The 72089-nt window shown below is 35.4% G+C and overlaps 3 protein-coding genes across 3 annotated transcripts; all 3 read left to right on the forward strand.

The window, feature by feature from the left end:
• Positions 1 to 7103: 7103 nt before the first annotated feature.
• On the forward strand, positions 7104 to 21450 carry LOC121986046 (DNA-directed RNA polymerases IV and V subunit 2-like). Its single transcript, XM_042539819.1, has 8 exons — positions 7104 to 7407; positions 7513 to 7881; positions 10443 to 10649; positions 12250 to 13130; positions 14325 to 14616; positions 17700 to 18644; positions 19430 to 19701; positions 20766 to 21450. The coding sequence occupies exons 2-8, from the start codon at positions 7516 to 7518 to the stop codon at positions 21265 to 21267; spliced, it is 3465 nt and encodes a 1154-aa protein (XP_042395753.1). The 5' UTR covers positions 7104 to 7407; positions 7513 to 7515; the 3' UTR covers positions 21268 to 21450.
• A 1307-nt stretch (positions 21451 to 22757) lies between these two features.
• LOC121987886 lies at positions 22758 to 23348 on the forward strand. The gene is made up of 2 exons (XM_042541592.1): positions 22758 to 22939; positions 23017 to 23348. The coding sequence occupies exons 1-2, from the start codon at positions 22817 to 22819 to the stop codon at positions 23311 to 23313; spliced, it is 420 nt and encodes a 139-aa protein (XP_042397526.1). The 5' UTR covers positions 22758 to 22816; the 3' UTR covers positions 23314 to 23348.
• Positions 23349 to 31377: 8029 nt separating this feature from the next.
• On the forward strand, positions 31378 to 39181 carry LOC121986047 (mitochondrial outer membrane protein porin 1-like). The gene is made up of 6 exons (XM_042539820.1): positions 31378 to 31559; positions 31639 to 31706; positions 37230 to 37340; positions 38224 to 38313; positions 38388 to 38596; positions 38676 to 39181. The coding sequence occupies exons 1-6, from the start codon at positions 31517 to 31519 to the stop codon at positions 38980 to 38982; spliced, it is 828 nt and encodes a 275-aa protein (XP_042395754.1). The 5' UTR covers positions 31378 to 31516; the 3' UTR covers positions 38983 to 39181.
• The last annotated feature ends 32908 nt before the right edge of the window (positions 39182 to 72089 follow it).

A 72089-nucleotide genomic window follows, 5' to 3' on the forward strand; every position in this document is an offset into this window, starting at 1 on the left:
AATTTTAAAAAATAATTAAAAAGAAAAAAAAAATTAAAACTAATATCCTGCGGGACGTGCACAGTGGCACACTGTGCACGTCGCGCATGATATATATTCCTCGAGATATATATATATTTTTTTTAAATTTTGGTGCCCCTGAAATTTGGGGGCCCGAGACACTTGCCTCACAACTTCTATTAAAGGTCCGGGCCTGAGACAATCGAAAGGTGGTTCAGTCACTAATACTTGAAAACAGAGAGAGATTAAGAAAAGAGAGAGAGAGAGAGAGAGAGGGAGAGAGAGAGTAAAAAGCGTAAGTGAGTGAAGGTGAAGGTGAAGGTGAAGTTGGTTAGGGGAATGATTTTAGGAGTTTGGTTTCATTATGATACTAGTTAATGTCTCAATGTGTTGTTCATCTCCTTACATCAATCCTTATGCACATGTAGGAAGTCTAACTAAATACCGACACTATCTTGCGACGGTTATGTTGGAGTGATACCTATATTGGTATCTGATGCCACTAAATAGAAGAAGTAACTTAGCAAGTCCGATTTAAGGGATACCCTTGTCACTAGGATCTCTCGATCATACAAATCGCTAGATTACACAAGACACTTATTAATATAAGATTAGAGATAACCCATTAAGCCTAATTAGATGTTTTCTTGTGAAGAATTGCCCTCCTTTTCAAGGCGACACTCTAGATGTCCGGTTAAAGGGATACCCTTGTCACTAGGGCCCCCCGACCATACAATCTAGAGTATCCTCTATACAAGGGGAACAATCAATGCACATCTACATGTTTACATTATTCACACATTTTATCAAACACATAGAAGACACAACACACATAGAACATGACATAAATACTTCATTGAATAAGAAAATGTCCAAATATATAGTTCATATATCACATCATTTTTGAAGCAATCTATGTGACCCTAGGTTTTGATATTTGGGCAAAGATTTAAGTTAGAATTATTATTGTATTTAATATGCGCTTGTGAGTGTGCAGGATGCAGGTATAACAAGAAAAGCTCCAAGTACGATCTTGGCAATGGTGAAAGTCCAAGTGGATTCTTGGCGGTTTAAGTCCAAGTATATAGTATTGGTAACGTAAGTCCAACTATGACTTGGCAAAGTTGAAGTCTCGGAGTGAGGAACTCTTGGCAAATGATAAAGTCCCAGAGGTGAGGAGTCTCTTGGCAATGAAATATTCAACAACAAGGACAAGGCCAAAGGAAGCTCCTGAAGGCAAGGCGTGAATGATGGGGAGACATCTGAGGGACGCAAGGTTAATAGAGAAGGCTAGAAGGTAAGGTCGAGGTTGTGCGGGCAAAGATGAGTGTATGAGAGATTGTACTCAGGGTAAGATCATAGATTTAGGGTTTACCAGTCGACTAGCAACTAGAACAGTCAATTGGGCCAGGGCACATAATGTTTGTGTGGCTGATGGTTGTGAAAATCAATCAACCAGTATTATAGCAATCAAATAAGATTGTAGCAGCCAAATTGGCACTGTAGTAGTCGACAAGTATTTTCATTAGTCGATTGATATCAAGTCATTGGTATATAACAGTCGAATTCTATAGAGGGCAGTCGACTGGTAGGCGAGGTTTTTCAACTCGTGACCTATGTAACCAAGACTTTAGAGCTTGGTTTGGGTCGACGAAATAGACTTGATTAAAGTCTATTAGAAGTTTTCTAAGTGCTCTAAGCTCTTCTTGTGATCTAAGGGGATCAAGGTTATGGTGAGGTTTCTCCACCAAGAAGGAAGTTTGAGCTAGCAGGGATTTTTCGAGGATTCATCCACTGACGGATCGAGATTGTCCACTTTACGAATAAGTCGTAGAGTAGGAGTAAGTTATCTCCAAATCATGTTACATAAATGTGTTACGTTTGTGTTTTCTTTTTGTTCATTGTCTTATAGATTAGCTTTATTCTTATTAGTGTTGTTTGTATTTCCGCTACGTCCTAACAAGTTGTAGGAAGTGATCGAAGTGGGTGATTGAAACATCATACAATCCAAAACACAAGATAGAGAAGAGATTGTTGGTTCAATTTGCACTAACGATCCAATAGGGAGGAATGCTTATCTATGCGGTGTCAGTCTTCTTGCTTGCAATTCTTGCTTTGAAGGTAGATGAATCGATGAAGATGGAAGATCTAGGACTCCAAAGGGGAAAAACCCTTCCCTAAGGATTAGAGGCGGAGCCCAAGCCAAAGATGAGTAAAAAGGGGAGGAAAACTCCTTTTATAACACTTAGTCGTATCACGGTCGTGCCTTTTGGCACGGCCGTGTGATTTCACATAGTCGTGTCTCTTGACCCCATGAAAAAAATTGACCCTGACATGACCCTAACATGCTGTATCTTATGGAAACATCTTTTAAACCATCTAGACGTGATTTTTTCAGTTAAAGACTTCATAAAAGTCGTAGATCTTGGAGTTATCTGCATTTTGGTATTTGGAATAACTCATAACTCCAGTTGAACAAAAAGTTATAGTCTTTTTACTTTCGATCTGCAATGCAGAAAAATTCACATGACCATGGTTTTTTTCAGACACAACCATGACTCTTTTTAGACATAGATGTGCCTAAGAGGCACAACCAGAGCTCGGGAAAAATTGGATATTTATATGGTTGTGTCTCATAGGCACGACCAAGTCATTTTGGAGGCTTTAGACTCCATTTTAACTCTGTTTTCCGTCAAATTTCTTCCGTAGGGACATCCACGTGGCAAGGAACATAGTTAGAGTGTATTCCTTAATTAAATATCTAATTTGAAGGTCTTTTGAAAGTCTTTTCCTTCATGTATGTTTCGTATGAGCATGCTCCTTCCTCCGACTTCACATTTTAAGTATTTTTACTCTATTTTTTGCTCTGAAATATGTCTTATCAATAAAAACATGCAAAAAGAAGATTTCTGAACAAATAGAATGAAAGTATGACATAATAATAAAATCAGGTGTAATAAACATATATTACATATATGGAATATAGGTATATGTGTGTTAAACAATGCCTAAAAGATATATAATTTACGCACATCAACACCTCGTAAGCACCTAGTGTAATTGATTTTTTTTAATTCTTTGTTTATTCTTTTTAAGCTCTCGGTTATCTCAATCAGATTTTGCTTTTAGGGGTTTGAGATTGAGTTGTAGTATTAAGCACAATTTTTTTTAAAAAAAAAAAATTAGATGCACACGAGGTGTGCAGCTTAAGGTGGGCAACATATCAAGACTCTCTTTATACATATATATAGAAATTTTACTCAATACACTCTTAAGTGAGCGACTAAGGGCGATATCTAACGTGGTCAGAATCTAAATTTTTTAATCTCTCTCTTATTTGCATGCAACCCTTTTCTCCATGCATGTAAAATGCCACCCTCTTTTATCTCCTGCATGCAAGGTAGTGCTGATTTTTACAAATCAACACCAAGATAGAGTTGATCTTTAAAGACCAGTACCAATAAGTTTGAGCTGGTTTGTACAAACCAGCATCAGCACCATTGCTGGTTCGTACAAACTAGCACCAGTACAAACCAACACCAACGTGCCGATGTTGATTATTAAAGATCAGCACATTAGAGTTGATCTTTAAAGAATAGCTCCATGTTGGTGCTAGTTTGCACCACCTTACATGTAGGAGAGGCAATAGAGTTATATGCAAATGAGAGAGAAAAATAATAATAAAAAAAGATTTTAGCCCTGTCATATCATACACGTTGGATATCATCCACTGTTGTTCAAGATAAATTATGTAGGATATCACACACACTCTCTCTCTCGTTATATATATATATATATATATATTTATATATATAAAGAGAAATGATGCGCACAGCGAAAACTCTCCGCGACTAAGTTGGCAACTTGCGTGGCCAAGTCCACCTCAGCCAAAAATCATGAGACTTGGCATTTTGTAATCCCTGGTTTCCTCTTTCGCAACCTCTGCCCTAACTCTCCTCCTCCTCCTTCTTCTTCCTCTTTCACGATTCTCCTCCCATGCCCTAACTCTCTTCCTCCTTCTCCCTCTTTTGCGAGGCTCCTCCCTTGCCCTAACTCTCCTTCTTCTTCTTCTTCTTCGTGTTCTTCATCTCTCTCCTGACTCTCCTCCCATTAGCGAAGGAGCACACATAACGAAGGTTGTAGTCCCCTTCCTGCCCTAACTCTCCTTCTTCTTCCCTCATGCTAACTTTGCCACGCCGCCTCCTCCGTCTTCCCTCTCCCTTCCAAGGAATCGACGCCCTCTATTTCATAAAATTTATTTGTCCTAATTTCTTCGCTTAAGTTCTCACCCTTAATTTCTTCACCTAATTTTTGCCGCTGATGTCGTCGTCAGTTTTGTGGTGGTGTGAAATCAAGCGTTCGAGAAGCACAGGCTGGAGAAGGACATTACGAAGTGCATCGAGAAGGAGTTCGATAGCAAGTACTGATAAACTTGGCACTACATTGTGGGTCGCAACTTCGGTAACTCACTTTTTTCTTTTCATCCTTGCACTTCTCCGATTCAATTTCAACAATCGATTTCATGCTTGATTAAAAAAACAACAAAATTGAAGTTCTCAAAGAGTTTTTGTGTTTTTGAAATAGCTCAACAATGTGATTTCGTTTGGGAATTTGGTTTATATATCCGTGGATTACTAGGTTTCTATCCTAAATAGCTCAACTATATACTCTTTTTTCTCCTTCCTCATGTAGATAAGAAATGAAACAACCTCATTGTTCATGCTCATAAGTGGGGTTTTTTATTGAATTTTGTTTTTTATTCTAATCAATCATGGCATGTTGTTATATATTATAACACCTCAAAGTTACTGATTAAGTTATAGTGACCGTTCAGTTAGACAATATTGACTAAACAATTTGAAACCATTCTAACATGTACTCAACACAAACTTGATCCCTACATAAGCATGTGCATAAATATAGACATATACATAAACATGTTTATGTACGAAAAACATGTGATCACTATATAAACATGAACATAAACATGTACATAAACATAAACATGATCACTACCTAAGCATGACTAAGGCATCAAAATATGATTGGCTTCATATTATTTAAAATCCCTAAACAAGATCAGTTACTAATCTAACATACAAAGCTACCACACACATTATTAATGTCATATCATTCAATTTTTAAAAATCAGTAGCTATTTTATCATGCAAAGGTACCCAAAATTGAGATTGATGTCATAACATTTTACCCTAAAAAACTTCAGTGACTAATGTAACATGCCAAGGCATCAAAATACGGTTGGCTTCATAGTATCTAACCCTAATCCGAAACTAATTTGTATTGTAATGATACGAAAACATAATTGCTAATTTTTAATTGAAAACAAGTAGAAGAACCTATATATAGTTGTAAAGTAAAAACATGATTGTTAACTCTTAAAAACAGTGAGGAAAATAATTCCTACATAATCTAAATTCTACAAATTTTACAAACAATTTAAAACATAATAAATTTACTAACTTTTAAGTAGAAAAATAACAACATAATTATGATTACAGAGCAAAAACATGTTTAACAACCCCTAATAATAGTGAGGATAATAACTTTCATATGAATTGCATTCCACCAAATTACAAGACCTAACTAATGCATCTACAAGGTAGAGAACATGCATGATCACATGGTATGGTACAAGTATCAAAACATGAAGATTTTAAGGTATCCTAACACCATTAAAACTGAACTTCAAGGGTATCTAATTAATCATCCATGAATTTAAGGAATCTAAATAAAGCATAACCAAGTATAGAACATGCCTTAAACCTTTGCTACCAAAACCCCTCCCGCCTCCTCTCCTTTGTTTGGAGCTTGATGGCTGGTGGGAAGTGGTGAGGGTGAAAGCTCTAGGGTTATCTTATATTGCAGTTATATTAATTACTAGTTCTTTCTTTATCCATGAAACTAATTACAATCTCTTCTATTTAATAGTTTAGACGAGAGGTTTTTTTCGAAAATTCATAATTATGGCTAAAAAATCAACAATGTTTCAATTAAATATTTTGACTTACTCTAGTTATGCATGGTGTTAACATGAATTGATTTTGGACACTATAGTAAATCTTTTGGAAGGTCTAAGTCTGAGTTACTAGGATCTTCTATAAGAGTTTTTTTTATAAAGGATTGTACAATTAGTTTTCTTATAATTTTTGGTATGGTAATGCACATGATAGTTCCTACGTTAATAAACAGAAATCTTTATAGGAAGTCTTATCTATGCAGTGATATGTATCATTATCAGTAATAGGGGGGGATGCTGAAGGTATATCCTTATTAGTGATGGTGTGAATATGTGTGGACCTTTGGGTTGTAAGGTTATTACCAGGCTCCCATATTTAACAAATCTCTCTCTCTATATAAATGATAGTCTGTACATCCTTATCCTATAGACTCATAGGTTTGAGTACTCGGATGCTCGCCTGAGTATCTCAATTCTTAAAAAGTGAATTAGGTCACTTGAGAGTATTTTCAGGTGTCTGAATCTATGAGAGTGACCTAGGGAATATACAAGATAAGGATGTACAAACTATCCAATAATTTATAGGACTCAATACTTTCAACGTATGAGAAAATAAAAAGACGCCCAAAATTCTACCACAATCGTACCATTGCCCCGGGAGATATTTCTTTAACGGTAGAAATCACGTTTGAGGTGATAATTAGAGTTAGAGAGAGTTTGACTAAGAGCATCAACATCAGCTATCATATTCAAAGATTTTATTTTAAATTTTGGATAGAGTAACTAAAAAATCTTTGCATCAGCTATCCTATCAATTTCCTAAATTTAGATTTGATGAATAGTAATTATCTAAATTTAGGGAATGAAACCACTACCTTAAAATAAAAATAATATATTTTTTTAATATCTCTCCATCTACTCAATCTTTTTCATCTCTCTTCTCCTACACATTCTATAAATATAATAATAAAAAAATAGAAGAAATAGAAGAATATAATAAAAATATTAAGGATGATGAAAATTTTAAAGTAATTGATATAGTGTGTAGTAAAATATGATTATCATATATTTTAAATATAATAATAAAAAAATTAATGTGGATTCTCTAAACCCTTCCGTACTTAGAAACCCTATCGCGCACCGATATGACAATTCCCAACTCTGAGGGCATCTTCCCGGCGGCGAGCTGCTTCGCCTGCACCCCCGAAGAAGAGAGAGAAACTATTATGTGACTGCTTTCTTCATCTTCTAATTGATTGCCGTTTTCGATCCTTGTTGATCAATCTGAGCCTAATCGACCACAGTTTTGATATCTGAAACTCGGGCCATCATAAACTCTCGATACTTCGTTCATAGCTTCCCTCACGCTAACTAGGGTTCCTCTTTCCACCCTTTTCGAGATTTCTGCTTCTCCGGAGTCGTTCTTTAAGGTATTGCCGTCTCCCATGAGACAAATAAATTGCCGCATTGCTACCCTTTTTTATCTATCTGCTGCTTGGTGCATCATTCTAGCTCATTTACTTTTACCGTCGCAGGAAATGGAAAAGGAGAGTGATTTGTGGATGGAAAAATTCTGCAAAGACGCCGCAAGGGCCTTCTTCAAAGAGTGGGGTCTTCTTAGCCATCAGATCAATTCCTACGACGATTTTATCGAACATGGCCTCCAAGATCTGTTTGACACTCTCGGAGACGTTGTTGTAGAACCAGGCTATGACCCATCCAAGAAGGGATCTGAAGGCTGGAGACATGCGGCTATCAGTTTCGGTAATGTCAGGCTTGAGAAGCCTGAGTTTTGGCCTGAAAGTAACGATGTGCACGATACCTCACTGAAATTACTACCGAAACATGCTCGCCTTCAGAACATGACATATTCTTCTCAGCTAAAAGTTGAAGTCAGAGTTCAGGTGAGTCTGTTTGCTTTTCTTGTTGGCTGGTCTCTGGATTTTTGTTGACTGTCAAGCTTCTTCACAACCGGAAGTCTTCACAGTCTACCAAATAGTTCTTATCGAGATTTTGTTCATCTTGTTTTTGTAAGCTGGGATGTCTTATATCACATCCTTTCCTTCATATTCGATTCTGATATTTTTACTAGAACATTGATTGATAGTTCAAATTATCTTCATTTACTCTAAGAAGATAAGAGTCAATAAATGCTACATCATAACTTATAAGAAACTAATGGTTTAATAATGCACCATCACATTTTTTGATGCTTCCCTGATGCTTCAGGGTCCCATAGTAATGACATTTCTCCTTTCAGCATGCTACTGTAACTCTTTTGTTCTTCATATAGTAAGAAAATATAGTTTGATGAATCCCATTTAATCTATTGTGTAGCTATGAGATTTTTGTGCTTTATCATATGCTAATTTGGAACTAATAGTTTCTTTGTGAAAATTTGATGTGTCACCGACTTACTGAGACATTTTTCTTTCACATTGAGCTGTCAGCTATTGTGATGTATGTTAGATTTATTTTTCATTTTACTATGAAAGATGAGGTAGATGACATGTAAGGTTCCAAATCTTGGTCCGATGCCAACATCATGATGCACGCACAAACACCTATTCACCATCCCGTGCCAGTTCAGCATTAGGTGATTTAAGCCAATTGTTATCTCACATTGCATGATTTACTTTCAAAACAGGAAATAATTAGTTATAGATCCATGAAGTAGTGCTTGCTCATGCTTCCTTCAGTATCTGTTTACCAAATGGTATGCTGCAATGTGGCAATTTTCAAGTAGATATATTAGCCAAAGTTTGACTGTTCTAGGCTAGGGTTTCGGTCCTCAGTCAGAACAATATATGCCAGCTGTGGTGGTGGCTATGCTGAGTGCTAACCTACGGAAGAGGAGAGGAGGAAGCTGTGGTAGAGAAGTTGCATACCAACTTCAAGCCTCGTGGTGTTCACGGACAGTTGTCATTGCTGAAGCTATTGTCTTGTGACTTGGAAGCCATCATCTCGTGGTATTGCAGAAGCCCTAGTCTCATTGAAGTCACAAGTCATCATGGATGTCTATCACCTTGACTGAGGAGGGTGGAATGAGATGTCCTTGACACCATGATAAATTTGCTTCATTCATTTTGTTTGTCTCGGAGAGTTTTGCATGTTTTTCAGTGAGTGTTATGGGATGTTTAGTCTGTGCCAGATGACATAGAACTATATGTATTAGCTAAATTTCATCAATCATCCAACTCTTTTTTGATTGACATCTTCGCAATTGCATCTTTGAAAAACATTTCTATTATTTTGTTCATCCTTCTGATAGTTATTTTGCATTTTGATGTCTCATTGAAAAGGCTTCTCCTTTTGCCCTATTCTTGTTGAAGAAACCATTTCAGTATTTGTACCGAACAGTTTGTTGCTGGATGATTTAGAGCTAGTCCAACTTTGTTTTTTTAGAGTATATATGTTGAAAATAAGGAAATGAATTATGACACAGTCGACAGTATTGCAATCAGATCAACCAAGTTGCTAGCTTACCTAGTTAGCTGAGAAGTGGAAAAGAAAGTGGGAATTTTCTTTATATTCCTTCGAAGGAAGGAAAAGAGAGAAAATACCAGTTTTATCTGTCTTTTTAACTTCTTACTTTGTTGTTGGAAATAAAGTTCCTGCTCTTCTTCCTCCTTTGTGTGCTCCAGTTGCAATTCATGGGTTTGGAAGAAGTGGAAGTTGACAATATGGATGCCAATCAAGGTGAACATTGTTGCTTGTGGCACACAAGAACTATTTTGGCTTGCCTGCGAGCAACACCACTCAAATAGCAGCATTATCTGAGAGTGAGCAGCACAGCCATGAGCATGTGTCTGGACATCATATATCACTGAGGAGGAAGAGAAGCTAGTTGTAGGTTGTGAGGTCCAAATTAGATGGTATCTTAATCTCTTCATAATAAATGAGTTATCACACATCATTTTCTCCAGGCAGCAAGGATAAATAGGCATGTTGTGGCTTAGTTGTCAGGCAACTAGTGCATGTTCTCATGTACCTAGTGAAGTTGTTATTAAGGTAGTTTAGTAATTTATTCTCTCTATAATTTTCTCTGACTAACCTTCATAAATGATTTAAGAGAATAAATCAGGTTAGTTACCGGTCATAAAAGGGTCAATGAATTCTGTTATTGAAAGAAATGGTTGGGGAAATTGGACCACAGAACACAGTCCAATAGTAAATGGCACTAGCTTCAAGAGGGCTACTAAGTGACAAAAATGATTTTCTAATTTGCTAGAAAATGATGACTTTTGGATAACATGGTTGTGCTGCAAATTTTTATTGGTTTACGTCTTATAAATGTGCACTTAGTCTTTGTAACTCTTCGTTATTTGCATAAAAACAACTATTTTAATTTATTTTCTATAGATTTATGAAGTGTTTTTTTTTTTCAATTGAAAATCTTGATATTGTTCGCATTGTTTTTGTCAATTTAAAAAATAATTAGGATTTTCAATTGCATTTTTTTTAGACATATGTGCAAGAGAAAAATGACAAAGCCAAGTCTGGCAATGACCTATATATTCAGAAAAGGGTATTGGGTGACACAAAAAGGGAAATCACCATAGGAAGGTTACCTGTCATGGTCAATTCAAACCTTTGCTGGCTGAAGACTCTTGACAAAAGTGATTGCATCTTTGATTCTGGTGGTTACTTTTTAATTAAAGGGATGGAGAAGGTAATATTTAAAATTTGTTACTAGTTATTATTCATGCTATTTTATTTTTTATATTCTAATTTTGATATCAATACTGTTTTCTTCCGATGTGGTACAGGAAATAACTTTAATCATTTAATGTTGGTGAAAAGAAACTATTGCTGTATTTATTCTTTTTCGAATAATGTCTTGGTATCTCTTCATCAAATGTTATCCATACTATGGAACATAGAATGGAAGCCAGTGTAGTCCATCTCAATTTGACATTCGACTATTATTAATTAGTACCACTCTAGCTTCATTATAGTGCTTGAAATGTTATGACTGAACCTGAATCCAAAAGTCTCTTGTTTTGCTAAATACTTTCTACCAAGGTTTGCATTAGATTAAGTATCACTATGCTAATTGTTCAAAAATTTTAATTATCAAAGTCAACAAATATTAATTTAAGTGCTTAATGTGTTTGGTTTGAATATATTTTCCAGTTTTATTTTGAATTAGAAAACATGAGAAGTGAAAAAGATTCTCTTTTTCTACAATTTGAAATAGACTTTTTTGGTTTCAAAATTGCACTAGTATTCATGGAGTTGAAAATTGTGATGGATTATTTGGTCGATTAATAATATGCTAATTTTAATAATCAAATAGTTTGTTTATTGAATTCTAAAATTCTACCTAATATTTAGTTAATATTAAAACATAAACCGGAGTAATTTTGTTTATTTAATATTCGATAATGTTACATAGTTTACATTATATATATAATCTAAGTATATGTGCAATTAACCTATATCAGCAATAAAATGATACCATATAATAGTAGTTTCATTTATATTGAAGTTTATACTCTCATTTCACCTTTTATACAAATGAAGATGAGATTTAGGAAAAAATTCTTTCGTTTATTACTTTTCATGGTTGATATGTTCATTGTTTCATATTTGAACATCTAATTTCACTCAAATAGATGCCAATTGTATTTTTAGGAATTATTTCCTTTTTTTATTATAACAAAAGTTGAAATAAGTATAAAGGTCCAATTGACAAGGTCTAAGAGAGTTTGGGGATCCAAGGAGCTTAACAGAGAATAGGTGGGTTTGAATAGAACTGAAAGATGAGGAAGAATATTCAAAAGAGATGGCTATTAGCTGTTACCAGTCACTTTCCCATATCTAACATTTTGAGGACTGTACTGCACACAATACTTGTACTGGTCAGCACTAGTTATACATTGATGTTTTGCTCATGCTGACTTTGTACATTGAGAATATGTCATATGTACAATTCGTGTCAGACACCACAACTCAAGAACCCACTCACTGGGTGGTTTAATTATATTAGTAGGCTTACATGCTTTGGAGGATTTGGTAGCTCAATTTGTATGATTCTTCACTTCAAATTTCTTCATAATTTTCTGCTAAATTTAAGAATTTGCACGATCTTACAAGTTTGACTGATCAATCTGCAGTCAAACTTTTTCCCAAGCTTATCTAGTTTTATAGGTGACATCTAAATCTTTAGGATGACTCAACGACATGCATTTTGTATAATGTAAATTGCTACATTTCGCTGTTTCCTTAAGACAACTTGACATTTCTTTAACTTATGTTTCTTTTTGCAGACTTTCATTGCACAAGAACAAAGATGTTTGACAAGACTCTGGGTGGTAGATAAACCTGCTCCAACAGTTTCTTATTTATCAGAAGTCAAACAAAAAAGAATATATGTGAAACTTGTTGAAGCTCCCAAAGTTGAAGGGTTCAATGGAGGCAGACTTATTAGCTTCTACTTCTTCTTTGCCACAATGCCTATCTGGGTTATGTTTTTTGCTCTTGGTGCATTATCAGATAAAGATGTTTTTGAAATGATTGATCTTGAAGGATGCGAGGCTGGTATGACTGACATAATATTAGCAACTATTAAGGATGCTGAAGAACAAGTTGAGGGTTTCCGTAGCATAGATAAGGCTTGCCAGCACATAGATACACTAGTTAAGAATGCAAAGTTCCCTCCTACTGAATCCTTTGATCAATATGTTTCTAAGTATCTCTTTCCAAATATCGCTGGGCATAGGTCAAAAGCTCTTTTCTTAGGATATATGGTTAAATGTCTCTTACTATCTTCTGTTGGTAAGAGAAAATGTGACAACAAAGATGATTTTAGGAACAAGAGGTTGCACTTAGCTGGTGAACTTCTGGCTAGGGAGTTAAGGACACATGTTAGACATGCTGAGAGGCGAATGGTTAAAACTATGCAGAGGGATCTAAATGGAGATAATAGTTTGCAACTAATTGAGCGTTATTGGGATGCATCTATAATTACAAATGGTCTTAATCGGGCTTTTACAACTGGTGCATGGACTCATCCATACAAAAAGGCTGAGAGGTCATCAGGCATAGTGGCAACCCTTAGAAGAACCAATCCTCTTCAAATGATTTCTGACATGAGAAAAACACGTCAGCAGGTTTTATATGCAGGGAAGGCTGGTGATGCTAGATATCCGTAAGTCTTTTATTCTTGCTTGTTTCTTTTTTCTTGTACAAATTACAGTAATCAAAGAGGATATAGTAGGGGATTGAGCCTAATGGCTTAGGAGGATCATATAGTCGACCTCACTTAGCGGGATGAAGGCTTAGTTGTAGATGCTTTATAAACTACAGGAATTAAAATGCAAGATTACATGGCCAAACAAGAGCTATTTCCTTTTACTAGTTTGTTTCTATGGTTCACTGCAAGACAAGTATATACAGTTTTTAAAACTATAATAATATATTCTCAGTCTGTTTATTATTTCTTTGTAAGTTATCTTGCAAGGAAAGCTTGTCTTCGTATTCACATGCTCGATGCAGTTCATACCTTTAAGAAAAGGAAATTGGCTGATATGAAATATAAATATTTTGATATTTTCCCAATGTTCAGGTACATGCAATGGATTTTGTACTTTTGAAGACAAAACTGACCATAGTTTTTTCTTTGTAGCAGGAAATACATTATAAACTACAGGACGTTTCTGCTAAGAATCACTAATTTTGATCATGATTACTAAACAAATTATCAGATATTTGGATGTGAAGTGGTTGGTGATTCATTTCATCCAATTAGCTTTAGATGATTTTGTTCACCTGTAGTTATGAATTGTAACTTAGATTTGCTAGAACGGTGTTTGTCATGCCCCTCCTGTTTGATGATAAAGACAAAAGCCTGTGCTAACAATTTATTGGATGCTTGTGCGCATACACACATTATACTGCATAATTACATGCCAATCTGTTTTCAGTGTTGCAATTTTGTTGTGTGAAAGTACCCCGTCATTTGCATTTGTATGGATTGTAGCAATAAAATTTCCTGTAGAAAATGGTGAAACTTATTCTAGATGCATGTGCAATTTTTCACTGTCAATTTTGATAGGCTCATTTCTAATCCCAAAAGTTCAAAGTTTTTATGAAAGAAACAATGTATACACCTATATTCTTAGCAGTTTCCAGATAATTACTTGTGTGCATCACTTATTTCAATATCATTTTTTTGTTTTTTTGGGGGTTGAGATGCTCACATAAGTTACAGAGCAATATCATGCTTTCTATTTAATTTGCTGTCTAGCCCCGATACTATGAACTTCATCTCTATCCGGACATGAGTTATTTCCCTTTGATTTGAAATTATCTGAAGCTTAATCCTTTCACATGCTACTTGCAGAAATCCATCGTACTGGGGGAAATTGTGTTTTTTATCAACACCAGATGGGGAGAACTGTGGGCTTGTAAAAAATTTAGCTGTCACAGCTGTTGTTAGCTCTAAAGTATTGCAACCTAGTGTTGATAACTTGATGGAATGTGGAATGAAAAAACTGGATGAAGTATCTCTAGAGTCAATGAGAAATATGGGTAAAGTATTTCTGAATGGTGACTGGGTTGGAGTTTGTTCAGACATGAGCTCAATTGCTGATAGACTCAGATGTATGCGTCGTGGCAAACAAATCGATCCCCAGGTCAGTTATTATTTTGTATGTTTTTAGTGAAATATTTAGGAGGTAATATGTTTCTATTGCATGATGGTTTGTAAGGAGAGTTATGTGCTCCAAAATTGAGGTAATTGAGTTGTTTTTCATTTACATATGCTATGTAGTTAAGTGGTTCCTGCCCGACAAGATAACAAATCCTAGTGTTAATTGGGACACTATTTATTCCTAGCGGAGAGCCTCAATATTTAGAAGGGAGTCTTGGCGCAAAGATAAAGTTGTGGACCTTGTTGTTACAAATTCAAGTTAAGGAAACAACCTCTTACAATGTAAGATAAGATTGTGTATAATAAATTCAATGTGGTTCAACCCTTGTCTGGAACCCACATTGGCGGGAATTTCATGCAATGGGCTGCCCTTTTTTAGCTTCATTGTTCATTTATGTTCGTACAATTTAACCATGATTATTAGAATCAGCATCGTGACCAGGGTCAAATGGTAAAGAAAAACTCAAATATTAGCCATTCCAGATTAGTGAAATCTAATTCGTTAGAAAAATAAACAATAGTTTCATATATTTGATAATGAATTATTTTAAATATAATAAAGATGCACATTATGCATAATCAACAACATATATTATAGATAATAAATGCTAGACCTAATAAGCGTGATTAGTAATATATAATGTATTATCACAATATTAGTAATTACATATTATTATCATTATCAAGTTAATAATATTATATGATAATCATTATTTGTTGAAATCATACTTTAAACTATTAAATAATAATAGATCAATATTATAAATGGATATATGTATTAGATCATTAATAATAATAAATGCATATATTAATAGGAAACAATAAATAACTACAATGTAGTATAATAAATAATAGAATTAAAATATATCAGTTATTACTGTAAAGTTATTAATAATATTCCATTATTAATATTATTTGATAAAATTATGATTAGTATTTACTATTTAATATTATAGATAGTCACAACAATGTGTACACAATAATTAGGTATCTGTGGGTACCTAACTTGTTTAAGTCGGATTCATATACCTTATTATGCTTAATTATTTATTCAGGTTGAGGTAGATTTGGGCTTGATTTAATTGTATATATTTGCTCGTACTCACAGGGTCAGGTACTCTTAATCTTCAAACTGCATCATTAGATGAGTTCGAGTTGTGTATGAATAACTGAGTACAGGATACCTATTGCCATCCATAGGTACAGCTACCTCATAGTTAAGATTTTTGACATATTATTTGTAGTGGACATAATTAACCAATTTCTTGAGGTTCTATGCCATGATTATTTAGAGATAACTTTGAAAATTACAAATTACAGTATCTGAAGAATACTACACAGGAAGTTCTTATATCAAATTGAGGTCATCTTCAGATTCTGTTGTACATTGATGTCTACCTGATAAACCGGAGATTGTGCCCGTTTGATTGGTAATTTGGATTCTTGAAAGAGTAAGATGCATAGTGTGATAGTTGAATTGAGTGCAGAGGTAGAGGATAGGGCTTTATTCTTAGCCATACATGGACTTATTTCAATCAAATAGCTAAATAATTGATTGGGACATACCCCTAAATATCTAACAAAGGTGTAATATGACAATTAAATTGCCATGCATATGTTTCTAGTCTAGTGTTTCATGAGGGGACAAAAAATCTAGATCAATTGCATTTTGTTAGAGAGAGGTCCAATCCAATTAAATTGTTATATCAGTTGTCATCTTCAATGACTTTGCTAAGTCCTTAAGAGGTCTTAGAATCAAAATATATATATAGCAAGCTAGATTTTCATAATATTTTTGAGCTAACTTGAAGGGTAGTATTAAGAACCTAAATGTAAATATAAGGGATCTATCTATGGATACTATGCATCATATGGATTAGAACATCATCAACAACCGCTACTTACAAGTCTTTTTTGGTTTCACTCTTCTTCAATTAGTGTGTGTGTTTGTCATAATCTCACATTCAATGGGGCATTTATTGGATGCTTAAGTATATGTCCGTATCATCTTAAATGCATCTCGCGTTTCCCTTGCAATCTCAACTTTTTAATATTCTCATTTCTTATCCTATCCATCCTTGTATATTCGCATATCTACCTTAACATCCTCATCACTGCCATTATCTTTTGCTCGTGTATTCACTTCATAGCTCAACATTTAGTTCCATATAACATAGTAAGTCTAATCACGAATTTATAATGCTTCCCTTTAAACTTTAGAGGTGCCTTATGATCATAAAGGACAACTAACTCTCTCCTTCATTTATCGAATTATATTCTGTATAAAACATCTTTATCAACCCCTCTATCCTTTTGTAAAAACGATTCTAAATATTTAAAGCTTTCTGCTATAGGTAACCCATCATCTCCTAGTTTAACAATTACCTTGCTACGTCTAATACTACTAAACTTAAATTTCATATATTCTATTTTTACTAAACTTAAAAGCTTTCATTTCCGGTGTTTCACTCTAAGATTTGAGTTTAGCATTTATTCTTTCATATATCTCTTCAACTGAAATACTATGTTATATGTACCATAATAACGTGTCTTAGATATGTCTAGTGAGTTCATACATGACTAGTGTAAAAAGGTACAGATTTAGAGTTGATTCTTAATGTAATCGTATCTTTATAGGAAACACATTAGTTAATTCGTTTGGAGTTTTAACTATGGTATAAAATATCATACTGATTGGCACGAGTGGAATTTTCTATTCCGCTTTGCAGATTGACATTGGCACAACCTCGCAAGGTCGCAGGGCTAGCCGTGGCCTTGCGACATCGCGGAGGATGCTACGAGGTCGTTGAGGAAGCCATGGCCTTGGGACGTTGTGAAGGATGTTGCAAGGTTGAGGCTTCCTTTTGTTTATTTATTTATTTATTTTTATTTATTTGTTTTTAAGATGTTTAATTTAAATTCCTTTCTTTCTCTTCATTTTTTCCTCCTTGATCTAATTTAGCTTATTTTTCTTGTGTGTTTATCTTGTTTTTGTAGATATGATTCCTTTACTTGACCATTAGATTTTTTTTGGATGTTGCCCATGATATGCTTCCTTTTGCACAGGTTGAAATAAAAATAGACAAACACCAAAAGGAAGTCCGTATATTTACTGATGCCGGGAGAATTCTAAGACCTCTTTTGATTGTAAAAAACTTAAAGAAAATTAGGGAACTGAAAGGAGGAGCCTGTTCGTTTTCATATCTCATGGAGCAGGAAATCATAGAACTCATCGGCGTTGAGGAAGAGGAAGATTGCCAAACTGCATGGGGAATCAAGTCTTTTTTTGCAGCTAATGAAGGGAGTTCTCTGAAGTACTCCCATTGTGAGCTTGATCCATCCTTCTTATTAGGCTTAAGTTGCAGTATTACTCCTTTTGCTAACCACAACTTTGCTAGAAGAGTTTTGTATCAGGCTGAGAAGCACTCTCATCAGGCAATTGGCTTCTCCACAGTAAATCCAAGTATTAGAGTCGACACTCTTTCTCACCAACTGTATTATCCTCAGAAACCTCTTTTTAGAACAGTAGTATCTGAGTGCCTTTTTAGCACTAGTTCTTCTGTTGGCAGAAAAGACACCATTGCTAGACCGGAATATTACAATGGTCAAAATGCTATTGTCGCAGTCAATGTTCACCAAGGGTTCAATCAAGAGGATTCATTGGTCATGAATAAGTCTTCTCTCGACCGTGGAATGTTCCGTACCGAACACTTCAGGAGTTACAAAGCTGAGGTTGAAAATAAGGTTCTTTCTAAACGTCTAAAGCTGAAGGAGAAAGTAGATTTTGGTAAAATTGATAGTAAAAAAGGGCGTGTTGATAGTCTAGATGATGATGGTTTTCCCTATGTTGGTGCGAGCCTACAAAGTGGTGACATTGTGATTGGTAAGGTGTCAGAGTCAGGAGAAGATCATAGTATCAAGCTAAAACATACCGAAAAAGGGATGGTCCAAAAAGTAGTGCTTGCTGCAAATGATGAAGGAAAGAACTTTGCAGTTGTTACTTTGAGACAGGTTTGTTATTGAGTTCCTCATCGTATGTTTCTGTTTTTAACATCAACCATAAAATGGCAAGGCCTTCCAAAGAGTTACATGGAAATTGATCTATCTCGTGAAAATATCTCTGAATATGAATAGCAATTTGTAGATAGTATTGTTTTAGCTTTATGTTTATTCACTTTGGAATTGATTGTTGTTTTCTTTTTTTTGCTAATACTATCTTATCTAGTATCATCTGAATTTATCATTAAATATTTTATGTCCTCACCCCTTGAGAATCTTACCTTCAAGTGCTAGATAAAAATAAAAAAATATGGCACTTACAAATTTTTTTTCTGTGTTTCTCAAACAATTGCTTTCTCTGACATTCTAGAAATGTGGATCAACTATCTTAAATAATTAGTAGGATATTATGTTGTTGAGTTGAAAACTTGATGTAGAAAGAGACATTCATATATTTATATGATCATTGTGTAGATTGTAAATGAAACCTTCTGAGATAGTTTACAAACCACACGTTAATTATGGATTTGAATAGTGAGCAGTCAATAGCATACTCCACAAAAGTTAATCTTGATGAGATGAAACTTAACATTTTTAGTCTAAGACGAGGCTGCATCCATTTTTTTCATCCAACATATTTCAGCTTTGTGGCAAGTTGTAGTTACTTACAGTTAATGATATCCAACTTTAGTCTCTCTTAGACTTTTTCTGTTTGATTGATACCTTTTCCATTTGGTTTTCCTGTGTAGGGGATTGATTGTCTTTAAGATCTTTATTCAGCTTTCTCTTGTATGCAGGTTCGATCACCTTGTTTAGGGGACAAATTTTCTAGCATGCATGGTCAGAAAGGTGTCGTTGGTTTCCTGGAAACACAAGAGAATTTTCCTTTCACATGTGAAGGCATAGTTCCAGACATTGTCATAAACCCTCATGCTTTTCCAACTCGGCAGACTCCTGGTCAGCTTCTTGAAGCTGCATTGGGAAAAGGAATTGCATGTAGAGATTCTACAAGATATGCTACACCGTTCTCAACTGCTTCAGTTGATGACATTGCAGATCAGTTGCACAGGTTGGTAACACATTCAAGAAGTTAAGGATCTCGCTGTGTGTATTTTACCAAGTTTAACACTGCTCTGGAAGAATATCTTTTGGGGATTCATTTAATGTATCTCAGCTGAAGCCTGTTGACAGTCAACATGTGGAGACCATCTTAGTTGTCTTTTAGTGAATATTACGCCTTTCCAATTCACTATCTTGACTTGCACATAACATGTATTTGGTAAATAATACTAATTAAGTAAAATTGGTTTAGTTTGACGAGGAAAAAAAAGTCACTTTTTGATGATATGAAATACTAGGCGTTGTAGACTGACTTATTTGACCCTTTAGATTCAAAGAAACTATTCTTAAATACTTCATACTCAATATGTTGTTGGATTTACTTGAATCGCAAGTCCATCTGTCATCTTATTTCGATTAGGCTGATTGATTGGGTTTACTTCAGTTTTATAACTGATTGAGTGTATTCCTTTAGGTGACATTGGATTCCAAAAGAGTGATAATTACAATATGTTCAATTTATCACCATTAGTTAACTTTTCTGATTTCTGAGATCATTTTGGAATCAAACGACTGCATTAAACAAATTATTATTTTATTTTAGGCTTATGCCAAAGTGCATTAAGATGATTCTAGTTCTTTATTATGACTTTGGTTGGAAAGAAGCAAATACCTGAGTTTGGCTTGCAATAGTTGACCTCCTATATAGCGGATGGTATATTTTGTTTTTTCTCTCTACCATGTATTGTGGCAAAACACCAATAGTTTGTTAATCTTTCTGAGTACTATATAGTTCATAAAATTTTATAGAACTTTCAATAGTTGCACTGTCCATCACGGGTTTGATATCTTTCATCTCATCATGTCTCTGTTGATGTGAGAAGCAATACAGTTTTCTTTTTTCTCTAAATATGCCCAGAAATTAGTGATGGTTCCAACCATATATTAAGGTTGAGGATGATTGTATATATAGTTAAAAGTTTTGCTTGCCAACGATAAAATTGTTTGTTCTATTAATGGCAAAGAAATTCCTCATTCTAGCCAACTTTAATTTGGCACCCTGATAAATTTCAGGTCTGGCTTCTCTAGATGGGGTTCCGAAAGGGTTCTAAATGGTCGGACTGGTGAAATGATGAGCTCTATGATCTTCATGGGTCCTACTTTCTATCAGCGATTAATCCATATGGCTGAAGATAAGGTAAAGTTCAGGAATACTGGACCAGTTCACCCACTGACAAGGCAACCTGTAGCAGACCGCAAGAGGTTTGGTGGAGTAAAGTTTGGAGAGATGGAGCGCGATTGTTTGCTTGCCCATGGAGCAGCTGCCAACCTTCATGAGCGGTTGTTTATGCTCAGTGACTTCTCTCAGATGCATATCTGCCAGAAATGTCACCGTGCTGCCAATGTTATCTTGCGGCCTGTGCCGGGAGGCAAAAAGATCCGTGGTCCATATTGCAATTTTTGCCAATCCGGAGAGAACATTGTCCGAATCAACGTGCCTTACGGTGCCAAGCTTCTGTACATGGAGCTTTTTAGTATGGGAATTTGTCTCAAGTTCGAGACGGAGTTATGTTGATGAAGCTTTGCTTCTAGATCTGGCTTTGTCTTATCATGTGCATTTGTGTAACCCAGATCACATGTGGCTAAACCTAACTAATATGTAGGTTTTTTTTTTAACTTCGTTAGGTTTCATGATCCATTTTGTCTAGAATGACAAATCTATGTCTATAAATAGAATGACATTAAGTATTGGGTGTTACCACTGATCTCATTTTGCTGTATTGTAAATATTCCTCGGGTTGATACATTGTACTTTGTTATTTTAGTGTTTTTTTTCTTGAAAATCCTGGCGCAGATTCTCTGCATATATATATATATATATATATATATATATATATACTCTCCTGCGGAATGTTTGGTGCGGAACGGTCCGGCGTCGCTGACCTGGATGCCTACGTCAAATAAGTTGGGTTAAAATGGCTTTAGAGAAAACTCGTTCGTCTCCTCCCGTGATCTAGGGTTTCCCGTTGCTCACCCTTCTCCGCCGAAGCTCCTCCCTCACTCTCGCCGCCTCCCTCTCTCGTCGAGCTACAACTCCTTCTCTGTGGCGCCTCCCTCTCTCGTGACGAGCACCACCTCCTTCGCCGTGGCGCCTCCCTCTCTCGCGACGAGCACCACCTTCGTCGTGACGACTCCCTCTCTCGTGACGAGCAGCTCCTTCGTCGCGACACGACGCCTCCCTCTCTCGCGACGCCTCCCTCCGCGCCGAGATCTCTCGCTGCAACTCGTGACTCTCCTCCCCACCGCAACATCATCTCAGGTTGCCCTAAAATTCTTCAAACTTGATATAATTTGTTCAAGTATTCGCTATACTTTTATAATTTCAATCAATATTTGAATTTGATACATCAACCTTACCGAAGCAAAATCGTTTGGTATTTTAAACATTTCTGTGTATTTCTGTTAAACATACCTATGAATTTGTTAAAAATATGTCCTGCTTCCTACGGTAGATTGTTTGACATTTGTATTGTTTCTGTTATTTTGCTTCTGTGATATTTGTGGTGTTAAACAAAAATTTATATTAATTGTAGGGAAACTTAAATGTAGTTTCCATATGGAAAATTAAAACTTTATATGTAGTTTCCATCACACGTCCTTGGAACAATTGCTGGCATAGAGAGATGCAAGTTTCATTGTAGTTTAAAACTCTATATGTAGTTGGCATAATTTGTGTTGTAAATTTGTTTATGTTACATATGATAAATATGTTTGAGAATGCTCTATGCAATTGATTTTAGTTTAATGCAATTGATAAACTCTATATTTTAGTTTTATTATGTTTGACATCATACTATGTAAATATGTTACATGTGAAATTTTTTTTATGTTCTTGAATTGTGAGAGAACTAATATGTATAATATGTAGATTTGTTTGTAAGTGTTTCTTGGGACCTAATTTGATCTAATTAGGTTGAATATCTCCAGCATTTATAACTTTATGGTCTATGGAGTAGGTTTTACACGATTTTATGTCTTTTCGCATATTGGTGTTGTTCAGGTATAATTAGAGAAAATTCATAGCAGCTGGTTCTTCATCATCATCATCTTCCACTTGACGGTGTATGAATGATGAGCAATGTGAAGCTCCCCACATATTATGTTATTGTGGATTACGAGCTATTCTCCAGATATCATGGACCGAATCAAATCCAGGAAGACGATTTTTTTCATGTCCAAAATATAGAGTAAGTTTTCACTATCTTAACACGATATTGTGAGTTTTTAAATTATTGTGTGATGATTAAGTTGTTTTTAAATTCAGGAAAGAGGATGTGACTTTTTCTTATGGCATGATCCAGAACCATCACAGAGAAGTAAGACAATTATTAATGAGTTGAAGTGGAATAACAAAAAATTAAAGTTGGAGATTAGTGAATTAAAGAAATGTGCTAGTTACAATGGTGAAGTAGATTATAATGATGTTTTGGATGATGGAAACAACAATTATGCAACTATGCAGTTAAATGATGAAATATCTTCATTGAATAGGAAATTTAGAGTTGCTATCATGGTAATTGTCTGTACTTGGATTGTGATGATGTGGATGTGGTTGATGTAACTTGTGTTGTGATGTTACTTGACATTGTGATGTAACTCTATGTGGTGTAATTTGTTTTCTTATGTAACTTGTTTTGTTTTATGGTTACAATTTCAAGATGGTCCTATTATTGATCCTAAGCTTGAAATCTTTGCCTTTGCCATTTACATTCAAAATTTTCAATGTTAAACCAAGAACTAAAATTGTACACTAGTATTTTGGATGGTCAGAGATGCAAATGTATAAAAGAATGTTCACAGAAATGCATCATCATTTTCTCCCTTTTCTAACCGAAGCATTTTGCTTTGGCCAAAATCGGTTTCTTCAATAATGAAGAAAACTCCATATGTTTGTGTCGCTTTCATTACCCGTCTTTTTCCGCCATATGTTTGTTGATTATTTGTTGGGCTGCAGGCTCAATGCAATTGCAATTACAATGACAATACCACGTTGTGTTCTGTTGAGGTGGGGTATATGAATTTTATTCTCGTTGAACATTTTATAAAATTATGAAGGTCATACAACGTACTGCATTAATTTACATCAATATTGGAACGTTTGAATACAACGAACGTAAACACCCCAACACTTAACAAATAGCATTGGTTCACTCGATCTCAGCTCTAGAGAAAACATGAGCGCCTGGCAATATTGAATATTTACTTCGCTACTGCCACTAGGGTAGTAGAAAGGCCAAGGAATCGAATTGTAGAACATCAATAGCAGTGTCCAACATACAAGTTACAACCGTCTACATGAGATGATGTAGAAGATACACAAAATCCATTCTTAGCCTATACAACTTTCGTTAAAAGGTGCTAAATTTATTGTCTTTGCAGCGGACAGACAAATCCAGTCGCTCTACAACATTAAATAGCAGAAACGTGGAGGAACGAGGGGAAAATAAGACAAAGGGAAAAAATTCCCTTGAAAATTATATGTGCTGCATTACAACCTTGTGTAACAAGGATTAAAACTTACAAAAACATTATACAAGATATTCATCTACAGAAATATAATCTTACTATCGAACTTTTGAGGATTATGTAATCACGACCTCATCATCTAGCAAGCATCACTCCTGTCAGGAACCAACAATATGCCTCTACTCTTTGGCTTACAGAAAGTAGTCAGGAGTCCTGCAACAACCATCTATGTACTCCTCCCATATGAGCAAATATTTCAGAATTACATCCTCACCATCATATTTGGCCAACGCTTAACAAGGTAAATATTCAAGCAACCACCTTATACATGCTTATGATTTTGTACATAAGAAATACAAATTCAAACTAGTAACTTTCAGGGCAAAGGAAACAAAAACTCAAACATGATTTGCCAGTAGTTAGCTGTATCAACATGTATCATTTGTATCAACATCATGCCAGTAACTCATGACATTTTACATTACATGAATTGTAAGATCATGTCTGTAAATTGCATGTACAAAAGACTTTGGCGCATAGAAATTTTCAAATGGACATGTCTGGTGTAGGCTGCCATACAATGTTGCCGCAACCTGTGCAACTAATTATCTGGAATCGGGGAACCCATGAACTTCCTCTTGCAAGCAAGACATGTACCCTGTAAAAGGAAAGAACTTATTATGATACTAATTTTTAGTAGAAGTGCAGTAAAAATAAGGTTGAAATCACTTCATAACAATAGTATGTCAATTCACTACAATTTGCACTTTAATTAGTAACAACGAAATATATACTTATTCTGTTCCTAAAACCTCAACCTTTTAGGACAAAGATCAACATATTTACCATGGTGCTAGAATAATTATGATGTTCCAAGAAATAATATTCAAATTTTAAACAATATTATCCCCAATTAAGGTCCATACGTTGGTCTTGGATCAGTGAGTCCACTTGTAACAATATAAATGCATAGAATGGTCTCTTCTCACACAAGTAACTTTTGTTGCAAGTGGTCAACTAACATATTCAAAAAGCATCTATATATTCTATCATCGACTGTTAAGACACTAAATATGGGAAATGCACTGTCACTTCAAAACTAAATGGAGGATAATTAACATATAAAACAAACATCAAACATTTAATGCAATTGGAAATTACCTGAATAGAAAAATTGTTAGCAAGTGCTCCCATAAGAAGAGGAGCAACAAATAGTAAGATCCAAGTAGCAAGGATAAAAATCTGAACAATCATCCAGACAATGCAAACCAACAAAAGAAGACAGCCTACAGTAACAACAAGATAAAAGTATGAAACTACCACATGCATAGTAAATATGTACAGATTGAAAAATTCAACATCATGCATATCAAACAAGGACTTGGAGGATGACCCATGTAAGGGCATTTTTTCTACTAAAACTATCATGGTTCTTCAAATAAAGACAGTATGCAAGCATCCTAACATCCTAGCGCATGTTGTTAGAACCTGCAACAATAAAGATAATTTATTAATTTAATTTTCTGAATAAACCACTGCAATTTAATAAATTATAACTTTGATAGTACCTGCTATAGATCCTAAATCTGGTTCATATATATCGTCAACACTATTAAGATTAGTATCTTCAGTTGATCTGCTAATTGACACATTATCATATTTACAAAACGTAATAAAATAAATTTATGTTTGCAAGTAAACTTATAATAGAAATGTAGAATGACACATACGTTTGTTGTAAATTTGGACAGTTACGCTTGTCATGTGACACTCCTCGATGTCCGCATCCATGACAAAGTCTAGAATTTGAGGTTGATTTTTCCTTTGAAGATTTCAATCTCTTTCCACATCCCTTAGTTCTTACTACAAAAGGATCACTAATACCAAGACCTTCATCAATGGATTTCTTTTTGTTACTTCTATCATTGCATGTTGTACTAATGGACATCTCTTTCATTTTGTTGTAGATACAATCAAATTGTTCATCCAAGAATGTTGTCCTCTCATTACTCATAGATGCATCATCAACTAATACTGAAGCTTTATAGGACAACCTCGAGTGCCTCGACATCAAATATCTTTCTGAATCTGGATCATCAATGACATTTTGCTCCCCTAAAGCATATATTGCGCCAACTTTTGCATCTCGTGTCCATCGTTTGAGTATATACGTATCAGGCAAAAGAAACACTTGGTTGATAAGAAAAAAAGCTAACATATGTCTACATGGAATGCCCTCAAACTCAAATTTCGTGCAGCTATATGATATGTAGTCCATTTGTTTGTCATGCGTGAGCACTCTTGATTTTGAGGAAGAAGAACTTTGAAATTTTATCACATGGTAAACCGCTGAGGTAACTCCTGTAAATGTCTGTTGCACATAATAACTATGACTCTCGGTCATTTCACTTTGAAACTATAGCCATTTTTTTTTTGTACAGCTTAACCATTTGAGTTTTCATTGGCCAGGTTGTCTTAACCTTGGGCTGTTCATTCATATCAATATGGTCCGCAACCAACTCATTGTGTCTTTGGTGTCTCAGTGCTCTATTAAAACGGGTAATAAAATCCATTAATGAGTTCTTATTTGAGACATATTTCTTTAAAAATGCATGTGAGCCTTCAGATCTTTGACTACTTGACATTCCTGCAGAAAATACATGACTAAAATATATTGGCACCTATCTGTGTCGCAATTCATACATCAAGGACAACCAATCATTTTTCGCTAAGTTAGCACACTTGATAGTCTCTTCCCGTGACTTCTCAAAATCATCAGGTGTTGTAGAATTTGTAATGACATTCTTTATGCTGTGATAGTGGTTTCGAAAAGTCAAAGGGTCTAATTTATTTGGGAATTTGTTCAATATGTGCCACAAACAATATCGATGTACTGTTTGAGGCAAAACCTGTGCAATAGCTTTTGTCATAGCAGGATCCTGATCAGTGATGATATTGTTTGGTGCACCTTTAGGCATGACTTCTAAGAACTTTGTAAGCAACCAAACAAAAGACTCTGCTTTCTCATCACTTAGAAACCCACAACTAAAAATAATTGTCTGATGATGATGGTTAACTCCAACAAATGGTGCAAAAATCAAACCATATTTATTGGTGTTATATGTCGTATCAAATACAACTGTATCACCAAATACACTGTATGCCCTTCTTGATACATGATCAACCCAAAAACACCTACTAAATCTATTATCTGAATCAGTCTCGTAATCAAAGAAAAATGCAGAATTTTTCTCTTGCTCAGATGCAAATAACTCAATTAGTGTTTCGACATCAATACCCTTTTGTTCATCCCTTAGAGTCCTCTCAAAGTTTCTAATATCTTTTTTTGTGCAACCAATCCCCTCAGGGCCTCCATACTCTATCTCTAATAATCGCATTTGTTGACAAGTTGGTACATTGGTCTCTGAAAATTATTTTGTCAATGTTTTCTTTGCTGTCGAAACATTACGATGCGAGCGTAGCAAATGCACCTTTGATGGAGTCGAGAGTGGATGATTATGGGTTTCTATGAAGTTGCTGACAACCCAATTAGGTCCCATCTGTTTCTTGACAAATGCAATATTTGATTTACAACCTGTTCTAACTGCGCCACGTGCTCTTTCCCCTGTTAGATGATCAATGTTTGCATGTTTCTTGTTCCGCATTAGATCTGTATGCCCTTCTTTAAAACATACAATTTGTTTCCACGTCACTTCATTTGTCATCTTGTTTTTCCTGCTCGTGTTATTCCATGTACTAAATCCAGCTTCTCGTGCATATTGGTTATAGAACAAATATGCATCTTCTAGTGATGTAAATTCCATTCCAATTTTTGGCTTTCGATCATCTGCAACTTGGGGAATGAATTCCTGATCATCAACTCTATTTTCTTCCATTTCTGAGCGCCCTTGCATTATATTTGACAATAGATAAATAACTTGACAGAGACACTAAATTCTAAACTTGATGGAACAAATCATACAATTTCTAGAGCAACACAAATTATGAAATTTCTAACGCAAAATAATAGATGCAAACTAACAGTTTTCTAAAACAAAAATCACATAAGCAAAATAATTGGTTTTCCTGCCGATATAAAACAGAAATGTTTAAAAGAAATGTTCAATCTCAAAAAAATTTCACATGTAACAGATTTACATAGTATGATGCCAAACATAATAAAACTAAAATATAGAGTTTATCAATTGCATTAAACTAAAATCAATTGCACAAACATATTTATCATATGTAACATAAACAAATTTACAACACAAATTATGCCAACTACATATAGAGTTTTAAACTACAATGAAACTTGCATCTCTCTATGCTAGCAATTGTTCCAAGGACTTGTGATGGAAACTGCATATAAAGTTTTAATTTTCCATATGGAAACTACATTTAAGTTTCCCTACAATTAATATAAATTTTTGTTTAACACCACAAATATCACAGAAGCAAAATAACAGAAACAATACAAACGTCAAACAATCTACCGCAGGAAGCAAGACAAATTTTTAACAAATTCATAGGTATGTTTAACAGAAATACACAGAAATGTTTAAAATCCCAAACGATTTTGCTTCAGTAAGGTTGATGTATCAAATTCAAATATTGATTGAAATTATAAAGTATAGCAAATACTTGAACAAATTATATCAAGTTTGGAGAATTTTAGGGCAACCTGAGAGGATGTTGCGGTGGGGAGGAGAGTCACGAGTTGCAGCGAGAGAGCTCGGCGCGGAGGGAGGCGTCGTGTCGCGGCGAAGGAGCTGCTCGTCGCGAGAGAGGGAGTCGTCGCGGCGAAGGTTGTGCTCGTCGTGAGAGAGGGAGGCGCCGCGGCGAAGGAGGTGGTGCTCGTCACGAGAGAGGGAGGCGCCGCGGAGAAGGAGCTGTAGCTCGACGAGAGAGGGAGGCGGCGAGAGTGAGGGAGGAGCTTCGGCGGAGAAGGGTGAGCAACGGGAAACCCTAGATCGCGGGAGGAGAGGAACGAGTTTTCTCTAAAGCCATTTTAACCCAACTTATTTGACGTAGGCGTCCAGGTCAACGACGTCGCACCGTTCCGCACCAAGCATTCCGCAGGAGAGCATTTCCGTATATATATTTAAAAAAAATAAAAAATAAAAATGTGAGGGTAAAGTGCATTTTAATGTTCTATATATATATAATTCTATTTAGTAAATGAGAAGTTAAAGGTAAAAAATGTTGGAATTTTTATGTATTAAATATGTTATCATTGTACAACACAATTGGTAGGCGATTGTTGTAAAAAAAATGCTTCGACTGGATGTTAATAAATGGGATAAGTATTTTGCAAAAGGTCATCATCTTGGGCTCTCCACAAGATTGGTCGCATATGCAAAGAGGTAAATTAGAAAATCCAGTACACTATCATATGAAAAAGTATTTTTGTCACTTCGTGGGGGATCAATCCTTAATTTTACAAATTTATTATGTGATGACCAAGTCGATTATCTAAATATTAGAACAAAAGTCAGTAATCAACAATTATTATTCAAAGAATATAAATGGGTATGACAACTATACCAAAATCGAAGGATTAAGAATAATGACACATTCTAAAGATAATTATCATTAAAAATGGGACAGAAGTAATCTAGATTATAATTTAGGACTAATTAGTCATTGATAATTTAAATTTGAAATAGTCTTTACAAGGAGTCAACTCATAACATAATTATTTAAAGTTTCCTCATATGATAACACGCCATGTCTTAACTATTGCACTACCCCAATGGGATTAGGGATCTAAGAATATTATATTAGTTGTTCATTATCATTGAATTAGTTAATCGACGATAATCAATTTCATCTAGATTTAATCGAATTGGTACTCGGGCAGAGTTATCATTAGAGAGGTCTGATTCAATTTTCGATATGTACAAATAATGTTTCGGATTATTTTATATCCCTATTTTAGGAAGTCCGCTAGACTTGGATTATTTCATACCCCTATTTCAAGAAGTCCGCTCAACTGAAACTGAATAAACATCTCTGATTTATCCACTGAGAACATTATGAGCTTACTACTATAATTAAGGAAACACGTACATAATGATCTACGACAATTCTTTCATCAATTTCTCAGCTTTCAAATGCTCTTTATTATTAATTTTTATCTTTACTTATTGTCTCCTGTTTTTATTTCTTAAGCTTAAGGTTTTTTATCTTCAAACTCTATATTTTGCAACTCTTTTACCGTTCATTATTTATTATTTTATAAAAGTTTTGTAAAAAGATTTTTTTTTATTTTTGAAAGATTTCTAAGAAGAAATAAAATTAATTACTCATAATTTTTTATAAGTTGACTCACCTGTAATGGAGTAGGAATTTATGATTTCGAACCGCTTAAAATTTGAGTTTATTTTTTTATTACTTTATCTTCTTATTTAATTTATTATTTTATTATGCTTATAAATTAAAAGCATTTATTATTTATGTGTGTTAATTACCGAGAATTTGAAAAGAAAAAAAATATTGTATTATTCATAAGTCTTCCTCTAACGTCATATAAGGATCTCACAACTAAATTAAACGAAGGCATATGACTAAATTAAACAAAAATATCTATTTTAATTAAATAAATATGGTAGAGAGGTGATAAACTTGTTTCGATATTTTTATCAATCTGTCTTTAAACTAACATAGAAAAGATAGATCACGGATCACTATTAACTATTAGTGCAATGACTAAAGTATAAGGGAAGATATGTTGAGACATATCAAATTTGGATCCTATAATTTAATATAGTAACATCCTATTTTTTAACCACTGCATCATGGGGGATTATTTTAATTAAATAAAGATACATTTTGATGCAAAAATATAAGCTAAATAAAAAAAATCTCCGTAAATTAAAACACAATGAGAGTCATGAACTACTAAATAATAATTTATAAATTAATTAAAAAATAATACAAAGTACCTATTTGAAATTCATGCTTTAAATCCATTAAGTCGCTAATTCTGTCTTCTAATCTGACGGACAGGAAACAAGGCAAGTGGTCAAATAACGGGATGACATGAATTGGACGGTGGATGTAGCCCACAAATAATTCATCCGCTGTCCACCATAGGACACCAGACACCTGATCCAAAAAAATGATTATTTAAAGATAAATAACAAGTAGCGGAGGCTTTTCTCTGCCCTTTATTTGCCCCAGTCTCCTCTCCTCCCGCCGCTGTCTGGTCTTCTTCCCCTCTCCGTGGTTTCTTCGCCTCACTCTTCGTCTCCGCTGTAGCCAGACGACGCCCATTTGTTCTTGATCGAAGGAGAATGGGCCCAGGTCTCTACTTCGAGATCGGCAAGAAGGCCCGAGGTACGTTTTCCTCAATAATTTGCTTTGTGAATTGTTCTTTTATTCCCGATTTCAATGGAAATCCTTTGTCTTCTTGCAGACCTTCTCTACAAGGACTACCAGACCGATCAGAAGTTTACCGTCACCACTTATACCTCTAATGGAGTTGTGAGTGACTATTAATTTAGTTTTTCCCCGCTTTTTTCCTCCATTTGTTCTACATACTTCCGTTTTTATTTTTGACTGTTGCACGGAAAGGTGATTCACTGTTTGGATGTGTTATGTTACTGTCAATGTCGAGATCATTCAGATCTTGTATTTATTCACATGGCTTGTGGAAGAATCTATACTAAGCTTTTCGGACTCTTGGGAATCTATCGTATTATGATTCAATTTTCCCTTAATACTCTTAGTGAAGCACGTAGCTTCTAATTGAAGGAATTTTTGAAAGACTATAGCATGAATTGTTAGTCAGTAAAATAGGATGGACTTTACACAGGAAAATGATAGAAATGCTTCTAAATAAGGGTAACAATTACAGCAAGTTCATTATAGAATCAAGGTCGATGGTTTATAATGGCATCTTCCATTGTGAAGCCCTAGCGGATTCTGATGATTGCTATATATGCAATATTATATTGCAAAAACATAAGCTTGGTATGAAATCTCATAGTGTATAGATAGGATGAAGAGCATGAGGGTGGACAACTATTTGATTCTTCTTTTCTGCTAGAAAATCTGGATGATAAATCACAATCTGGGATGAAGGAAAAAAAAATCCAACTAAAACTGATAATGATGTCTCACAACAAGTGATTAACCCCTGTAAAGATGGAAAGATAAATATAAGTGACGAAGATCCCACAGCTGTGATGAGAAGATTCTTTTTTTTTTACTCATCCGATCAATTGTTTGTATGCATACTTCAAAATTCATTCACTTCTTAGTGCCAAATTTGTATGTAATCCACCCACTTATTATGAAAAAAGGCATGAATTTCAGATCTATTATTCATAAATTTGGATAATTAAACTTTTGGTAGTCTATAGTTCACAACTGCTGCAATGTCTTAACTACTGTCTTTGGGAGAAAACTCTAGTGTCAAATTGGATTGAAACTGTTGGTGATTGGTGCCTAGTGGGTTTCAATGTGATATGAGATCTTTAATTCTTTTTAATGGTGGTAAAGCCCATAATGCTGCTACTAAATAATATTATTTTAGAGGGTGTGATCTTGATGTGGGTAAAATTACCCACTAACCCAGTGAATGGTTGACATGTCTCATCTAACGGGTTAACAGTGTTAACATGATCTGACCATGTGCTTTTGTTCTAACTATAGCAAGCAGATATGTGCCTAATCACTTAGCCTACAGGCTGAAACCATTTTTAAAACCACAATTGTCAAACTTAACTAATTTAATTACCATTGGGATGCCAAAAAAATAACTAAGATTTGTGAGAGTTTGGTATGAATCAACAGACTCAAACAAAGAATTCAAGGGAATCAGTGATAATGGTTAGAATCGAAAGGAATTAGTGATGTTAAGGTGGTGTTCAAAGTCAATCGACTCCTCACCATCTAGCATTGCTGGCAGTATCAATATTGGAAATAGAAATTTTCAAAACCTAGGGATTGGTCATATCGACGGTTTGGATTGGGATCTTAAAAATCATTTAAAAAACATAAAAAGTAAAAAAAAAATATGGAAAAAATAACAATGTTTACTTAATAAAACAGCAAAAGATGTTGAACGAATTTAAAATCACCTCTTAATCTCTTATACTTGATTAAATTTGAGTATGCTAATTGCAAAATAGAATTTTGTTTAGATTTAAATTTATTTTATACTAATTATAATTACTGTAACTAATTTTAAATAATTTGAATTAGTTTTAATTATTTATATTAATAATTTAGCCAAATTATTAATTAAATTAACTTTAGTTAAGTTTATTAAAGGTTTATTGATATTAACCCTAATCCAATATCAATAAAGCAACAATAACCAATCTTTATCCTATTGGCTACTTGGTGGAGTCAGCTATGGATCCTCCTACGCCATGAAACCCTATCTCCTATTATATCATCATCTATATTTGAATAAATTTTATCATGTTTTATCATTTTTAACCGTCTTTTTTAGTTTTCTCTTCCTCCTTTAATGTGTGTATTATAATCCAATATCAATAATTATTTTTAATTAATAATCTTATTTCTTCCTATGGCTCGCCTGTCCCTCACCTTGAAAGTTTTTTCGCACAACCTTCCCTTTGTTTTTGACCTTTGTTCGTGTCTTGCCACTTGAGAGTCTTCTTGTTGGTTGACAATGCTTAGAAACTAATACATTGAAGAAAGTGAGTCTCTTCTCCTCACCCTTGGAAGCACACCTCCGACCTCTTTGGTGCACTCCACATACCATGCAACCTCTAGAATGCCTCCTTGTAGAACACTGAATCCTTGCACGTGTTGTCTTGGTCACTGATAGAAGATTTCTAGGTGGGTCAGCAATCACTCAATTATCTCTATTTTTTGCCTTATTTCATCCAATTTTCTCTAGGCTTTGTCAATTTCTACTAGATTTTCACTTGATCCCAGACAAATGACTTAATTCCTTTAGGTTTCTTGGCCTTCTTCTTGACATTTTTTGCAATCCTTGCTCACACTTGCATGACCTTGGGCAAATCAGATTGTCGCTGGCTGATTTGATTCTTATCCAACTCACTCGATTTGGATCGAGATTGGCCAATTTTTTTAACATGCCATCTGGTGGTCTCAATTCTAGAATCTTTTCTAAAGAGTTTTGAGAGGACAAAATGGAGAAATAAAATGTAGAAATTTCATTTAATATTGGTCTAGATACAACCTCAGAAGAAGAAAAAAATGCTTCCACTTGCAACAAGTTCCATCTTGTTGGTACTTGCAACAGAAGAGAAGGTCTGACTGTGACATGGTTTGGTGCTGGTTCATCTTGTATATTAGTATTAGCTGCTGCTTCTTTGGTTCTTGAATTTGAGAACAAGGAGTGTCAAGGTTAACTAGGTAGGTTAATGTTATTATTATGCTGATAATATCAAGTACAACAATAATAGTAATAAATAAATAAACAAATAATTTAACAAGAAATAACCAATTAGTAAATAAACAAATAAACAAGAATACCGGTTAATGATATAAAATGTTTATTATACACCATTAATATCAAAATACTACAGATGACAATGACATCATTAATCTCAATAATACTATTATGTAAATAATGATGATTATGTTGATAAATAAGATATAATGATGTGATGATAACATCAATTAATCTCATTAAAAAATGATGAATGATGATAACATCAATTAAAATCATAAAAAAATGATGACAGTGACTGATGAATTATAACCAGTAAGCTATTTAAATCATTATTATTAGTCATAACCAGTAAGCTATTTGACACGTCAGAAGGAGAGCCTTGGCGTAACGGTAAAGTTGTTGCTTTGTGACCAAAAGGTTACGGGTTCGAATCTTGGAAACAGCCTCTTGCAAAAAGCAGGGTAAGATTGCGTACAATGGATCCTTCCCCGGGTCCCCGTATAGCGGGAGTTCCGTGCATCGGGCTGTCCTTTTTTTTTTTGTGAGTAATACTATATGTATAGCATGTTATGAATCTTTATATTATATATATTATAAATCTGTGAACTCAATAGTGTGCATTCATGGGATGATATGTGGTGTGTCACATAGAGTGTACATGTATTTTTTTAATAACTTGTGTAAAATTCAATATGCCCTAAAGACAATTCACAATTTTATGCCAAAGTTTTCACCTCTCCATTTTCAAGCCTTACATTTCACCTCTCTCTTTTCTCTTAATTATTTTTATTATCTTATACATTCTCTATATATATTTTAAATTTTAATTGCAACCTCGAAAACATGTCTCCTCTCCTCTTTGGTTAGTCTTGATCTGACCGTGTTCTATTCAGGACACATGTCATGTGTTGGTATATTTCAGTATTTCTGTTATTTAGGCCTCAAAAACAAAGGAAGCCAAGAAAGGATCCTCTAGGTATGCTATAGTCCATACTCCAAGCTTAGATCGTAAGTTCCCAACTGAAGAACTAAGTAGGCATTCTGAGACTAGTTTTCATATGAGAAGTTGTCATTACTTTGAGTTTTTCTTTGAAGTTTGCCCTGACATCAATGATATTATTTGTCATTATAGTTTGAACAATTTGGTCTATTGTGCATAGTCAGAAAAACTAGATCTATGTCAAGAGTTCTATAACAACCTTAGGAATAGTAGGTCACCATGTCTTTACACCTTCGTGTTGGATGAACTAACATAGAGTTCACCCTTGCCAATATTGGCTCATTTTTGGAGTGTAGAATCACAGTAGAATCCACGCATCAACATTGTTTTCATATTCCTATACCTCTATTCCAAAGCATCTTTCGGTCACACTATTATCTATCCCTAACAACGTCCCATACAAAGTTGTTGGATATTTGATGCCTATTGTTACTAGGGAACTAGCCAAGCTTCGGCTACCTCACATGTTTATGATGGCTCTTCTTTGGTGGTGGAGGCACCAACATAGAGTTCACCCTTGCTGCTTTCGACTCATTTCATGCTCTCCAAGAGCACCTTATCAGCTACACTATTTTTTGTCCTTAACAACGTCAATGTTGGTTGCCTAATGCCTATTGTTACTTGGGAACTAGCCAAGCTCAGCGTCCTCGTTTGAGTTTGCAAGGGCTATAAATGAATCGGGTTGGTGTTTGGATTGATAAAGCTTGATTATGTTTAATAGTAAAAGATTACAAACAAGCTTAAATACTAGTGAGTTAGCTAATTTCCCTAACATTTATGAATAAAATTCATGAACAACTTATGAATAAACTTATTTATCCTGTAAAATTTAATTATAAAGTTATTTCTTATTTTTTATTCAAATGCATTAAATATAATAATTTATAAAATTTTACAATTTTAAAATATTCACAATATGCCAAAAAAAAGGAAATAATATAAGTTTTCATGTAAAAGATAAATGTTTTACTTGAATTATAAGGACAATGATGTTGTTAGTTGAGCTCGATAAAAAGCTCGAGCCCGACTTGAACTTGATAATATTTTTAAACAAGCTTGAACAAACTTGATAAGAAAATAATCAAGTTCAAAACATAGTCAAGTTTGTCTTGTCTTGACTCGTTTACACACACAAACCTAACTCACTCACATTGCCTGATCTGTCAAATCTATTTAATGTCTTCAACCCAATAGGTCCACCTAGTCAACCAACCTAACTAGCCTGCTTGACGAGTAGTCCTTCAACCCACTTGACCAAGCAGACCTATTTGTTGGAAATTGTATTAATTATTAACTTATCTGTAACAAATACAATAATAATTGCTACGCATTAAATAGCCCATGATTATATGCTAAGGAATATTTTCCATTCCCAGAGGATTTCATAATATGAAAGACAATACTACAAGCAGCTGAGAAATAAGATGCTTCTCTCTGCCTATGGAAACATGGAACTATTGAAATGTTAGAAAAGAAATATGCCAGCCTAAGAAACTTTCAGGACAGGAAGTTGCAGTTTTCTTATTATATGGCTGCTTGATTTCTGTTTACCTGGCCATTAGTATCTGTAGGAATATTAATTTCCAGTTTGGTCTTTTTCCTTCCACAGGCTATTACGGCTTCAGGTACAAGAAAGAATGATTTACTTTCAGGGGAGTTACATTCTCAGATAAAGAACAAGAATATTATTTTTGATGTGAAAACAAACTCAAATTCCAATGTAAGTCTTCTTTTCTCAATTGCTATATAATGCATTGAACGTGTTACTTGTCTGTGCATGCATGCATGAATGGTGTGCTTGAGACAACTGTGAAGATAAAAAGCTATTTTATTGCTTTTATCCATGACAAGCAAAACTTTATTTTCTTTTGAATGTCCAACAATTTCTTGTTCTCTAACCTTTGATCTTAAAATCAATACCATCAATCAATATGTGGGTTCTCTAATAGATGGAATAAGAGTATCATAAATTTACTTGTATAAAGAAATATGGTTAGCTATGTTTGGATGCCTATTTTAAAGCGCATACAATCTGGAGTTGTATTTATAATTAAAGACTCTAAAAGGACCCAGGAGCTAATTGGAGTCATCTGGTTTTCTATTTTATATAATGTTGTTGTACAAGAACATAGGTTTAGACTCTTTAAAAGTTTTTCTTGTTACACTGCAAATCATTACAGTTTAATGACCTTAATTTGTTTGAATCACAGCATTGTGTAGTTTAACTAGGGACCTGCACTAAATTTAAATTTAAGATACTTGAGTTATATTGTATCAGGGATGGTAGAAGTGTTTAATGTGCCAGTGTCACAAATTTCTTTCATTACTCACTATTTTTTTCGTAATTACTAACAGATGTCATATATTAATTAATAATAAAGCACATGCAGTCCCATCAACTTCACTTGTCACCTTATTGATTTGCTAGCAAATGTTTATGTGATAGTTGATGCATAGCTCATAATTGAACTATAACTAACCTGGTTGTCCTGATGTGAAAACCTGTATCTTAAGCTCTATCATGTTACACACCATTAGTAGGTATAGGAGGTTGTTTTTGTGGAAATGTAATCCTTTCGCTGACAAGTCAGTTGTCTATCTAGGTCACAACCACAATTACTGTTGATGAAGTTGCAACCCCAGGGTTGAAGGCAATTTTCAGCTATGTTCTCCCTGACCAGAAGTCGGGCAAGGTCGGCATCTTTTATTGGTTTAGTTGGCTCATATATATCACTCAATATTTATTTTTTATCTGAAAACTATGCAGGTTGAGGTTCAATACCTGCATGACTATGCCGGAGTTAATGCAAGTATAGGATTGACAACCAATCCCGTGATCAACCTTTCTGGTGTGATTGGCTCCAAAGCTTTTGCAGTTGGTTCTGATGTGGCATTTGATACTGCGTCTGGGAATTTCACCAAGTGCAATGCTGGTTTGAGCATCACCAATCAGGATCTTATTGCTGCCTTAACTCTGTAAGTAGCTAGCTTCTTAACTGAGCTTTCACCTAATGTCTTGGAAATCTATGATAATCTTTGATTTCATTTGCTGCAGGAATAACAAGGGTGATAGCTTGAGTGCTTCTTATTATCACATAGTCAAACCTTTAACCAACACAGCAGTGGGTGGAGAGCTGACCCATTACTTCTCGAGCAACGAGAACACTCTCACCTTCGGAACACAGCATGTTCTGGACCCTCTGACCACAGTCAAGGCACGCTTCAATAACTATGGCATGGCTAGTGCACTTATCCAACATGAGTGGAAGCCCAAATCTTTCTTGACCATCTCAGGTGAAGTTGACACTAAGGCCATTGAGAAGAGTTCTAAAGTTGGCTTGTCATTGGTGCTCAAGGCTTAGACACAAATCATAGGCGAAGCAGAATTATTTACTGTTACTGGTTATGCTTAGTGCGCATCATCTATAAAATTGAGTCGATTTGTTACTTTTCCAGTATTCGTTTCTGCTTTGGTTTACATTTATTTCGATACTCGACCTTTCAAATATTATTATTACTATTATTTTTCAGCAAATGAGGCTAAGACCACCTCAACGTACATGTTATTTCATCTTCAGTGAATCGTAAATTCTTTTGTGATTTGTTTTTGCTTATTACCCTATTTGTCAATGGCTGATTAAAATTGTAGAACATTGATTTCCGTCCATTGTCTCCAATCGTCTTTTGTGACAAAGACCATCTGCCATCCAGCTATGTAATAGCTTTCAGCTGTCCTCTTCCTGTGCCCAATTAGTTAGAAGGTGAGAGAGAAAAAAATCTCTTCCACTCTTTAGCCACTATTTTATGGTTTACCTATCTTAGACAGATTATAATTATCTTTTATTACAATATAATAGCTTTTAACTGTATGTTAGTTGGAATCCTATCACTTTAATGTTCTTAGGAATTCTTTCCTTTTATATATATATATATTGGATATTTTACAAGCGCTATGGCGGGAAATTAATTTTTAATTATTTAAATAATTGATATAATAAATATATGGAAACGTATTGATTGAAAATATACAAAATATAAGCTACTTATAAAATGGTTTTAACTGAAGAATAATGTCCTTCGATTGGCTCATTAAAAAAAAAGTAGATTCATTAGAGATAAATAGAGGGAATGCACCCGGAGCAAGTAGATGCGTACTCCTTCCTCCCTTAATTATATTTATAAAAGTTCAATATATATATTAAAATTATTTTAAAATAGTTATTGTAAGAGCTACATATTAATTTATAGAGTAATTAATAATTAACTATTATAATAATATTAAAAATAAGGAATAACGTGGTAAAAGCTACTCATAATTTCTACCATTTTTAATCCCAGTAGTTTCGATATGTTATACTAGTTTTAGTAATTACTTAGTCGTTCTACATTATGTGTGATAGTAGTTATCGGTGGTTATAAGAGATATTTTAGGAAGCATTTGGAAGGACTTTTACTTATTCAAAAAGTGATTCTTACATAGATTACTTTGAAGTTAATAACAAACTAAAGTGTACAAGTATTTGAAAATAGAAGTCAAAAGTTAATAAAAAGTAAAATTGAAGTGTTTGATGAATAATTATTTTTAATCTTAATTTTTAGTTAAATGATAATAATATCCTTAAACTATATAAATTAATTTTTTTAATTATCTAAATATAATTTTGACATACTAATGTTTATATAATTATTATTATATTTTAAATATTGTATCAAAATTATTTTTTTTATAATGACAGATATATAAAATTAATAAAAATAAAAATAAAAATAAAAAGACAAAATTTATATAAATACATAAAAAATTCTAGAAATACAAATTATATATAAATATAAAATATTATTTTAAAAAATAAATATTACAGAAGTGTGGTGGTAATTATGTAAAATAATAAATTTATTAAGGTAAAAAATATTGTGGTAATTATGTAAAATGATAAATTTATTAAGGTCATATATGTCAACTTTTAATTTTAAACTATAAATAAAAAGACAGAAGCAAGAAAAAGTATCAAATTCTTACTTCCAACTTTTGAGTAAAAGTTACATAGCTGAAGAAGTTGACATTCACAAAATTCAAAAGTACTTTAATATAGCTATAATCTAAGAAGCACTGAGTAGAAGTTCTACCAAATACTTCCTTAAAAAATAAAAATTTTGATATATCACTCTTCAATTTTTATTTTTAACAAAAGAGTGATTTATATAATTTAAAAAGTCCTTCAATTTTTTTGTCTAAAAATAAATAAGTAATTCATAATGCAATATATATAGACTGGCGGTTCAATTTGGATCTCCTCTCCGCATCTTCCACTCCTAGAATAATCCACCTAATTAGTTTTTCTAGTGCAGGTATTTAAGGTCGGGACCAAAAAAAATCTGTAAGTACTTCGTGGTAGTTTTAATATGATCAACTAAGTTAAGTTAGGTCCTGTTGTAGTTTGATGCCCTGTGTTTGAGTGTGTAGAAACTTAGGAGCACAGGAGGTCGAGCAAAAAAACACAGCTAGCGAGAAGGAAGGCACGAGAGAGAGTCGACGGGCTCGGTGCATCCGAGGGACGAGACGCTGCGGAAGAGTATGCTGGTGGATGAAAAGGAGGCGCGCGACGTTTCTGAGGGACGAGAAGCCGGAGCGGAAGGGTGCTCGAGAAGGCTGGAAAATGGATTCGAGTGAGCCTTATTCTGGATGACCGAAATCACCCAAGTGAGTGGAGCAAGAGCAGAAGACCCGGACGAAAAGTCAACTTCAAGTAGACTGGAGTTCAGGCGCTTGGAGTCCGGACGCCCGGACCAGTTTGGTCCAGCCGGGGTGCCTTGGCGATCCGCCCCTATGTGAAAGCAGTTCGGGTGCCCGAAACCCTTCCAGGCGCCCGGACCAGAGATTTTATCCAGATCCATTGTGATGTTATCTGTTGCGATATGGATAACGTTTTATCCACGTCCAGGCGCCTGGAACCCTTCTAGGTGCCCCGATCAGAGCTATAAATATAATCCTAATCCCAGTAACTAAACACAACACTTGAAAATGTTCTACTTTTAGTTTAACTTTGTAATTGAGTGCTTTAACTATTGTAAGAGGTTTCTCCATCCGAAGGAGACTTTAGTGGGCTTTCAACGTCTTGGATTAAAATCTTTTGATTGCAAACTAAATTAAATCTCTGTGCTTCTTTCTCTTGTTAATTTGCTTGTTATTTCCTTTTTTGTACAAGTGTTTATGTTGATAAAACTATAAATCGAGAAAGGTGTTCGTCTTTTGATTTCATGCTATTCACCCCCTCTATCCAGCCGCAAGGGACCAACAAGTGGTATCATAGCCCAACTGCTTCAAGAGAACTAACTGTCGACCGAAGCACAAGAGATGGCTGGACCGAGTATCTACTCACTGAAGTTCGGGGGAGAATTCGTGAACTGAAAAAAGAAGATGGAGGTATTTTTAAAATAGATTTTGAATTATTGATTATTATGAACTATGATTTTACAGCACCGAAGGACAAAGAAGAATATCAGTGGACGAAGAAAGAGCAAGCCGATTTTGTGGCAAAATGGCAAGGCAAAGTTCCATCTGTCGAGCATTTTACCGCCACAATAAGTCAACCAGATCGGAGCCTACGAGTCAGCTAAGGAGCTCTGGAAGAAATTCTTGAAACTACACAAAGGGACCTCAGAGGCCAAACTCGTGAGATGGGACCTGCTTCGGAACTAGTTCAGTAACCTCCAGTTAGAAGAAGGCGAAACCGTTGCACACCTCCACTCAAGAATTAAGGAACTCATCACCGGACTCACAAATCTCAGAGAAAAGGTAACCAACCAAGATTCGCTAAGGTACGCGCTTAACGCATTTCCTAAGACTCTCGAATGATCAACCTTAGTAGATGCATATTACATCTCTAAGGATTTAGAAGTAAATACATTAGAAGAATTATTTTTTACACTTAAAGTGCATGAAACTAGATGTGCAGATCTGAAGGAGCCTAGACACAACATTGCTTTAAAAGCAAAAATCAATGAACCAGAGTCCGAAACGTCCATTGACGATGACAAAGTAGGATTCATGGTAAGAAAGTTAAAAAAGTTCTTTAAAACTAATAACTTCAGTTAAGTACAGGGTAAAAGAAGGAAAAGAAAGGTAAGATGCTATCACTGCAATAAAGAAGGACACGTGAAAGACAACTACCAAAAATTGAAGAGCAAGGATAAAAGACCATTCTAGAAAAGGCACAAGAACCTAAAGTGACATGGGATGAAACTTCATCAGAATTAGAAATTGAAACCTACGCCAGACTTGCGCTGAGGACAAGTCGCCAAGAAGAAGAAGACGAAACAAGCTCTTCCAAAATAAGCATCGATGAAGGGGGAGCAACGTCAGAGGAAAGCAACTCTACAGGGGGCATCAGTAATCGACAAGGTAAGTCAGGTACGGTCTCTACCTCCTGATCAGTTATTTAAGTTTATCAAAATATTGTCAAAAAATTTCTGTAAATTAGAAATTAAAAATAGAAAACTTAAAGAAGAACATGAGGAACTAAAACTTATAACCTTAGCAACATCTTGTTGATTAGAAGATTTCGACAAAAAAAAAATAGAAAATGAGAATTTAAAAGAACAAATACAAAATTTAGAAACTTCTGCATATTCAATTTTTTCTGCTTTAAATTTTAGGAACTATAAAGGACTAAACTGGCACTTACGATATCATCAGGGCTAAGTAGAAAATTATCACCAAAATATTGTTGGAGCAATCCCAATGGTCCGTGCGACCATGTGTTTCGGTGTTTGGGCAAAGGATTTAAGTTAGGTTCACCCTTGTTATTTGATATGTATATGTGAGTGTGCAGGTTTACAGGATACACATGTGACTCAGGTTGATGGCTTCTGGTCTGGTGAAGGATGGAGCATCCGATGGACCATGGACAAGGTAGCGAGGACAAGGGCCGAGGGAAGTGACTTCAAGGTATACACGAAGGATGACATTGGGGGCGAGCCGCGGGCTTGAATGCATCCGAGGGACGAGAGCCAAAGGAAGTATGCTTGAAGGCAAGAGGTCAAGGCTGCAAAGAAGCGTCAAGTGAGTCATAAAGGTGAGGGTCTGAGTAATGAGAGATTGTACTTGGGGTAAAATATTAGGTTTAGGGTTTTACTGCAGCAGTACTGTAGCAATTACTGTAGCAGTCGACTGGTGTTTTCAGCAGTTGACTGGTGCAATCGATTGTTGCAATCGACTGGGAGTGAACAGAATGTTTCTGTTCACTCGGTTAGTGTGGAGCAGTCGACTGATGGAAGTATCAGTCGACTGGTATCGAACCGTTGGGATGTAACGTTAGAATTTTTACAAGAGGGCAGTCGACTGATGGTTTTGACAGTCGACTGGTAGACGGGGTTTCCAACCCGCGACCTATATAACCAAGGCTTGGGAGCTTGGTTATAGTTGACGAAATTAGTGGTGGTAAACCCTAATTAGTAGTCTACTAGTTCTCAGGTGCTTGTGAGTATTGTGGTGAGGTTTCTCCACCCATAAGGAGCGACTTGAGATAGCTGGAGTTTACCAAGGGCTAATCCACTGACGGATAGGGATCACCCACCTTATAGACAGTCGTGGAGTAGGAGCCATAATCTCCGAACCACGTTAAATGAACGTGTTAGTAGTTTGCATTTCCTTTCTTAGATTTAGTCTTTACCTTGTTTGTTTTGTTTGTATTCCGCTGTGCAAGCTAACATTATAGGAAGCTATCGATTTGGGGGCGCCGTCCATTCAACCCCCCTTTTAGCTGGCCATCCGATCCCCTACAAATATATCCCTAGAAAATTTTTAATTAATCAAGTTGGAAAGAACCTATATTGGATTCCAAAATCATGCCTTAATTGAATTTTTATGCATGCCATACTTTTTGATTTAATTACTTGCTTTGAATTATCAAATAAATTGTCTTACATAATTTTTGTTAGAAATTAATTTGATCCAAATTTTTTCAAGAAAGAAGATTTCACTACTCAACTATAGAAAATTTTTCAATTTTTTTGACCGTTTATTATTTTTCTATGATTTTTTAAAAAAAATCATATGTTTTAATTTAAAATTATTTCGTAGAGTTATTCTTGCAAAATTTGTTTTTCTGTTAAACTTTATCATGTTCTCTATTTAAGAAAATATTTTCAAAATGTGAATTTTATATGAATTATTTATCTAAATGTAAACTTTTAATATTAAAAATTCTTGAAAAGTTATGTTTTGAAAATTCTCGTTTTTTTTGCAAAGCTACTTGCTATAATATATACTCAGAAAATTTTTCAAGATTTTGCGAGCTTAAAACTAATTTTAAGAATTTTTTAAAAATACATCCTTGTGTAGAAAATATTTTATTTCTGCTTGATAATTTAGTGAAATTTTTTCGAACTTTAAACTTAATGATTTTTTTCCTGGACGATAATCACCTTATTTTTATCCCTTAGACTCGGTATTAATTTTATTTCAAGTTATTTTCATATCATACCTCATTTTTAATATGATCAAAGGGGGAGATTTAGAGATTAAGTCTAGGGAGAGTACAGGTTTTTTATACTTGCTAGTCTTTTTTTTTGCTAATTGGTTTTAGTTTATCCTAACTTAACTTGGGGTTGCTCACATCAAAAAATGAGAGATTGTAAGTACCCCGTGGTAGTTTTGATGTGATCAACCAAGTCAAGTTAGGTTTTGTTGTGGTCTGATGTCCTGTGTCTAAATGTGCATGAACTTAGGAGCACAGAAGGTCGAGCGAAAGACGCAGCTAGCGAGAAAGATGACACGGGAGAGAGTCAACGGGCTCGGTGCGTCCAAGGGACGAGGCGCTGTGGAAGAGTACGCTGGAGGATGAGAAGGAGGCGCAGTGTTTCCGAGGGATGAGAAGCCGGAGCGGAAGGTTGCTCGAGAAGGCTTGAAAATAAGTTCGGGTGAGCTCTATTTTGGATGACCGAAATCATCCAAGCGAGCGGAGCTGGAGTAGAAGACCTGGACAAAAAGTTAACTTTAGGTCGACTACAGTCCGAGCGCCCGGATCGTCTTGGTCTAGCCGGGGCGCCTTGGCTATACGCCCTTGTGCGAAAGTGGTCTGGGCGCCCGAAACCCTTCCAGGCGCCCGGACCAGAGATTTTATCTAGATCCATTGTGACGCTATCCGTTGCGATGTGGATAACATTTTATCCACGTCCAGACGTCTGGAACCCTTCCAGACACCCCAATTAGGGCTATAAATATAGTCCTGGTCTCACTAACTAAACACAACACTTGAAAACATTCTACTTTTAGTTTAGCTTTGTAATCGAGTGCTTTAACTGCTGTAAAAGGCTTCTCCGCCCGAAAGAGGCTATAGTGGGCTTTCAATGTCTTGAATTAACAATCTTCTGATTGCAACCAAATAAAATCTCTATGCCTATTTCTCTTGTTAATTTGATTGTTATTTCCTTTTTGTATAAGTGTTTATGTTGATAAAGCTATAAGTAGAAAAAGATGTTCGTCTTTTGATTTCAGGCTATTCACCCCCTCTAGCCGGTTGCAAGGGACCAACAGAGCCTAGTGTTATAGGGGTGAATTTTTGCCTTCAAAAATTTCCTACATGACAATCAAGTCCCTTACTTGACTCAGCCTTCCAATAAATGCACCATTGAGATACAAAGAATGCCCAATGCAAAGGCATAACAAAAGCGACAAGCAAGCAAGCACACCAACATGTACAAGATAACTCTCAACTTTTATTATTCCAAATAATAAAGGAATACAAGTGAAATAATACAGAATCACTCACAAATCGCTCATGATCTGCCCATACAGAATCACTCACAATTCCTTCATGATTTGCCTAGACAAATCCCCTTGGACTTTACCTATAATCTTGCCCACGATTTGCCTCTCCCATTGCCAATGACCCACCTTACCTATTTATCATGCATAGGCAAGCAGTTACAATGGAAGTTACGTGGTAGTTGCTCCAACCACCATTGCCACATGTACAAAACCGACTCAACTTCTATAAAACCATTTTGTCCACATGTCTTGGCTACATTGGCACTATGTCAAGTGGCAGCTTGCACACCTTGTGCTTTGCCCTATCATCTTGCTGCATTAACCCATGCCAAGTGTCAGCATGCACCGCTTGTGCTTCACCCCGTGGTTCTTCTACATTGGCCCATGCTAAATGTCATTTTGCACCCCTTGTGATTGACCATTGTTCTGCTTCTTTGGCACCGCGCCAAAGTCTGTCTGCATGCCTAGTATTCGATCCATGGCTCTGCTTCTTTAGCCCAGCGCCAAAATCTGTATGCACACCTTATGCTTGGCCCATGGCTTTGTTGCTTTGGCACGCTCCAAAGTCTTGTATGAATGCCTTGTGCATGGCCCAAGTCCTGCTCCATGAACTTGGGCGAAACATTGTTGCTCCATTCGTTATGCTATATTGTATGCGCCTACTGCATGCCATGACTCACTTTTCTTGCAAACCTTGCTTGATTAAATGCTCTGACCCCATCATGTCCAATCCTCGCACCTGCTCACCATAATCCAAGTCTTGCCCCTGCATGACTTGTGGTTAAATAGCCTTGCATGCTACCACACCTTTGTTGCTGCTTGGCATACCTTGCATGCATGCCCTGCTTACTTGATCACCAACTCTATCCCTGCATGTCTGGTGCTTTGGACAACACTTGGTGTACTATCACAATTCTCCACTGTTTGGCATGCCTTGCGCGCATACCCTGCTCGAGAGATTGCTAAGTTTGCCTCCTACATGACTTGGGCTTGGGCAGCAGCCCGTGCACCATCATATATGCTACTTGGCATACCTTGCACACATGCCACTCTGGGATGGTTGCCAAGTCTTGCCTCTTACATGACTAGGGCTTGGACAGTGCCCTGCGTACCGTTTGAATCCTTCACACTGGTCGGCATGCCTTGCACATATGTCATGCTCAGAAGATTACTAAGTCTGCCTCCTGTATGACTTAGGCTTGGACAGTGCCTTGCGCACTGTCGGTCCACCACTTGGCATGTCTTGCGCACATGCCATGTCTAGATGATTGCCAAGTCTGCCTCCTGCATAACTTAGGCTTGGGCAGTCGTGCATTGCCAGAATCCTTTGCCACTTCTCAACATGCCTTGCGTGCATGCCCGACTTGGACATTTGCCAAGTCTACCTCTTACAGGACTTAGGCTTGGACAGTGGCCCATACATTGTCGGATCCTTGTTGCTCCTTGGCATGGCTTACGCCCATGCCCAACTCAGATGATTGAACTTGTTGGGAAGAATGTGGGAGTATAGTTGAGCTTGATGAAGTTTAAGAGACTCTAATAGACACTAATGAGATGCCTAGTCAAGAACCGCAACCGATTATGACACAATCTCTTCATAGATCAAGTATGACACGCAATATTCTTGAGAGATATGGATATTTTGTAAGAGAAACGAATGACATATTACTCATTGAGGATGAAAGACCTGCAGATTACGAAGAAGCTCTAAATAGTTCAGAAAAGAACAAGTCGCTTATAGCCATAAAGTCGGAAATGAATTCCATGTACAAAAACTAAGTTTAAAATTTAGTGGATCCATCTGAAGACATTACGCCTATAGGGTGCAAGTGAGTTTTCAAGAAGAAAACTGATATGAATAGTAATATAATTACATACAAAGCAAGGTTGGTGGCAAAAGACTATCATCAAAGGTAAGACATTGACTATAATGAAATTTTCTCACCAGTAGTCATGCATAAATTCATTCCGATACTCCTGGCCATATCAGCTCATCATGATTATGAGATATGACAAATGGATGTGAAAACAACTTTCCTTAACAGAAATCTGCTCAAGGACGTGTATATGACACAACCCGAAGGTTTCATATCTGTTAACAAGAATAAAGTATGCAACCTTCAATGGTCCATTTATGTACTTAAGTAAGCATCTAGGAGTTGGAATATTCGTTTTGATGAGGCAATCAAAGGGTTTGATGTCTCATACAATTTAGACGAGCCTTGTGTGTATCAAAAGGTTAGTGGGAGTGTGGTCATATTCCTAATATTATATCTTGATGATATATTACTTATAGGAAACGATGTACTAATTCTACAGTCAGTTAAAGTTTGGTTGTCCATGACATTATCCATGAAAGAAATGAGAGAAGTAACTTACATCCTAAGAATAAAGATCTAAGGAGATAGACAAAAAAAGTTGTTTGATCTTTTATAGTTGATATATATAGATAGAGTGCTAAAATGGTTTAACATGTCTGAATCTAAGAAAGGTTTCATACATATAAGGCATATAATTTACATTTTGAAGTCTATGTGCCCATGCACAAAAGATGAGAGGATTTGCATGGATAAGATACCTTATTCGTCCATAATAAGATCTATCATGTATGTTATGTTATGTACAAGACCCAATATATAGTATTCTCTGAGTGTTATGAGTAGATATCAGTCAAATCTAGGAATGGATCATTAGGCGGTTGTCAAGATAATCCTTAAGTACTTGAGAAGAACTAAGAATATATTCTTGGTACATGAAGATGGTGATATGATCATACGTGAGTATATGGATGCTAGTTTTCAGATGGACAAGGATAACTCTAAGTCCTAGTCTAGATTCATATTTATACTATATGGAGGCATAGTTAGTTAGAAGAGTTTCAAGCAAGACACTGTTGCAGATTCTACTTATGAGACAGAATACATTACAGCTTCAGAAGCAGCAAAGGAAGAAGTTTGGATCAAGAAGTTCATTATCGAACTTGGTGTGGTTCCATCCACTATTAAAGCATTACCTGTTTACTGCAACAACACTGGAGCTATTGCATAAGTAAAGGAACCTATGTCTTATTAGTGATCAAAATACGTGTTTCACCGCTATCATCTGATCAGGGAGATCATTAGTATGAAAGAAATACAACTCGAAAAAATTTCCATTGAAAGGAACCTAGCGGATCCTTTAACAAAGGCTCTACTACAAAGCAAGTTTGAGAGTCACATTCATGCTTATGGTTTAGGACACCGTAACGATTGACATTAGGCTAAGTGGGAGTGCTAAATTTTTAAGAATGTCCTAAGGCAATCGCCTTATGATTTTAATATTTATTTGATAAATATAGATGCATAATATTTATTTATTCGCAATATAATTTATAATATGAGAGAATTTGTGATTGGATCATAACTTGTGATTATCTCTATATGTGCAATTTTGAATGTATTGGAATTTCCCTAGTCATTGAATTGGTGCATTCGAACATCATCAATTCTATAAGACTAGCGCAGGTTATACTCCTTGGTTTGGCCAAGCAGCTATTTCTCACTAGCTAGAGACATTGGGATGTTGAGAGTGAAACGTGGATGCTAGTTATGGTAACTAGTTTATTGGAGTGACTTGCTGTAAAACTTCATATGGTTCTCTACATATATAGATATGTCTATGAAGTTTTTACTATAGCTTGAGTGCAAGTTTCCTTCCACTTGAGGTATACAAGTCATCTTGGTCATGGAGGCTTATAGTTTGACATCTTAAGTAAACATTTCTTGGAGTTGTGGACCTGAGATAATTGGGTATAAGTCGAAATATCCAAAGGTGTTTGGATAGTCCACAGAGAATTCACCGCTCCTTGTGAGGCAATGTATACCCTTGGTCACTCATTAGGATTATTACTCTGGCTTCTTCCAGATCCCTATTCATCCCTTGGACCAAGAAAAGACGACATGCCCTTTTGACACTTATGCTTATCCACGAATGCCTTTTGGGCTTTGCAACGCACCAGCTACATTTCAGCGATGTATGATGGCAATATTCTAGGATTTCACAGAAAATATTATGGAAGTATTTATGGATGATTTCTCAGTCTATGGGAACAGCTTTGATTCATGCCTTCTGAATCTTTCCAACGTTCTCCAAAGATGTGAAGAACCACCGCCATCCTGTAACTATCCTTGTAGGAATTAATTCATTGTTCTCATTTCTAACCACCGTCATTCCTCCTTTCTTAGGGACCACATGGACCAAACTAACCCATTCACTGTCCGATATAGGATAGATAATCCCTGCATCAAGAAGTTTCATTACTTCCTTCTTCACCACTTATTTCAAATTCAGATTCAATCTTTATTGATGCTCAACTGAATTTTTATATCCTTCTTCAAGGAGAATTCTGTGCATGCATACTGAAAGACTGATCCCTTTAATGTCATCAATGGTGTACCCGATAGCTTTCCTGTGTACCTTCAGCTCCTTGATCAATTTCTGTGTTTCTACCTCAGTTAAATCCGCATTAATGATTACTAGGAAGGTGGAACTTGGACCTAGGAACACACAAGAATGCTTAAATTTATGGACACTCATAGAAAGAAAATGGTTTGGAACGAAGACTTCAGATGGTATATGAGGAACTTTCAGAGAAATATTGATGAGATTTTTATATATCATAAACAGGTAAAGGATTTGAGAAGGGTGATTGACACCTATCTTGAGCTTCCAGATCTTCCCGACCTTCGGCTGCATCGCCCATTTTGATTTCATCAGGTCGATGAAAAGTCTAAGTCTTGGGGGTATTGTTGCACAACCTGAGTCTGGTTGAGATTTTTTCTTTTGTTTTTGCATATGTTATTTGCTTTCTTTTATCTGTCTAGTTTAGTTATATCTATTTTCATTTTATTTGTTTCTGCTTGCACATTATTTGCATTTTTTAATATGTGGCATATTTGAGAACATCAACCGTCCACTTTTTCGGCCACTTGTCCAACAGCAAAATGTCTAACTTTTTCTTAGTTCATGAGTGATCCAGATTGTGTTAGTATGTTTGGTGTATCCCCTTTCTCTATCTTTAGTAGCATGAAATAAGTTAAGTATTGTACGGAGTTCGGTATAAGTTTTTGGCCTAACCTTAAGGACTTACTCTCACTACACTTAAGTACTTAAGCTTGAATGGTAGATATACTTTTGAAATAGTTATGATTCATCCAAATTGTTTAGTACTTGTGTTCCCATGGTGATTCCTTATTTACATTTTGGTTACTGGATAACCTCGGATCATGTAAGCTCATTCGGAAAAATCTAAATCCCAACATATACATCGCATGTATAATAAGTGCTACTCTATAGCACTATGCTTAATAAAAAAAATTAATAATAATAATAAGGGATAAAAAAATAGTTGTCGTGAGTGGAAACTAACAATTCATCCCTTTGAGACCGAGTTAGGTTACTGGGGAAATGAATGTTACATTTCTCTTGATTCCGAGAAGTACCCTTTGAGACTTTGTGTAATTTAAGGAAAACGAACCAAGTGTGTGAAAGGTAAGTGTCTATCACCGAAAACATTAGGAATTCAATTGTATGCCGACTTAACTATGACAAAGAATGGAAACTTGAAGAGCTTGAGCTACTTACTGCACCGAGCACAGAGGACTTATGTTTAGGCCATACTTAGGTTACTCCACAGTCATGCTTATCAGTGAAGCTAGATGATAGAGTTAGACGAATGCACTAAAGATTATGAAACACTACAGGATTTCATGAACATAGTTTGTAGCATTTTGCTTGAGGACAAGCAAAGATTCAAATCTGGGGGTGTGATGTGCGCAAATATTATGATCTTCTACGCATGTTTAGCACACATTCACGTGACTTATGCACATATATTCTTCACATGATCACATCTTTTATCTTGTATTCATCATATCTATTGTTTTGTTCAGATATTTGCTCTTTGTTTGGTTTTATGTTGATAGGAAAGATTGTCGGAGCTTGAACGGAGGGTATTGATGCACCGGAACCAACTAGACAACACGGTCGTGCAACCCTGCACGGTCGTGTGGCCAAATAGGAGAGGAAGAGCACACGGCCGTACAACCCTGCACGGCCGTGCGACCACAACAGCAGCCAGTTAGCACACGACCGTGCAACCCTACACGGCCATGCCACCTCAGGCAGAGAAGGAGACTTGCACGACCGTGCCCCAAGAGACATAGCCCAAGGGCTACACGGCCGTGCAGCCATACACCGAACCAAAGAAGAGCACGGTCGTGCCACCCTTACAGGGCCATGCCGTCGCGGCCAAACCCTAAGGCTGTATAAGGGTTTTAACCCCTTTTGCCAAAGAGGAGGCTAGCCGTGAAGGAGAAAAGGATTCGGGAGCAATTCTACGCCACTTTGGACTGCCGTTCAGCGAACTTCCGTCACCACATCGACTCCAGAAGCTGAGAGTTGGATCCGAAGGCCACTCTTCGACACCCGATAAGCATATTCCTTCTTACTTACTGAGAATTGTATGTTTGTCTATACTATGTTTTCAGATATCTCTCTAGCATTCATGGAGTAGATCCCCTTGTTCTGGGATTAGGGAGTAGTCGTGGTACAGATTGATGTAAGACTCGAATTATGTTTGTACTTGCTGGATGAACCCTCATGCTTTGTTTCAATTGTTAATTGCTTACTTTTGATTGTGAAGAACTTGTCAGCCTCGTAGAGGATTACCACTAGATCGTACACCCGAGGGGCCCTAGTGATAGGGGTAACCCGTTCACGGACATCTAGGATAGCTCCTTGAGAGGAAGGCAAATTCTCCCCAAGGGAGCGAGAGACCAGGATTAGCTCTACTCACCATTCTTAATTTACCAATTAGAGTTATGTCCTCAAGATTTGTCGAGGTGCCCTAGTGACAGGGGTAAACCGTGACAGGACTTCTTAGGGCATTACCCTATTCTGGCTCTTGAGAATACCCACTTAGCTTTCGACAATAACAGGAATAAGGACAGCGAGAATAAGACAAACCGAGACATATCAATAGTACCACGACGAAACCGACCCCCTAGAACTCCTCATCACCAAGTAATATTTCGACCTTGCGACTCTTGACTCTCTCCCTCGGCCTTTCTTTTCCCTTAGCCTGATCAAGACCGTTGGTAGTCTAGCTAACTATAAGTGAGCGATTGCTAGTGCTTCTAGCCAGTCCCTGTGGGATCGATATTTTTATTACTGATGACGAATCTGTGCACTTGCGGAAGCGTAACAGTGGCCAACCAAGTTAAGTTAAGTCCTGTGTATATTTGATGTCTTGTGTCTAAATGTGCAAGAACTTAGGACACAAGAAGTAGAGCGAAAGACGCAGTTAGTGAAAAGGATGACACGGGAGAGAGTCAATGGGCTCGGTGTGTCCGAGGGATGAGGTACTGTGGAAGAGTACGCTGGCGGACGAGAAGGGAGCGTGCGACATTTTCAAGGGACGAGAAGCCAGAGTGAAAGCTTGCTTGAGAAGAAGGCCGGAAGATGGGTCCAGGTAAGCCCAATTTTGAATGGACGAAATCACCAAGGCGATCGGTGCAGTGAAAGAGTAAACGGGAGTTACGGAGCTGCTGGAGGCACCTCTAATACTATTGGAGGTGCCCTCACGCCTTTCTAGTGGAAGGCGCCTTCAATCCCTTGAAGGCGCCTTCGAGCCTTTATGGAAGGTGTCTTCGATCCTTTATGGAAGGTGCCTTCGAGCCTTTATGGAAGGTGCCTTCAACCCTTTGAAGGTGCCTTCGACTGGGCAAACAGTAACCATTAGCGAAGATAGAGTTTATCTTCGCACGGATAAAACTCGCCACGCTGGAGGTGCCTTCAAGCCTATTGAAGGTGCCTTCCAGCCTAAGATAGAATTTTTCCAGGGCTATAAAAAGACCCCTGGAGCTAAGAAATATTCAACAACTTAAGTATTCATTTCCTAGTAACTTTCTGAGCATTCAACGAGTGTAAGAGGCTTCTCCACCTTTATCGAAGGAGATTTTTAGTACTTTCTTTTGCCTTGGATTAACAACCACCTACGTTGTAATCAAGTAACTTTATTTGCCTCTTTGTTTTATTAGTTGTTAAATTACTTTAGTTTAATTATGCTATTAATCTTGTTTAAAAGATCAAGAAAGATCCATTTTTAATTTACAGGCAATTCACCCCCCTCTTGTCGGTCGCACGAGTCCTAATAGGATCTACTCAAAAATCTAGATTTAAGTGCGATATATGTATATTGTAGAAAGTCTAGCCTAAGTCACTCAGTGGGAAATCTAGTATCAGTAGATGGGGTGCTGCCCGAGGTAGAAGCAACATTTCGTTGTTTCCTAAAGTACCAAGTATCTTACGTATACACAGATTTTACAAGGAAAACATACAAATAGCCAAAGATTAACTAGATAGATTAAGTTAGAGTATACCTAGGAGGTATTGTTAAGGATTGGAGGTAGAAAACTTGAAAAAAATATTGAAATTTGTTGTGGGAAGGCGCCTTGCCATGAGTAAATTCGCGAACAGAGTTGAGCTCTGTTTGCTGGAAAAGGTTTGATTGAAGGTGCCTTCAGCCTGATGGAAGGCGCCTTCCATGTGCTATGGAGGGCACCTTCAATCGACTGAAGGCGCCTTCAGTTGGTTAGGGTGGGATTTTCCCGTCCTTCAAAAGGCGCCTCATATTGTCTCGAAGGCGCCTTCGATAGCACTTTAAGAATAATGATTTTAATTAAGTTGCTTAAAGATTAATTTAAGTCAAGAATTTAAGTTAAAAATTGATTAACTTATTTAAAAGTTAATTTCAGTTAAAATTAATATAAGTTAAGGTTGATTTAAAAATTTATTTAAGTTAATAATTGATTAGGTTAAGTTAGAAATTATTTTTAAGAGATTAATTTAATTTTGTTTTAATTTAATTTTAATTTAATATGAATTAATTTAATTTGGCTTAATTCAATTTGATTCAATTTAATTTTGATTTAATCATTTTTAATTTAGAGTTTAATTTTAATTTTGATTTTGAATTTTTTTTGTTTTAATTTTGAATTTGAATTTGAATTTGAATTTGAATTTTTTATTTTGATTTTGAATTTTAAATTTTAAATTTTAATTTAACTTTAATTACTTTAATTTTAGATCCTTAGTCATTTCACCCAATCTAAATTTTCAATCAAGGAATCTTATAATTTTGTGAGATGAGTTAAATTGAATTTCAGGATTTAGTTTACCTTTGTGTTAGATTGAAGTTTAGCTTTAGATTCAACAAATAGACATTTTTTGGATAAACTTCTAAACTGTGGTGAATCACCTAGACATTATTAGAGAAACCACGCCTTCGAAACCACCTGGGTAAGTTATTGATTTTGGAGGTGCCAACTAATTTGGAGCCTCTCCTAAATTTTTGGACTTGGGTTTTAGATTTTGGGTTTGTGTCAATTTGCTTTATAATTATAATAGACTTTATTATAGTCTGGATTTAGATTAATTTTATTTGCATTTAATTTAGGTTTAGTTATTGCTTCATTCGACTTTACTGAATTTAGGTTAGAGGGTTTAATTTTTAAGATTAAGATTGAGTTATTTGGTTTATTTGGCTTTAGATAGTATATTTTATTTTTAGGTGTGTAGTATTGATTAATTCCTACTTACGTGGTTAGGCATATTTTCGGAACCCAGGCCTTGATTTATTTTTTATTTTGATTGACTAGAGATATAAAGGTTTTGTTAGTTAAGCTGGATTTGTATCCAAGTTCAAATTTATTGTACACAGCTCTTTGTGATTCAAGTATCATATCGAGGTATTTAAATCTAGTTGTGGATTTTTCTAGTAGTTGTTTTAGTTCAACTACTTCGCCTTTCGATCTGAAATTGTCCCCCTCAAGTTTTACAACTTGAGTTGGAATTTCAGATTGAATCGGCTCAGTCGTTGAGATTGATTTTAGCTGTTCGTTAAGTATTTTATTTTCTATACTTAGTTTGTTTATTTGATTTTCAAACATAGTTAATTTCTTATGTAAACATGCAATTATTTTAAAAAACTTTTTGCTTAAAATAGATTGTACCTCATTGGAACCTTCGGAAATAAGTGTGGACTTGTAGCTCGATTCAGATTCGGACCCATCTTCTAATTCACTTTCTACTTCTGGCTCATATGCCATCAATGCGAGGTAGTTGGTGTGCTTAGGTTGGTTGCTGTCCAATTCCTCTGTGGACTATTCATCCTAAGTTGCCTTGAGGGCTTTCTTCTTCTTGAGATTCGGGCAATCATTCTTGTAATGTCCCTTCTTGTTGCATCCAAAGCATCTGATGTTTGTGTTGTTGTTATTGGAAGTAGTCTTGATCTTTTGCAAACCCCTTTTGGTGAAGTCTTTCTTTCTCCTAGTGAACATCTTCCTTACCAAGTTCATTAGGTGTTCTTTATCACCTAAGTCTAGGTCAGACGACTCATCTTATGGTTCGGGTTTAGGTCTGAATTTTTCTTTTGACGATCCTATAACAAGAGCAATACCTTTCTCGGGTTTGACGTTAGTCTGTTCATGCTGCTCTAATTCATAGAATAGTTCATCTAATTTTAATTTTGATAAATTTCTCAAGATTTTATAGACATCCACGATGGATGCCCACAGTGTATTTTGAGGAAATGCATTTAGAGCATACCTTGTCAGATCTCGGTTCTCCATCTGATGGTCGATTGTATGGAGCCCGTTAAGGATGCCCTTTATCCTCGCGTGCAATTGGCTGGAGGACTATCCTTCCTGCATTCTAATGTTAAACAATCTATTTAAGAACAAGTCCCTCGTAGTTACCTTTGCATCGTTGGTTCCCTCGTGTAGTTCTATGAGCTTGTCCCATAGCTCCTTTACATTTTCGTGTGGGCCGACGCAGTTTAGTTCCTCCTTCACTAGTCCACACTGGATTGTGTTGAGGGCCTTGAAGTTGATCTGGGCCTTCTTCTTCATCTCTGGATTCCAATTTTCTAGGTCCATTGGAATTCTGGTGTTGTGGTCTACTGGCACCTTGTATCCTTTGGTGACGCAGAACCACTGGTCGAAGTCGGTCTTCAGGTATAAATTTCTTCCAATATGGGAAATTATCCCCATTGAATAGCAGCGGACGAACGATGTTGTATCCTTCATTTTGAGCCATTTATCATTGAAATATAAAACTTAAAAATATTACCAAGACTTGGTCTTGGGGTAAGTAGTGTGGGAGGGTAAACAAAAGTTGATTGGAGTTGCACCAATTCAAAGCCAATTTGGCTTTGATACCACTTGTTGGATCGTGAGAGAGAGAGTTGAATCATATTCATTAAAAATTACAAGTTAAACGGAGTTACGCAGCATAAAGATTTAAAGAAAAGCAATACACAAGGACAACTCAATAGGTTTTACTTGGTTCAGAGCTTTCGGTGACTCCTACTCCAAGACCCAGGTCCCGCAGACCTATCGATGGGAAATCTACTAAACGCCTCTTCCGGAACTGCCGGAAGAGGTAATCAAATATAAGATAGGGACAGTGTAACAACTTATACTTCCCTTTATAAATAGTAGTATGAGAAATTTACAACACAATTAAAGTCACCAACAATTTGGATGCATTCATGGGACTGAGACTGATACCTCGACTCAAGCTAACAACATAATTTTTCAGTCAGTGTCCGTGGGCCTTCCTGGCCCGTGTAGAATCACCATTTGTCGGTCCTCTAAAAATCATGCTAATCATCCCAAGAGGGTCGACCTTACCTTTACACTTTCCCTTATCATTAGTTTTATCCTGGTCCATTGAGGGTCGTTGTGGTCGGGTATTGTTAGAATGGTGATCAGGAGAATGAGACTGTTGTTGTGAGTCTCGCTTGTTGGGATATGCCCAATGCGGTGTGTGCTAAAAACACATATCATAAACATGCATAGCAGAAGACTTAATGATAAATATATTAATTTATTACATCATATACACCACACGCATGCAAGATACAATAGCACAGACAAGATCATAAAACAAAAATGAAATCGATTAAGAATTATTCTAAGTATACCTTACGGATGACTTGTAACAAGAAAGACATCAATCTTTTGCGACGTTATTGAACCTCGCCTCTATTCATATCCATGCCAAACTCTTCAAGACAACTCCAAGAAAATAAGCTTTGCCTTTGGAAGGTACTAGCCACAAGAGAACGAGAAGGATCAAGAAGAGGAAGAGGAAGCAAAAGGAAGATCTTCTTCCTTTGGGTGGCTCACAGCAACAAGAGGTTCTGCAGAACCTCTTGTTGTGGCCGACTACAAGAGAGAGAAAGAGGTATTGGGTTTAGGTTTCCAAAACCTAATCAAGTTAATAATGAATTTTCTATTAATTCTCTCTTAACCATATTAATATATAGTCACTTTTAATGAGTTGGATTAAAAAACTCAAATCCTACTCACTATGCCTTAACTAAAAATTAACCTATTAACCCCATAGTTTGGTTCACAACTAAATCAAGTTAGCTCATAACTAAACTAAATAGGGGTCTAAGTTTTGTTGGGACCTTGACGTTCGTTAGAGGGGGGGGGTGAATAGCGTCTCACCCAAATCGTCGCTTCCTACGCTTGTTAGTGCACAGCGGAAACAAAAATACTAACAAACAAAAGCAAAGCTAACCCTAGAAAACAATAAACAAGAATCAAACCCAATGACATGTTGTTTAACGTGGTTCGGAGATGAAGCTCCTACTCCACAACTGTTCGTAAGGTGGACGATCCCGATCCGTCGGTGGATGACTCCCCGGAAAACCTCCGGCTAGCTCGTGTAGCTCCTTGTGGGTGGAGAAACCTCGCCACAAACTCTCACCAAGAACACTTGGGCACAAGAGAACCTTGAGCACTTTGGTGACTACTAATTAGGCTTTAACCAAGTCTAATTTCGTCACCTTGGCCGACCATCCCAAGCTCCTTCTTATAGAGCTTGGAACAAATCAGTAAGCTGATTTGCCCGTTACCAGTCGACTGATCCTTGCACCAGTCGACTGGTGTCAGCCCAACGGCTCTCTCAACGGCTCTCTACAGTGCACCAGTCGACTGCTACAGTCACCAGTCGACTGCTATAGTACTGCTACAGTAACGCTACCGTACCGCTACAGTGCTGCTACAGTAAACCCTAATTCTAGGATTTTACCTCGAGTACATTCACTCAGCACTCGTTCTCGCCCGACCAACCTAGACCTAGCCTTCTAGCCTCCTTCATCAGCCTTGCGTCCCTCGGATGCCTCCCCATCCTTCACGTCTTGCCTTCTGGAACTTCCATCGGCCTTGTCATTATTGTTGGTGCGGTTAGCACTAACGATTTAACCCAGGTTTTGATGAATGACAAATAGGTTAAGTTAGTTTTGTTGTTGTCTGACACTTTGATCGAGTGTGCAGGAGAAGTCCAGACAGGTCGACGGGCTGACCGGATGTCTAGCACGAAGTCCAGCTAGGTCGACGGGCTGACCGGATAGCTGGCAAGAAGTCCAAGCGGGTCGACGAGCTGACCGGACGCTTGGCGAGAAGTCCAGCTAGGTCGACGGGCTGACCGGATAGCTGGCGAGAAGTCCAAGTGGGTCGACGGGCTGACCGGACGCTTGGCGAGAAGTCCAGCTAGGTCGACGGGCTGACCGGATAGCTGGCGAGAAGTCCAGACGGGTCGAAGGGCTGACCGGACGTCTGGCAGGTAAGTAAGGTAAGTCACTGGAGGGGAGTGACTGCGAGGACGCGTTCTCGGGAAGGGAACATTAGGCATCGATCCGGCTTAGATCCATTTCGGATATCTAAGTCGAGATCGTGACTAGATTCCGGTCTCGGAAAGACGGAATCTAAGTCATACTATTTTTGCTAATTCATACTCACTTTGCTTTTGCTAACAATCTGTGTTGCAGGGTAAATTTGCCTCCAGACTAACGCTTGTCTTGCAGGACGGGATCCGGAAATCCGGGCGCCCGGAAGGGATCCGGGCGCCCGGGAGGGAAATTTCATCCTGATCGCGCGTCGCCACGTGGAGCTCACTGGTTGGACTTGCCACGTCTCACCAGGGCGCCCGGAAGGCATCCAGGGCGCCCCGAGCCTCATATAAAAGAAGGGTCAGAGGAGAGCTTCAGAACAACAACGAAAAGAAAAGTCTTCTACTGCTCTGCACTTCTGTGACGCTAATAAAGCTCCGACACTACGCTCCTTTCTTGTCTTTATTGTCGGTATTTGCTTTTCATTTTCATTAGCATTCATTGTACTGGTTTTTGTAATCATTATTTCGAACTGCTAGTGAATTGCCCAACGAAAGTACTCACGGAGTACGGGCCTTCGAGTAGGAGTCGTCACAAGCTCTGAACGAAGTAAAAAAACACTGTGTCTATTTTACTTTACCGCTGCGTTTATACTCTAAAATTTCTAATCGATATTCACCCCCTCCTCTATCGAATCTAACGGTTCTACAAGTGGTATCAGAGCAGGTGCCGCTCTGATTTGGTGCAACCACCAATCAGGCAAAGGGGGGACTTTTTGAAAGAAAAATTAGATCAAGTCTTTCGTTTTTTTTCCCTCCAAAACTGTTTTTGAAAAACACATCATCATCTTTTCACCGTTGCTTAGTATTGATAAAATATTACATTTTCAAAATTTTGGAATAATATTTTTATTAATATTTTAATAATATTTTTTTTTTCAAAAATAGTGAAATATTATTTTTTCAGCACTGCTAATCCAAGACCAAGTCTTGAGATTTTTTTTCTATTTCTCTGTGTGCAAGAATAATGACTCTTCAAGAAGGACGGAACCCCCACGAACCACAACCATACGATCAAGATTTCAACTATTGGAAGCGATTAATGGAATGCTTCTTAGGAAGCGTAAACTTTGATTATTGGCTGATATTGAGAAAACCTTCTCAGAACTCAGAACTAAATATAAATGTAAGTAAAATCATTTGTAATGTTTTACCTAACAATGTTTTATGCATAGTAAAAAAGTACAAAGATGCACATGAGCTTTGGACCCAATTGATCAAACTTCACGAGGAGCCGATGGAGCTTGAGGATCAAGTAAAAATCGAATCTGAACTCGGTTTGATCCAATCGAAAAGCCTACTGAATTAGGGGTTGCGCTCAAGGTGAGTGATATTTACCAAAATACCCCTACTAATAGTAGTTTAGAAAATATGAGCATTGATCTTGTTATTTCTAAAAATATATGTGAAAACAATGTAGTTGACAATAATTACAAAAATACCCCTAAGATATTATCTGATAAAACAAATCCAATTAATTTAAAAAATTCAAACTTGAACCTAAACAAATCTGAAAACTCAAATGATAGAGAGGACAAGGTGAATATTGATCTAGATAAAATTAATAAATTATTTAATAATCTAGACAATATTAATCTAGAAAATCCTATCCAAACCCAAGATAATTTAATTAATAAAAAATTAAATTTTAACGATAAGAATAATCTAATAAATTCCACTAATTATATCAACTTAAAAAATAAAGAAAATATAAGAATAAAATCAAACACTTTGATAAAAGCAAAACTAAATTTAACAAAATTAAAATTAAATGTTAAGAATAACATATTAAATAAAGATAATCTGAAAAATTCAAAATTAACAATTAATAACAGGTTAAAAGATAAACCTTTAAGGAAATATAATTCAAACAATTTAATTAATTCAAATTTAAAAATGAATAAAAACTTAAACTTTAAAAATAAGCTATTAAAGAAAAATAATTCAATTAACATAATAAAAGTGAAAATGAAAGAAAATTTTAAATACATTCTCTTAAAGAAAGATAATTTGACTAATTTAATTAATTCAAAATTAAAAACTTGAATCTAAATTACAAATTAAACATAAATTTTAACCAAAACTTAACTATAATAAAACCAGAACTAAAAACTAAATTTATGGCCAATAATTCAGGGGGAGGCTCCAGAATAGCTGGCACCTCCAAAACTAACCTACCCGACAGGGTAACCCTAACCAACCTACCCGAAAAGGGTAACCCCAACCAACCTACCCGACAGGGTAATTAGGACTAGTTAAAGAGGGTTCAAGTTTAACTTGAATAATGGTACTGGTGAAGTTTTTTGATGATAGTACGTTGGGGAAGCTTGGGCATCGCATGTCTAGAAAGATATGACTTCAATCTGGTGCATTTGGCCAAGTGGAACCGACCGAAGCTACCTTTAAATGGATCATAACTAGTTAGACCAAGGTTTAGTACTAAGCTCCGTGGATAGGACTATTCGGAAAACCTCGAAAGGTTGGTTACTTCTAATGACGTCCAAGTGACTCACCAAGCTTAGAAGTTTATCCGAAGAATGTGTATTTGTTGAGACCAAAGCTAAACCTGAATCTAACACAAGTTAAACCAAACTCTGTAATAAAATCTAATTCATCTCACAAAATTATAGTATTCCCTGATTGATAATCTAGATCGGGTGAGATGAATAAGAATTAAATTAATTTTCAAACTAAATTAAAATTAATTAAAATTCAAATTCAAATTTCAAATTACTTAAAATTAAATTTTGAATTTCAAATTAAAATTAAATTTCGAATTTCAAATTAAAATTAAATTTCGAATTTCAAATTAAAATTAAAATTCGAATTTCAAATTACTTAAAATTAAATTTTGAATTTCAAATTAAAATTAAATTTCAAATTTCAAATTAAATTAAAATTAAATTTCAAATTTCAAATTAAATTAAAATTAATTAAAATTAAATTTCGAATTTTAAATTAAATTAAATTAAAATTAATTTTTTTTTACTTAAAAATTTATTTTAAAAATTAAACTTAATTTTTTTTAATTTAAAAATTATTTGAAAAATTCTTTAAAAACTATTTTAAAAATTCTTTACAACTATTTTTTAAAATTCTTTAAAAAACTACTTTAAAAAATCTTTAAAAACTATTTTTTAAAATTCTTTAAAAAACTACTTTTAAAAATTCTTTAAAAACTATTTTTTAAAAATTCTTTATAAACTATTTTTTTAAAAATTCTTTAAAAACTATTTTTTAAAAATTCTTTAAAAACTATTTTTTTTAAAATTCTTTACAAACTATTTTTTAAAAATTCTTTAAAAACTATTTTTTAAAAATTCTTTAAAAACTATTTTAAAAATTCTTTAAAAACTATTTTTTAAAATTCTTTAACAAACTACTTTAAAAACTATTTTTTAAAATTCTTTAAAAAACTACTTTTAAAAATTCTTTAAAAACTATTTTTTAAAAATTATTTAAAAACTATTTTTTAAAAATTCTTTAAAAACTATTTTAAAAATTCTTTAAAAACTATTTTAAAAATTCTTTAAAAACTATTTTTTAAAAATTCTTTAAAAACTATTTTTTAAAATTATTTAAAAACTATTTTTTAAAATTATTTAAAAACTATTTTTAAAATTCTTTAAAAATTATTTGAAAAATTCTTTAAAAACTATTTTTAAAACTCTTTAAAAACTATTTTTAAAAATTCTTTAAAACTATTTTTTAAAAATTCTTTAAAAATTATTTTTTAAAATTCTTTAAAAACTATTTTAAAAATTATTTAAAAACTATTTTTAAAATTTTTTAAAAATTCTTTAAAAATTCTTTAAAAACTATTTTTAAAATTCTTTAAAAATTATTTGAAAAATTCTTTAAAAACTATTTTTAAAACTCTTTAAAAACTATTTTTAAAATTCTTTAAAAACTATTTTTAAAATTCTTTAAAAACTATTTTTAAAATTCTTTAAAAACTATTTTTTAAAATTCTTTAAAAACTATTTTTTAAAATTCTTTAAAAACTATTTTTTAAAATTCTTTAAAAAACTACTTTTAAAATTCTTTAAAAACTATTTTTTAAAAAAATTCTTTAAAAACTATTTTAAAAATTATTTTATAAATTCTTTAAAAATTATTTTAAAAACTATTTTAAAAATTATGTATCATTTTGAAAAATTCTTCTTATTTTTTCACTATAATGAAATTTTGTTAACTTAAAAATAGTAATAATAAATTATTTCTATAGATTATTTTCACTTTAAAAAATTATTATTTTGACTTTAAACTCATTTTTAATCTTAAACATCATTTTAACCTTAAAATTAATTTTTAATTTGACTTAAATAAAAATTAAATCTTAAATTAAATCTTAATATTGAAATTACAATTAAAATAAAATTTTCAACTTAAACTTAAAATTAAACTTAAACTTAAATTAACCACTAATCTTAATTTAAAAGCTAAAATCAAAACTAAATCAAACATATGTTAATTGACATAAAACATATTATAAAAATCATTTTAAATTCCTTTTAAATGCTGTTTTAGAAATCCCTTTAAAAAAAAATTAATAATAATTATAACTAACACTTTCATTGTCCAACTCAATCAAGTAACATGAAATTTAAATTATTTCACTAAGTATTAAATTATTAAATCAAGTAAAAACTAATTAATAAATTATTGATAATGCTTAACTGTTATTGAATTAATAAAATCTTATCTTATTTAACCTTAAACTAAAGTTAAGCACCTGAATCTAAAATTAATTAATAATTGATTAATCAAATTCAAATAAACAGTTATACCAAGGATACAGAGATAATAATATATGTATTACTAAATTAGACAAATGTGTTAGGGCTTTGAAATTTAACACAACCAAACCTTAGTATTAAAGGGGAGATATTAAATTAAGGGGAGTAACCAATTCAGGGGGAGGTTCAATTTCTTTTAAATCCCCTAGAAAAATTAATAAATAAGGAGGATTAATAAATTAAAGGAATATCAAATTCAGGGGGAGGTTTATTTTTTAATTATCTCCGTTATTTTTTAATCTTCTCTTTAAAATCTCTCTAGAAAATTCTACCTCATTTAAAAAAAAAAATTACTTTGAATATTTTTAGCAAATATTTTCAAAATTTTAAGTATCAAGTTCAGGGGGAGGAATTAATTAAAATTTTGTGTGTTTGAAAAATGCTCTATTTTAAAACTAACTTATTTTTAAAACACCAGTTTTCAAAAAGTTAAATTTAACTAAGTTTAATCCCACCTAATTTTTTAAACCTGATTTTAAAAGTTGAATATTGCAAATTTAAACTTATTCAGTTTTGTAACATATGCTTGAAAATTCAACTTTCCAAACTTAGCTTTTATCAAATTAGCCTTAAAAATTTATTTTGGCAAAAATTTTACTTCTTGAAAAATTATTCTTACTTGTTTAATTTTTGCTTTGTTTTGAAAAATCGAAGTTGAAAATTTACCTTTTTGAAAAGTAAATGTTACTTAAACATGAAAAGTAAATTTGAAAAACCTGATTTGAAAATTTTTACACGCTTGAAAAATTAAACTTGATTAACTTTAAATTTATACTTTTCAAAATTCAACTTGTCTCCCCCCAAGTCAACTTGACTATTTTTTTAACTTGGTGTTAAAACTTGTACTTTTATCTTTCAATTTTGAACCAAACTTAGATATGTTTCAAAATTTGATTACTTTTTACAGTAACTCTACACTATGATTGTTTACCCTTGCTTATTTTTGATGAATGCCAAAGGGGGAGGGTTAAGTGGTTAAGTTAGCTAAACCAATTTGAAAATACAAACTAACTTTAAAACCACATAAATGCATGTTGTTTCTTGCATAAGTTTTCACTAACTTAACCAGGTTGTCATTCCATCAAAAAGGGGGAGATTGTTGGTGCGGTTATCACTAACGATTTAACCCAGGTTTTGATGAATGACAAATAGGTTAAGTTAGTTTTGTTGTTGTCTGACACTTTGATCGAGTGTGCAGGAGAAGTCCAGACAGGTCGACGGGCTGACCGGATGTCTGGCACGAAGTCCAAGCTGGTCGACGGGCTGACCGGCAAGAAGTCCAGGCGGGTCGACGGGCTGACCGGACGCTTGGCGAGAAGTCCAGCTAGGTCGACGGGCTGACCGGATAGCTGGCGAGAAGTCCAAGCGGGTCGACGGGCTGACCGGACGCTTGGCGAGAAGTCCAGCTAGGTCGACGGGCTGACCGGATAGCTGGCGAGAAGCCCAAGCAGGTCGACGGGCTGACCGGTAAGTAAGGTAAGTCACTGAGGGGAGGACTGCGAGGACGCGTTCCCGGGAAGGGAACATTAGGCGTCGATCCGGCTTAGATCCATTTCGGATATCTAAGTCGAGATCGTGACTAGATTCCGGTCTCGGAAAGGCGGAATCTAAGTCATACTATTTATGCTAATTCTTACTATGATAAAATGTGCTAACAATCTGTGTTGCAGGATATATATTGCCTCGGACTAACTTTGTCTTGCAGGACAAAGGAGTTTTCTGGAACAAGGAGTCCGGGCGCCCGGGAGGGAAATTTCATCCTGATCGTGCGTCGCCACGTGGAGCTCGCTGGTTGGACTTGCCACGTCTCACCAGGGCGCCCGGAAGGCATCCAGGGCGCCCCGAGCCTCATATAAAAGAAGGGTCAGAGGAGAGCTTCAGAACAACAATGAAAAGAAAAGTCTTCTACTGCTCTGCACTTCTGCGACGCTAACAAAGCTCCGACACTACGCTCCTTTCTTGTCTTTATTGTCGGTATTTGCTTTTCATTTTCATTAGCATTCATTGTACTGGTTTTTGTAATCATTATTTCGAACTGCTAGTGAATTGCCCAACGAAAGTACTCACGGAGTACGGGCCTTCGAGTAGGAGTCGTCACAGGCTCCGAACGAAGTAAAAAAACACTGTGTCTATTTTACTTTACCGCTGCGTTTATACTCTAAAATTTCTAATCGATATTCACCCCCCCCCCCCTCTATCGAATCTAACGGTCCTACAATTATTGTCGGGTCTGCTTTTGCCAAGAGGCTCCTCACCTTCGGGACTTCATCCATTGCCAAGTCACACTTGGACTTACGTTGCCAAGACTACATACTTGGACTTACACCGCCAAGACTCATCCTTGGACTTTCCTCCTTTGCCAAGATCACACTTGGACTTTCCTTGTTGTACCTGTATCCTGCACACTCACAATGCATATCAAGTACAACAATAAACCTAACTTAAACCTTTGCCCAAACATCAAAACTTAGGGCACCTAGATTGCTCCAACAATCTCCCCCTTTTTGATATTTGACAACCTGTTTAAGTTAGGGAAACATAAATGCAATACATATGCAAATAAATATACAAATCAACTCATGCATAAATAATGGAACCTAAATCCCTAGGCTCCCCCTTCACCTAAGCTCCCCCTTGAGCTAGGATTTCCCACAAAGGTAAACTTATCCCCCTTTGCCTAAACAATCGCTCCCCCTTCACCTAAGCTCTCCCTCGAGTTAGAATTTCTTGCAAAGGTGTATAGGTTTCCCACTTAAACATAGACTTCTCCCCCTTTGCCATACATCAAAAAGAGCTCCAACAATATCCCAATTGTTGAAAACATGTCATCCAAATTGACCCTAAACTCATGTATTTATCCCCCATGGATCTCATACATTTAAACGAGTTGACACGGTCAAGAACAACGTTGAAAAACACTTTTAGGCTGGTATCAGTCGACTGAACTAGGTACTAGTCGACTGCCCCCTTCGACAGAACCTTACAAAAGCATTCTGTGGTCGAAATCTACTGTTACCAGTCGACTGGTATCGGCACCAGTCGACTGGTATCGACAAAATGAGCTTACAGAAACATTCTGTGCTCAAAAACACTGTTACCAGTCGACTGGTATCTGCACCAGTCGACTGACACCCTATTTCTACAAAAATCAACCTTTTCAGGCCAACTTCAGAAATGTACCAGAAATTTCCTAGATCTCCAAAAATCTCCAAATTTTGTGGAGAGGTCTATTGTACCCTTGTCTACTTGGGAAAAATATATATAAAAATATATTTATCACAGATCCCAAGATTGACATAAAATTCAAAACTAGCTAAATAGTTCAATTGAACATTGACCTAAAGTCCTAGTTTTGGCTTCCTCTTGATGTATCTGCCCATACTAAATCACAATACTTCCCTAGCATGGGTTTATATGACATCTATACATCAAAAACTAATTTTTATGTAATATGACCCCCAATGTCATATTTTCATGCATGAAACTCAACCCAATTGTGCCAACCAAGTATAATAGAGACTCAAATCCATCTCTAATCCCTTTGTCACATCTTGGTTCACTTAAGATCATTTAACATATGTCCCAAAGACTCTTTGAGCTCCCCCTTGAGCTCTTATTCTTAGCCACCTCCCTAGGTGACTCATTTACTATGACTTGGCCACTTTGGTGCACCTCAGGTAACACTTGGCCTACAAAACTCTCCTTCTTAACCTTAGACACCTTGTCTTTGGTTAATTTTTTCTTGTCCTTAATCTTGGACACCTTATCCTTGCTATAATTATATGTTACCCTAGCATATTCCTTCTTATTGGTCTTGGATAACTCTCCCTTGTTCTTGGTAACACCTCTCATACTAATATCATGTGCTACCTTAACACTTGACCTCCTTTTGGTCTTTGAAAAGATTTTTATGTTTTCAAAGAGTAACTCCCCCTAAAAATATGGTCAAACTTCTATCATTGCACCAACAATGACTCGGGGTTCCTAAATAATTAGGAAAACCAAAACTCGAAGTTTTGAGGTTCAAAATTCAATAATGAAACTAAACCTCAACCGAAACTTCACTTTGGTTTTTCGTAACCAATACATACTTGTTTTCATCATGAAAACTCATGTATACATTATTTAGGGTATACTTTATCAGGAAAAAATAGTTTTCTATGAAAATACTTCCTATTTTTAAAGATTGACATAAATTTGAAAACTCTTGAAAATTTCAATGTTTTCTACTAGTTTGTGTCTAACTTTCCAATGATGATTACTATCAAAAGATAGTCTTCACCAAGGTTTTTCAAAAGTATTTTGAAATCATTTTTAAAACCAATATCCAACCACGTTCTTTGGGCTCAATGCACATGACTTGTGCATTAGCTTTCCCAATGATTGGAAGACACATAACTATGTGTTTTGATGAACCTAAAACTCAACAAGATGCACTAGATCAACATCTTGAGTTTAGTTCACCATCTTAACATCTCACTTGTATCTAACATGTATTAAAACACATACAAGTCACCTTATAGTTCTTTGTGAGATGTATATTTGGTCTTGCCCTAAACTAAGGGATCATGCATATCTATCTAGGCATTATGAAACTTGTGATCATCCACCTAAGATGTCATTTGTTATAATCCCACTTGTTGGGATATTTACCATTCTTAATAAATGCCTTTTGTCCTTAATTACAAGGAAATTAAAATAATGCATGATGTTTTATGGCATACATCAAAATAAGCAATTTTTAAAAGAAAAACATGTTATAACTACATGATGTATGTATGACATGACATGATATTTTTGTGTTTTTCATAATAAAGATGAATGAAAAAATAAATATGATCTCATGACATATGATGGGCAAACAAAGCATGACAAATTAGTATACATAAGATACCTAGATTACCTATCTAAGTGTCCTTAAACCTAGCTAACTCAAAATTTAACCCTAGATTGCCTATGATTTCTCATGAAAATGCTAAAACCCAATTTTGACATTTCTTTTCCCTTTCTAAATTTGTGCCATTTTAACTTAAACCAATTTTTCAAAGTATGGCACATTTTACTCTTTCAAAGAGTAAATGAAATCAAATTAAGGCTTAGATTCGCCTTTAACCTTCTAAGAAAATGCCAAAACCCTAACTTGACATTTCTTATCCTTTTCTAAATGTGTCAATTTAAATTAAGTTCAAATCCTCAACGTTTGACACATTTTACTCTTCCAAAGAGTAAACATTTTACATTAGGACCTAGATTTCTCTTAAATCACTAAGAAGATACCAAAATCCTAACTTGGTATTTCTTATGATTCTCCAAATTGTGCCAATTTAATTCAAAGATAATTCCTTAAGATTTGGCACATGTTACTCTCTCCAAGAGTGATAATTTGGATTAAGGTTTACATTTCCCTTAATTCCATAATAAAATGCCGAATTCCAAATTTGGCATTACTTTTGCTTCTCTCAAGTGTGTCAATTTAAATTAGATTCAACTCCTCAAAATTTGACACATTTTACTCTTTCAAAGAGTAACACTTATCATCCTTTTCATTTTCAAAGGTTAACAATAACCTTGAAAATACTCTCAAGTGTCAACTTTAATAAGGTTAGGTTAACTACCCTTCCAATTTGAGTTGACACTCTCTAAACCCATCTAGGGTGTAGAGAATATGCTCCTAGGAACCCAAAACCTATTGGTGCTCTTGGATGCTCTAGGTACTCACTAGGGATGACTTCCCTAGATACCTTCCTAAGGACCTTTCTAGGCTTCTTGGAAGCCTTGGTCACTTCTACTAGGCTACTTCTAGGAATAACTTCCCTTGTAACCTTCTTTGTGACTTTGTTAGACTTCTTAGAAGTCTTCGTCACATTGGTCTTGCTAAAAGTACTTTTAGGGATTCCTTCCCTAGTATCTTTGGCTTGACCTCTAAACCTAGGGTTGGTCCCATAACTATATGGAACCCTATGAAAGGAAGTCACATCCTTCTTGGCTTTAGGTTTGTATCCCAAACCTATATAGCCATTGGATGGCTCTTGTCTAGCTTTTCCTAGGTTATGCTCATTTTGACCCCAAAGAATATTTTCCATTCTTGCTAGGGTTCTTTCTAAATTATCAAGTCTTGACCTCAAGACTTGGTTTTCCGTCATTGAATCCATAGACTTGGATTTTTCTTGACCCCTATGAGCATTTCTATATCTAGGCATATATCTATAATCCTTAGAGTTATTGCCTAAATTATTATCTACCTTCCTAGCCTTAGGTGTGATAAATCTAGCATGAGGAGGAATATATTTACCCTTAGTGTCATCATGCTTCCTACTTTCATGATAATTAGCATTAAAACGATTTAAATTTGAACTAGCATTTAAATTAGGGTTTACCACCCTTACCCTTGAAGCTCTCTTCTTCTCCCACTTCTTCAAGTGCACCAATTTCTTGAGCTCTCTTCTCCTTGGGCACTTTGTGTGGTAGTGACCCCACTCACCACATGTAAAGCACCTAATATGCTTCTTCTCCTTCTTCTTCTTCTTCCTACAACTCACATTAGTTTCTAAATTAACTTTAGTGAGTTTAGGATTTACCTCCTTTACCTTCTTGAGTGAAAGACATCTACTCTTGTAGTGCCCCATCTTACCACACTCAAAGCATTTGATGTGGTCCTTTATGCTCTTCTTGGTAGCTGAGGTGGAGGGTTGAGCTTCCAAGATCTCCTCTTCCTTGGATTGCTCTTCTTCCTCTTCACTTGAAGATGTGGAAAGTTCCACTTCTTCCTCCCTTGATGATGTGGATGATACCTCCTCATCTTCCTTCTCCTTCTCGGATGTTGAGCTCATGTCAACATTCGATTGATCCTTCTCTTCTTGGACCAATGAACCCTTCTCCTTGGGCTCTTCCACTCCTTGGATTTTTGTAGGGTCTTCATGATAGGCAATGATCTTTTTCCAAAGATCACTTGCATTTGTGGTTTCACCTACACTCAACAAAATATTAGAAGGTAGTAAACTATGTAAAATTCTCGTTACCTCCTTGTTCGCCTCCGATTGCTCCCGTTGCTCTTCGGTCCAATGCCGAGGTCGGAGGCGTTTACCCTTCTTGTCCGTAGGAGCATCAAATGGGTCAC

The sequence above is a fragment of the Zingiber officinale genome, chromosome 5B, assembly GCF_018446385.1.
Source record: "Zingiber officinale cultivar Zhangliang chromosome 5B, Zo_v1.1, whole genome shotgun sequence".
Lineage (NCBI taxonomy): Eukaryota > Viridiplantae > Streptophyta > Magnoliopsida > Zingiberales > Zingiberaceae > Zingiber > Zingiber officinale.

Bases quoted from the DNA above. Each gene is read 5' to 3' on its own strand.
- LOC121986047 (XM_042539820.1), top strand. From the start codon at position 31,517: ATGGGCCCAGGTCTCTACTTCGAGATCGGCAAGAAGGCCCGAG. The intron at 31,707-37,229 runs GTGAGTGACTAT...TTCCTTCCACAG, and splicing joins CTTATACCTCTAATGGAGTT to GCTATTACGGCTTCAGGTAC. The intron at 38,314-38,387 runs GTCGGCATCTTT...AAAACTATGCAG, and splicing joins CTGACCAGAAGTCGGGCAAG to GTTGAGGTTCAATACCTGCA.
- LOC121987886 (XM_042541592.1), top strand. From the start codon at position 22,817: ATGAATGATGAGCAATGTGAAGCTCCCCACATATTATGTTATTGTGGA. The intron at 22,940-23,016 runs GTAAGTTTTCAC...TTTTAAATTCAG, and splicing joins TTTCATGTCCAAAATATAGA to GAAAGAGGATGTGACTTTTT.
- LOC121986046 (XM_042539819.1), top strand. From the start codon at position 7,516: ATGGAAAAGGAGAGTGATTTGTGGATGGAAAAATTCTGCAAAGACGCC. The intron at 18,645-19,429 runs GTTTGTTATTGA...TCTTGTATGCAG, and splicing joins CAGTTGTTACTTTGAGACAG to GTTCGATCACCTTGTTTAGG. The intron at 19,702-20,765 runs GTTGGTAACACA...GATAAATTTCAG, and splicing joins ATTGCAGATCAGTTGCACAG to GTCTGGCTTCTCTAGATGGG.